At 42.7% G+C, this 70919-nt stretch overlaps 5 protein-coding genes across 5 annotated transcripts; 1 reads left to right on the plus strand and 4 right to left on the minus strand.

Moving 5' to 3' along the window:
• Window positions 1-6920: 6920 nt before the first annotated feature.
• Window positions 6921-25889, minus strand: lpcat1 (lysophosphatidylcholine acyltransferase 1). The gene is given in 18 exon segments (XM_075450093.1): window positions 6921-6974; window positions 6976-7056; window positions 7613-7672; window positions 7674-7733; window positions 7735-7755; window positions 7828-7926; window positions 8427-8551; window positions 8554-8579; window positions 10357-10482; window positions 10566-10648; window positions 10787-10841; window positions 11064-11098; window positions 12502-12560; window positions 16955-17015; window positions 17195-17307; window positions 19000-19214; window positions 19412-19551; window positions 25722-25889. Coding segments are annotated over 18 exon segments (1500 nt in total). The 5' UTR covers window positions 25809-25889.
• A 3206-nt stretch (window positions 25890-29095) lies between these two features.
• mrpl36 (mitochondrial ribosomal protein L36) lies at window positions 29096-29473 on the minus strand. Its single transcript, XM_075450345.1, has one exon. The coding sequence runs from the start codon at window positions 29471-29473 to the stop codon at window positions 29096-29098; it is 378 nt and encodes a 125-aa protein (XP_075306460.1).
• A 914-nt stretch (window positions 29474-30387) lies between these two features.
• Window positions 30388-32424, plus strand: ndufs6 (NADH:ubiquinone oxidoreductase subunit S6). Its single transcript, XM_075449443.1, has 4 exons — window positions 30388-30566; window positions 30886-30939; window positions 31529-31651; window positions 32287-32424. The coding sequence occupies exons 1-4, from the start codon at window positions 30423-30425 to the stop codon at window positions 32353-32355; spliced, it is 390 nt and encodes a 129-aa protein (XP_075305558.1). The 5' UTR covers window positions 30388-30422; the 3' UTR covers window positions 32356-32424.
• A 7325-nt stretch (window positions 32425-39749) lies between these two features.
• irx4b (iroquois homeobox 4b) lies at window positions 39750-42774 on the minus strand. Its single transcript, XM_075449786.1, has 6 exons — window positions 42470-42774; window positions 42028-42189; window positions 41788-41897; window positions 41391-41547; window positions 41079-41232; window positions 39750-40985 (listed from the first exon to the last, which is right to left on the minus strand). The coding sequence occupies exons 1-6, from the start codon at window positions 42515-42517 to the stop codon at window positions 40474-40476; spliced, it is 1143 nt and encodes a 380-aa protein (XP_075305901.1). The 5' UTR covers window positions 42518-42774; the 3' UTR covers window positions 39750-40473.
• A 17850-nt stretch (window positions 42775-60624) lies between these two features.
• Window positions 60625-64437, minus strand: irx1b (iroquois homeobox 1b). Its single transcript, XM_075449587.1, has 5 exons — window positions 63950-64437; window positions 62947-63189; window positions 61769-62534; window positions 61501-61561; window positions 60625-60905 (listed from the first exon to the last, which is right to left on the minus strand). Exons 1-5 carry the CDS (start codon window positions 64184-64186, stop codon window positions 60857-60859), a joined length of 1356 nt encoding a protein of 451 aa, XP_075305702.1. The 5' UTR covers window positions 64187-64437; the 3' UTR covers window positions 60625-60856.
• Between the last annotated feature and the right edge of the window lie 6482 nt (window positions 64438-70919).

Below are 70919 nucleotides of genomic sequence, written 5' to 3' on the forward strand. Positions count from 1 at the left end.
TAGAATGGGAGGCAGAGCTTTTTCATAACTTTCCTTCATAATAGTGACCCTGAAACATCCCATAGTTCTGCTGCTGGAGGACCTCCCACGATGCACCTTTACTCACTCTGTTTTCTTTTTTGTCTTTGTACATATCACATTATTGTTGTCATAAACTTGTGTTTCCCTGGTCTGGTGTTTGCCGTCCCCTCTTTCCTGTTCTCTCAACCCCGAGCTGGTCGAGGCTAATGGCCACCCTTCTTGAGTCTGGTTCTGCCAGAGGTTTCTTCCAGTAAAAAGGCAGTTTTTTTACATTGGCTCTGTATGAATTGGACTAATTTAGAATGTAATGAATTGGAACTGATTGAACTTTGGTTGTATTACAATGAATTGGATTGCAATTGCCTCGAAGTTGGCTGTATCTTTGAAGTGCCTTGAGATCACAATTGTTGTGATTTGGCGCCATGGATTACACTGATGAAATAAATAAATGCTACTTTTTTTCTTCTTCCATATTTCAAAATTGCTAAAAGTCAAAGGTGTATAAGAAATACACTTTCAAATCTGAATAATGGCATGTTTTCCTACAGCTATACTGGACCCGTGACAGATGAAAAGACGAAGAAAGGTATGCTCTGAAACAGCCTCACTCAGAGTGTTTGTATCCTGTCACATCTTCATTTCTAACATCTGTCATCTCTGTAATTGTCCTTGTGCTTCTGTTTCTCCTCCACAGAGAGCCCAGCCTGCTCTCTGATGTTTCTGACAGCCTGTTCTACCTCATAGGCTCTGCATCCCTTTTGCTCCCTGACAATCGCATCAGCCCAGTTGTGATTCATTTTCTTGCTGCTTGCCTTGAACCTTTCAACATCCACTCTCGCTCCTTTTACATCTCTGAGCGCAAGCGTTTCTTCCCTGCTTGTCTCAATGGCTAATGGACTCCATGCGGCACAGTGTCTTTTATGGTGAGGGTCCTCTGATCAAATGCATTTTTCCGTTCCCTCGTACAGGCAACATGGGGGAGAAACATAAAGGATGTGGCAATATTCTATGAGTGCGAGCCATCGACCATCAATATGCTGTACTCAGAGAGCTGGCATGTGCACATGTCTATTTCTCACAGCTTTTTATGTGGATACCTCTTTCACAGCTGCTTGTCAACAAGGCCATTTGTAGAAATTCCACACCACCTTATCAGGCTCATCAGTGCTGCTAGGTTAGCTTGTTCCAATTCAGAATACATCTACTCATTGAAGCTGTAATGGAAACTGAGATGAAAAAATTCTCTAAAAAGCAGCATTGCCCGTGGCGCTCAGCTCTTGGCGTGGTTTTGATGCAGCTAAATCACTGTGGTTCAAACAGCAGGCTGTGGTTCAAACAGCAGGGTGCCTGTTCCTCATTCTAAGATATGATTTTTTCTTTTTTCTTAGTTTCTTGCTGCTGACATTTGATGTATCAAAGAGAAAAAAAAACATCTTTGAATATGACATAAGTAGGACGGATGTTCAGAAGTGAACAGATTGGACCATGAAAACACAAAAAAGTGACTCAGAGGAATTTGGTGCAGTTCTCCTTCAACACCTTCATCGCACTGTTTTTGGAGCAGGCCCTGCACAAAAAAAACCCTCACGAGGGAAAGAGGAGTGCAGTTGGTGGAGGCCAAGCAAGAATAACTGAGCGAGAAACTTCCACAGGCAGCCCGCGTAGAGGGTGATACTTTTTACACCCAACCCCAAGAAAGTGGGTAGAAGTAACAGGAAAGTCATACTGAGGACTACTTTTAAGTCTTCTGTGTGTTAACAGAGGAGAGTAATATGAACACAAGGTGGATTGGCATCCTACATTAGAGGCATCAAGTGTGGAAAGAAATATCTTGAACAAAACGACTGTCGATTTTGGTGAGATTCATTGTCCTAATATAGTGTTCAAAATGATTGAACAACTACTTGAGATGGCGTGTCTTTGATACCTGTAAATGTTGAATTGTTCACGTCACACAACCAGGTTGAAGTGACTCAAATCTGTTTTGTTTTTTTCAGCACTACCACAGCACTGCTAGCAATAAAATAGCAAAAGCTAGCCGGCTAGCTTTTCTTGTCCTCCTCAATCTTTTCCTGTGTCGCTGGACAAATGTTCGCCGTCCTCTCGAGTCAATTTGACACCCTCAAATTTGCTGTGAAAAAAATTAGCTTCCATTTCAGAATTGTTTGCGTTTCTTAATTGAATCCTTCAGCGATCACACAAATAAGGGTTTTTCTGCTGTTGTTGATCTTTTTCTTTTCTTTTTTTTTTAAAGAGGTATCTAGTGCCTTTCTGTGCCGTTTCAGTGGTAAGCTGCATTCACATGAAAGTCAGATGCGAGACACTTGCGAGTTATTAATTTGAACTGTCTAATCTAATCTGTATCGAAATCAGAAATCATTGCAAAAGCATCACAGTTGCCATAAATGACTGGGATGAAGATGGCTCTGTCTCACGGTGAAAACTGAGTAACGTCTCGCTAAGAGGCAGAAAAACTAGAGATAGTAAAACATTTGTAAGTGAGAGAATAGACAAATTCTGTAAGATAAATGCTAATTAAGGAAAACCAACAGATGTGCACAGCTGTGAGTTCTCATCTGTATCGTCTTTGGAGCTAAACTAGGAATTATGCAGCCTTCCTTGGGTTTGTTCATCATGAAAATGCCGCAGCTCAAGAATCACACATTTGTAACCATGTTTGACTTTTATTCAATAATGGCAATATAGATAGCACATCAGCACTGACATTTATGTTGAATAAGCGATTCCCCAGCTTAATAAAGACATTTCTGTCCCACAAAGTAGTACGATACAGATCATCCAGAACCTGGTAGCTGTGCACAGGCCTGCATTTCCAACCCAACAGCTAACAAGAGGGATGTTAGAGTGGCCTCTGAAGTATTCTGCGACGCCCTGGATGTTCCACATGGATGTCTGACGTAAGGAAGGAGGCAGCAGGGTTACGATCTGAGCTGGAACACTGAAAAGGTGAGCTGGCCGGTCCCTTTAGGATCTCCAGGGTGTCAAAATGACCTCTGCGAGGTATGCAGACCTCCTAAATCACCCTGCCCTGCCATGGAACAGTACGGCAAGGAGAAACCAAACCTGCGGGAAGGAAACGATGTCGATGCCGTGCAACGCCGCACAAACTGCACCGACACTGGTTGCTATGGGAATCTAATATTGTAGTGGAAAATACTCTCTGATCTCAACCCAAGGGAGAACCTGTGGAGTATCCTACAACAAAAAAATTATGAGGCTGGGCAGCAGTACACATCAAACCAGCAGCTCTGGGGGGAAATGCAGATATCCTCAAGTGAATGCAGGTAGCCAGTGAACAGACTCCCCAAGTCGCCAAGTTAATTCAGAAACAACAAAGAAAGTATTGAATTATTCAGAGTTAAACGCAGCTGAAAGTGATTTCCCTGTATCCAAAAAGGCAAAAGGGCAAATAAATAATGGTGTAATCACTGGTGAGGTTTCCCTTTGTGTACCACCTCAGTTCCTGAGCAGAGAAGCCAGCTGGTGATGCTGCAGTCGAGTCGAACATTTTGCTGGTGATGATGTCCTGTATTATTCTCTCAATGAACCACAGGGTTGATAGGCATGATGGAAGCAGTAGGAGCTGACATGTTTGCTCAGATGTGTCATCAATCCACCCCCCAAAAAATACATTTCCTTCAGCAGTGAATAGTTGAGCCGACTCAGGTCACCAGTTAAGAGCCACTGAGAAGCGGATATTTAAATAATGCCAGCTGAGGAGGAATTCAGCAGTGATATCAAAGGCAGAATGTAGCTCATCTAATGGCTCAACAGTGTGTTGAAAGGACCGAGTTTGACAGCTTAAGAAGAGATTATCCTACTTTTAGTTGGACTTTTAGCCAAAGGATACGGTTTTAAAGGATTCCCAGATGCAGCACATCAGTGACTCCCCCACAACCCACCAGCACATTTAGCTGTGTGGACCAGTGATTCACTACTTTTAGCTTTTGGCCGATTCCACAAAACAACATAAAAACTACAGTCAAGCCTGTCCCCATTTCACTGATGGTCGTTATCTTTTTCAACCATCCATCACTTTTTCACAAGACTCTCCTCTTTGGTTGCTCGCTGATTCGTTGAATGTACTCATAAAAATCAAAACAAAACTATATCTGACACAATCTCTAAGTCACTTCGGAGCCATTACCTGTTGGCAGCTGCAGAAACCACTTTGTGTACATGAGCCGCGTGGTTTGGAAAAGTCGTAAAAAAAATGCTTCAGGCCGCGTTTCCCATTTGATTCAAGTGTCCAGCTGTAGCACAAGTTGAATTAGACATGTTTATCAACACTGAGTGAGGACCGTCTAAGTGCTGACATCACAACCTGGCTCAGAGGAAAGGAAATACTCGTTTCCAGGCATCAAGAGGTTCAATCCACTTTGCCCGTACAACAAATGTAAACATGAGCAGCGTGAGACTGCATAACTCCTCAAGGCTGAATAAAAAAAGAAAAAATTCCTGGATCTAGATTCAGATCCAGATCAGCAGCAATGGCTAATCATTTCTAAGCTGGGCCCTGCCTCACCTCTGGTTATATTCTTATGCAAATCCCCTGTTACTTATTTGATAATCCTTTAAAAACAAGCAAACTACCAGCCACAGAACCTCTTTGGCAGATGTAAAAACAGTTATCTAAGCTGGATCTCTCACCCTGCGAAGTACAGTTATCACGAGGGATCTCCCAGTGGATGTGATTTTTCCTCAAGTAGAGTCACTGGATTAGATCCAGGTTTGACTTTACTGTGTGTGTGGGGGGGTGGGGACTTTTCTTGGCTAAGATAACAGCTGGAGATGGATCCTGTGAGCGTATCCAGCTCTCCTGTGTGCTGTGGTACAGTAGGCTGCAGGCTGCCGGCTTTCACGGCAGACGCCTTTGAGGCAGGAGTATCTGAGGGAGACTGCAGAGAGGCACTGCTCAATGAGCAATTTATATGTTCTCCACAAAGCTTCTTCTTCAGACCCTGAAGGCAGGTCTTATTGTTCGACGTGATATCTCCAGTCTCCCTCTCCTCTTTCTTTGACTGTTTTCTTCGCCCCCCCTCCCTCCCTCCCTCCAGCTATTAGGAATTGGATTTGGAGCAGAACGATCCATTTAGTCTCTCTCCTCCATCGCAGTCCCTCTCTCCCTGCTACCACACCGCCTCTGTAGGCTTCTCTCATCAAAGCCCAGGCTTAATCTGTATTTTTACCTGAAGGAATGAAGGGAAGGGATGAGGTAATGCTTTTTCCTGTCCATCAGGTGGGCAGTGGTGCATGGGCTCTCTGGTGTGTTAGCACAGGGAGTTAGCACCACCATCTGGACTGTGAAGAGAAGAGCCATTACGAAAGCAATAGGATGAGGCAAGGTAGAGCCAACCTGGCTGCTGTGACTGGCAGAATGGATCAAAGAAAAGAAAAAGGACTATATGTGCCTCATGATAGATCATATTGGCAAATTAAAGGCAGAGCGGGCACACAGGGATGATCAAAATCACGCCAGTGGCTTTATAACAAGTGTTTCTGACCTGATTTCATACAGTAGTACTGTCTGCCAGCTTCAGACAATTCAAACCACGTTGAGGTAAATGTGGTAAAAGCAAAGCTCCCACTAGTGGATAAAGACAAATTGAAAGCATATTCATCGAACAATAAAGCAAAGTGCACCGATCTCTGTGTTTATGACTCTTATTGCATGATGGCAGTGAAACCAAACAGAAACACGGTGCCAAGTGTGTCCGTCCATCATAAACCGTCTGAGATCAACTGTCCATCCAGCAGGAAAACACACCGAAGCTCCCAAAGTGAGGATATGTTCTGCATTCATTCGTTTTAAAATCATTCGTTCAGACGGAGACATATAGGAGAAAATCAGTTCTGACATGAAAGAAACTTTTACATTATTTGTCAAACTTAAAGAAAAAGAAACAAAACAACAACATAGATAAAAATGTGTTCTATCACCAGTAAAATATATCGTACTCAGTATTTTCAGAGCTTTCAGAGCAAAAGAGGGAAATAAATAAATCCGTCATCATTTGCCATCAGACTAAAAGAATCTTTAGTCCTACTTTTGGGATTAAACATGAAAAAATGAAAGACCCTCCCGGCTGACGTGTCCCAACTCATTAAAAGACATGGCTGTCACAGCTTAGCATTTCAGCACCCTGAAACAAATACTATAGACTCAAGATCCTCCCCTTTTTTGCATCATACGCATGAAGTTTATACTAGAATTTTACCATTCGTGATTAGTTCAGACAGCAAATGACTGGAAAACAACAGCATTTATAGGAGGAAATGGAGGCTAAGAAGCCAGAGTGTGCGTGTGAAACACTGTTCCACTCTCTCAGGGTTTTATGTGCTTGTTGTAAGCGAACGTCAGCTCTTTTTTTGAAGGCGAGTGGTTTTTCCTTTGATTTGAACTTTTACTAAAGTTCCTCAGATTCTGAGACAATCGCTAAATGTTTCGCTTCTTAATAACTTATTTCTTCTTCGCGTGCAGTATTCATTGTTACAGAATTTGGTTCGATGACATCCGACGCTCATTAAATAGCAGCGTGCCGGATCAACACTCTGGCTGCTTATACTTTGAAAATAAACTTTCTTTGCTTTCATGCATGAACCCGAGGAGCTGCGGGGCACGGGAACGTGCTGGTGTCTATTCGCCTGAGATAACAGCCTTCAATACTAAACAATCCATTTCGACTTTAAACAAAAGAAAATTCCGGACAATTAAATAACGTAATTATTGAAAATGAAAAAAAAGAAGAAAGAAATCTCACGAGAACTGAGAGAAGGGGATGGAGCAGAGGATCTCAGCTCCCCGACAGCTTTGCTTTGTTTACCTGCTTTTAAAGCACAGAGGTGGCAGGCAGCAGGTAGAGATAACAGTCTGTCATTTAGTCGTCTTTGTCGTGGCTGTGACCGTTGCAGCTCCCGGGTCGACTGAGGCAGGATATTACGTGGGTGACCTCTAAAATGAAGGCCAATTCAGGACGAAGGGTGGAGCTGCTGTATAAGATGCTGAAGCTCATCTGGGACGAGAGACAGACACAAAAATATGTTATCTTCTCATTTTTCGGGGCCAAGAAGTTATAGAGGGAAATCTTTCATTTGGAAGTTAAGCAGTAGAACATAGATGTGTCGATACGTTCCTTCATTTGGCGACATTAGAATAATTACTATGATCATTTCCCATCATTACAGATGAGGCTGAAAGCATCCATCTGTCTGAATGCTGAATTTAGAATAACGTGCAGATGAGAAATCTGGTTTTACTGGTAAAGAAGAAACCTGATTTATAGGGCGACTGAGGAAGAGAAGAGTGTACTAATTAAAAAGCTTTGACGTTTCTAGAAAACAACAGCAGATGGTGCATTAAACATCCCCAACAGATGGCGTTTCATCTTCTCCGGTAATAGCTGAGAGGAAATCAAAAGTGATGGTGGGCGGTACCGATGAAGTGGGGGAACATGCTGACAGATGCTGTCAATCATACCAAAGATGTGCTCATTTGTGATATAGCTGTAAAATAGTGCAATGGCTGAGAACAAGAAAGAAAAATTTGTTACAATCAAAACGGTTGTCTTACGAAAGTGATGGTCCCTGTGTCGGGGCCTTTACGCTCTAAAAACAGAGCAGAGAGTTCCAGCTTCCCTCCCTCCCAACATTATTTCCAAGATAACAGCAAGCGCCTCCTCTAGAATCTCCCCTGTTCCCCTCGCTCTCATACATCTGTGCACAGACATGACATTCTAGTACAAGGCGTGAAATCTGCAAACCAAATTTGGTGGGAAAAGCATTCACCTTGAAGGCCAGTTTTAGAGTGTCCATCGATTTAGAAGGCCGACGTGCGGTAGACAGAGCAGTAACATAGTGTCTGACGTCTATCTGTCCTTCTCCACGCTGGAAACGACATGAAGTCAGTGAGAAAAAGAAGCAAAGGAACTCATCTTGTACAAAAATGTACTGACTGTCCAAATGCTCAGCGGCTTAAAGTCTTTTCTTCAATAAAAGGCTTAAATCTTATCAGATCATCTTCCTTTAGGTGTATGAGTCAAGTTTAGTTTAGTCATGTTCCAGAAAAATCCCATTCATTCTGTTTAAAGGACTGATTTTGACTCGTTTCTGAAGGTGTTATGAAGTTTGAGCAGCGCCTGCTTCATCAGCGCCACTGATATGAAAACTATCTTATGCTGAAGCGGTGGTTTAAAGTGTACTTTCACTGTTTTCGTGGTTGCTGGTTCTACGTGTTCTGCGGAGCTCATTTACTCCTTTGTTTTATTTTGTCCAACACAACGCAGGAGGATATAAAGGCCATTCTTGATTCTTTTTCATTAGGGGAAACTTATTTGCTTTTATTTAGAAAAGAATCGAACTTGTTGACTGTGTGGTTCTGTGTTTACCTGATCGAAAAGGTCGTGGACTCGTCTCAGCGTGTCCGTAACCGGCAGGTTGACAAAGTGGCCGAAGTCTTCCAAACCCAGCCTGTCTCCCTGCAGTTTCCTGGCTCTTCTGGCCTGCTCTTCAGCAGCTTCTCTGTGCTCCCCGTTCTTAACCTGATGTGAGAGTTAGGACATGTACCGGAACGAAATTTCCATAAAACTGAGCACAGCATCTAACAGTTGATTGAACAGTTGATGAATCCTCACATGGGTGTGTTGACTTCAGCTTCCTCGTTTGAGCTTGGTGTGTCTGTGACTTGCAGTGGCTGGAACTGGATTTACTGAGCTACTCCGACTAAGTGTAGCTTTGACATACTTGTACTTCCGTACTTTAATTTTCTGCTAAACTATTTCTATTCCTCAACGAGTACACTAGCTATTACCCTAAAAGAGGTGGGGCCACCAGGGTAGAGCACAGCAAGCAACAGAATTATTGGGATTTACTTCTGAAATCATCACAGGAAATGTGTTTTCAGGTGTTTTTTTTTTTTTTAGACTGATATTGGTTCTCGACCTCGAGTCCGGTCCCGGGGCCTTGTAGTAGGCCCAGTGTGGGTTGAGTCCCCCCTCAAACTGCCCCCCAGACCCTGAGCAGGAGACCTGTTAGCAACGGACTGCCACTCAGACTGATATTATTGGTCCAGTAATGCAAAGCTGATTGAAAAAAATAAAAATAAATAGTAGAAAAACAAATCCAGTGCCAAGATCTACCTCACTTTTACATAATTATAAAGACAAAAAGAAAGTAAACAGAATTCCTATTCATTTTGTATTAATAAATGTTGTTAACTGCAAAAAGCTGTTGTATAATGTAAATATGGTGAGCCAATTCACAACGGAACATACCAAATATATCTAAATTATGAAAAACATGTTACAATTTACTGAAAAACATTAGCTCGTCTTGAATTTGATGGCAACAATACGCCTGAATGGAGAGCCAACAAGCTGGATGGGCCCCTCTCCTCTTTAGCTCGGAGGACATGGCGTTGGTCGATTCATCTGACCACACAACAGTTTTCCACTTCGCCTCAGTCCATTTTGAATGACTTTTGGCTCAGAGAACACAGCCGTGTTTCTGGATCATGTTCACATGCGGCTTCTTCTTTGCATGAGGGAGCTTTAACCTGCTTTGGCGGATGGTACGGTGAGCTGTGGTCAATGCGGTGCTGCCTGAGGGCAAGAGGACCGGGGGCATCTGGTATTGATTTTCAGCCGTGTCCCTTTAGAACAGAGATGTTTAAGCCTGTCGGGATATTTTGATGACATCACGTAACTGCGTCGCAACATTTTTGAGGCATTTCCCTCCCATCAAACTCAAGATGAGATCATATTTTTGATGAATGTTTCAGTTTCAAGATTTAAAATATCTGACAGGTGTTGTTTGAATAAATGATTGGTTTATGGGGTCTACAAATCCCGAGTTATTTCACATTATTTCACCTTATCCCAGCTTTTCCCAGAATCGTAAACCATAAAATCGAATTAAATGAGCTAAACTGTGACACAGAAGCTAAGCATTTTTAACAATATGATTGACTAAAAAAAAATAATAATGTTAAATTAAAAGGAATTGTATAAATAAACTGGATGTATTTCTACAGGTAAGGTGAGTCAGAATCATGTCATTAAAAAAGTAATAAAATGTTATTATGATTGTACAAACTACACATCTGGAACAAATTCAAATTATACAAATGTATTAATCGCTTACAATCCATGGGTCTATGAGGTTCAGTATCTACAGATCAGCAAAGTGGAAAAATCTTGCTGATGGTGTTTTACGTCTTCCACCACCAGGTGTCAGTGTTTACACACTAAATGAATAAGTCATGGATCGCATCCGCTCACCATTGCGTTAAATAAGTCTATCCAGTCTCCCTTTACTCACCCCAAGCGAGACACGAGCTGGTTGAACCGCAGCAGGCTTCTGTGGTCATATATGCGCAGCGGACCATGTGACAGGATGATCTCCCGGTCATCAAAGGACAGGTCTGTGAGTGGCAGCTCCAACGCCCTTTCAGGACAGAGGGGACGTTTTATTTTCTGATCCAGTGTGATCAGAAGCACTCGTGCAAACACACTCATACGCACACTTACTTCGCCATGAGCTTTCTGACGTTATTGGCAAACAGAGTGGGATCTTCCCTCTCCTTCTTTGATGGAGTGTATACCGGTAAATACTGAGACAAAGAGAGAACGTCAACTCTGTCCTGCTGCCCTGCCACAAAAGTGTCCGCTGAGCCGACATACAATAAATACAGAAGTAGCTACGAGGTAAAAAGTCATTTAACTGGCTTCTGGTTTACTCGGTCACTCACTTCAATCTCCATAGAATTGTGAGGTTGGCACAGAGTGAGCCATAAGATCTTAAACCTGGAGGATAACAGAGTTAGTTCTGTCGAAACATGTAAAGATGGGATCAGGAAAAGAAAAATGTGGCGAAGGGAGATAAAAACTAAATACTTGGACATGGTGACAGTATAAGTTCACTTTTAGCAAAATGTTCCTTTCCAATAGAAAACAGATCAGTGGTGCATGTAGCACTTGTGTGTGTGTATGATTTGACAGATTGCACATATGTGAAAGGAAACTCACGCTCCAGGACCGTGCCATGTCCATGTAACTGTGTCCTGCAGAGAGGGAAGAATCCACTTAGAACAGAACTCCACATTACGCTTATATTTGCAATCTCAAGTTGATATTCATCCAGATTCTGTTAGTGCAAATCTTATTGTTACAACACTTGCATGTAACCCTCTCGCTGTAACCCAAATTTGAGCTGAAAACTGAACAACCTGAACCTGAGACTACTTTCCTACCGAGACTTCTTGATCCCAACAACGGTACAACATGCCAAAAAAAAATTTAAAAAATCACGAGGAAGCTTGATCCACCACAAATGTGTTAAACCAGGATACGTTCTCACAACTGACCCAAACCTTCTTTTAAACACACTGTGAGACCATTTCTGTCAGTTTTATGGAACACCAAAGCAGTGGATTCAAGTCAAACAGACAAACACAGAAACTACCTTCATTCACGCGTTAGGAAAAGTAAAAAGACTTGAAACGAAACGCATTGTTCCTGACGTGGCCCTCGGGTGCTGAAACTGTATGTCAACTGGAAATCAGGCTCTATGGTGCCATCAGCTTCCACAGAGAAGGTCAGATTAATGAGGTATGGACTTTATCCAGTTAATTGTTGGCACATGCACCTCACAGCAGGACAATCGCACTACTTGTTGAAAGTAATTCCACAAAGGCAGAGACTACCCACCTGTCTGTCGACTCTTACTGACTCTCTCAACACTGTATATGGTGGTAGTTTGAATATCTACAAGTGAGTGGAAAGGAGCGCACAGGCCAGAGAAACAGAGTATGAAACAGCAGAATCACACTGTCTCTCTGAATTGTTTCACAAAGTGGAGAGTGCTTACATTTGGATTTGGTTTAAATTGTCCATTTGCAGCTGAAAATGGTTACCGAGGCTAAATGAACAGACTGAAATACATTAGATGGACTGTAGACAAATCTGCTAGTGAAAAAGTAAGGAGTCAAGACAGAGAAAATACAAATTAAGCACCCCGTTAGTGCAGTTAGTGATTTTTGCCTCCCTTAACTGAAGTCAGCACAGTGACTACGCTGACGACAAAGTGAAACAGAGACGACGGCTTTCTAGGGAAACAGACATGAAAAACTAGGTAATAAGAGCTGCATAATTTATGAGAATGGGGAGAGGTGCTGAAAAAGAGACATGACACCTGTGTACACGAGTTTGTGTGAGACGCGTGCACGGCAGAGAAAAAAACGGGTGAAATATCATCCCACTAGAACACGAAGTCGTTCAACACAAGAGGAAAACGCACCCTAACGCAAGAGATAGAAAGCATTACATCACAGGTGTGTCAGCATGTAGAACTGTGTGCCCAGTGCGTGCACGAGCGCAGTCAGGCTAAACACCAAGTGGGAGCACGCATCAAAAGGATGAACAGAAAGTAACACTGGAAAGAGAGGACAATCACCCGGGGACTTACCAATGTGTTTGGGTACCGGAGTATCACTGGCTGCACCGGGAGTCCCGGGATGAAAGCACCTTCGAAACACAAGAGAGGAGGAAGACTGTGAGAGAATGAAAGTACAAATCAAAACAGTGTTCACATTAATTACAGTAAGCTTTAAAAATCATCAGTCATCGTGAATATTTTCATCTCATCTTACAGGAATCCATCCACAGCAGAAACTAAGTTGCCCAATAATGACATGTTTGAGCATCCTTAAAGATTTTCAGCAGAAAAATGTATTAAGCCGAGTTGTACACCTGAAAAACTGAAGTTACATCACACAGTGTTGCATTATGGGACAGGAGTGCTATCTTTGTAAGGCCTGTCCTTTGTCATTTTAATCAGGCCTCCTACTGTGGTTAGCTGGCACTTCAACACTGACAGAAAAGGGAAGAAAAGTAGGGAGGAAAGAAGAGAGAAAGGTGAGAAACTGAACTGAAGAGCCATGGAACGTTATTTTGGACAAACTAAGCGAGATAAACAGGGATCCATACCCTGAAGGAGAAAACTAGCCACATTCACTTGGTGCAGGTTTAAAAGTTACAAACCAAAGTAAGCTGATGAGCGGTTCTGCAGTGGATGGATGCGAGAGCTTCTGCTTTGCACTCCTGTGTTGTGTCGTATCAGATTACAGAAGAATCTGACCCCTTCTTTTGGTCCAATTATACTTCTTTCTTATAATTTATTCTTTTTTTGATGTGCGCTCAGTTATGTAGAATAAAAAAATGAATTTGACCATTTTAAGGACCCTTAAGCATCTTTCAGCTTGACGTGCAGGTCCCTTGCACGCAAAAGACAAGAGGGATCCTCACAACACGGCCTGTAAACAAAACAATGACCTCCAACTACCCAAAATTCATCACGGCGTGACGTCAACTTCACATTCCCTATACTGGCCTCGATGAGTGACGACCTCACAGCCTCAGGGTAACCTGCTGCACAGACAGCATCTATTGGGACTGCATTATATCCCGTTGATGACAGACGAGCTGATAAGCGACATTCAGTATTAATCACTGGACAAAGGGCCATTCAAGCCATCGCGTGTCTTTTTGAAAGCACCAGAATGTGATCCAAATATCCCACATATGAAAATGTCTCGTCAAAAGAGCTCAGCGATACATTTGCTCAGGCCTTTGTTAGGCCAACAGGAGCAGCAGAATTAGCTATTAAATCCACTCCGCTCACGAACAGGTTCAGCAAGTAGTTCGAGTATGATGAATCTTCGGGATGCGGTGGAGGAAACTTTAGGCACTGATCCAACTCGCTCATCGGAGAAAAATGCAAACGCAACTCTGTACAGAAATACATTTTGTTAGTGTCCTGCAGAGACAAAACTAAAAAAAAAAGTGCGTGCTAAGATTTATAATCAGAGAGCTGGTGCGAAAATCCTGAGGTCGTTGATCCGTACAGGCTTGACAAGGCAAATGAAGTTCTGTCGTAACATGATCACTGTGAAGCTGGTAAAACTTCTCAAACTCTCGTTTCGTCCAGTTGAAAATACAACCTCCACGGTTCCCGTGAGGTGCTGTCATCTCAATCAAACACAAATGACTGGCTGGCATCTCATTGTAAACCAAAAAAAAAAGGTTACACTGTACCAGCTTCCCACGAGACGACGAGAGAACGTGGGGAATAAAACTGGCCCGCATCATCTGAATAATAATGGGACTCGGTTAGCAGGAGAGGCCGAAAGAAAAGAGTACGGATGAAAGAGTTAAAAAGCGGTTTGAAATGTAAAGGCATCTGAACTGTGTGTTTGCGCACAGGTGGTAAAAGCACATTAATACACACACACACACACACACACTTGATGTGTTGTGCTGGGAGGCAGTGATGAGACATAACTAGAGGAGACACATCCAGAAAGGACTGGCAACACACAGCAGAAAGATCAAGCTGGTTAAAAGACACACGCGCGCACACGCACACACACACACACACACACACACACACACACACACACACACAACAAAAGCAGGACAGAGTGTGTCCAGCAGGGCTTACTGGGAATGACAGAATTACAGACTGGAAGAAAGGGGATTAGAGAAAGCAGGCAGCGGACAATGGTTGACAACATTAAACGCACAAACACACACGTACACACAAACGTGGGATGGGAGCTGAAAAACAAGCTCTACACAAAAACAAGTTGCGGTGATTTGAAGTAAGACACTGAACCTTGGAACCTGCTCAGGCGTACCCTGACATCTGCACCCGGAGGTGGCTGCAGTGCACTCATTTCCATTCACCAACCATCATTTACAAGTCCAGGCCCAGCAAATGAATTGAATACACATGGACACGCAGACACACCCAAGGTTGGAAATCTCCCAGAATTCCAAACAAAACGCTGTTCTGCTTTGGTTCGCACAGTTAACGCTTCGCCGACTCGAGATAACAACGACTCACAAGATAAAGGCTGAAAAGATGCAGAAATGGGATTTACTAAACTGCTGAGTTTTTAACATTTAAAGGACAAATAGAGAACTCGGTTGAAAAACTTGTTCGGGGCATTTGACATTTGACCAGTTTTAAGGTTCACAAACTTCTCCTGTGTTGCTTCGCCATTCCTTCTTTAAATTGGGCATTCAGGACTTATAGGTGGGTCAGAGATTTTTGCTCAGTTCGGTGCTACTAAAAGTGAGCCCACTCTTTACACTCCAGGTGTCGAACTCACCATAAATGTCATAAAGGCTACGGCTACACGAAAACGAAACAAGGTTTTTTTTGAAAACGGGTACGAAAATTCTTGCGACCACACGGAAACGCGCTGCTGTAAAGACTCAGGTCCAGACGAAAACGGATGAAAACGATGAAACGATGCAGTACACACGCCACTGTGTCACGCCACGCTGTGAGACAATAGAGAAGTGTTAAAATTGGCTCACAGCGTCAACGTGTGACTGACGCAAAAACGTTTTAGCTGTAACAATGGAAACGAAACGAGGCCGTTTTCAAACTTTCCCACTCTGGAACCCGTTTTCAAAAACTATCGTTTTGGGGTAGTGGGAACGCCGGCTCCGTGTGGCCGCGACAGCGAAACGATAAGAAAAAGTATCGTTTACAGTGAAAAACGTTTTCGTGTAGCCGCAGCCAAAGATATACATCTTGACATCTATCCAGTTTAAAGTTAAGCCTTCATCATCCAAAAGCATCTTCCTTAGATGTAAGAATGTGCAGAACAACTTGAGCTTCTAATCTAAATTTCCTAAGAATGACAAAAACTTTCAAACTTTTGGAACTAAAACTGTAAGCATGGATGAAATTATGGTGTAGAATCAGCGATGTTATACGTGGGCTCAGTCATGGGACAGTTCAGATGTGTTTGGGGCACACCTTTGCCACTTTATCATGGTTTCTAACGAGCTTTTTCCTGTTAACCCCCTGGATTTATAACAATGACAAAACATTCCACTTGTGAAGAAGGGTATCAGGGTTATAAAGGCAGGTTAGGTGAGTGACTTAACCAGCCATCAAAATGTCTACAATGAACTTAATTTCAACATATTTAGGGTTAGCAAACTTTAAACATGTAGTCACTTTCTGTACAAAAGGTCACGAACAGAATAGATCTGTTTTTGTTCCTCTAAGGTTGTCCTGACCAGCTGACGTCTAACCCTCGTCCAATATACATGCCGAAAGAAGCGTTGTTACACCTTTTTTCCATCTAATGCTAAAAATGTACAGTTACACAGACTATAAATTGGAGATACTAAATAGTTTATTTCCTCCGTGTTTGTCGTAAGAATGTATATTCATGTTTTTAACTCAGAAATCGAACATACTGGATAGAAAGTGCTCAAAGCAAATCTACGTCCACATTTCCAAGCATGGATTAGAAAAAAATAAAAATAGAAATAAAATTAAAAAAATCACAGACTTCTTTCTGAATCTGTCGATGCAGTCGACTGCACAACAGCTCTTGGCCTTTTCAGACCCGTTTTCTGTGTTTTTAAGCCATTCAAACAGTCCTCAGCCATTAAGCCAGCTGTATTTTCACTGCTCAGTGGGCATAACCAGGAGTAACCCGAGTACAGTCATGGCTGATGACATCATGCGCATTCCCCTCGACTGAGAACAACTGCGATCGGGACTGTTGGTGGTAGATGAAAAGCCCCGGCGTAACTTGGGTGGATTGTTTGTGATCCAGAAATACGAAGAAATAAGCAGAGAAAAGTGGGAAAATGTAAACGGTCCCATTCAGTTCTGTGTCATCTATTGTATGCAATATGTGCTCATGGCCACACTAATAAATGCTGCTTGGTTTAAAGTTAACAGATACTCATTTAAAAAAGAATGGGTAGATGTGTGGTTTCAATTCATTTAAAGACTTTCTGCGGTCATTCTGAACTGCTGAGGACTAACAAAACCAGGCTCCCCTGTAGTTTCTCAAGCTAAAGCAGGAAGGGGACGGAACACATACCAGCCTTGAATAAGATGAGGCCTGACCTGTTGGTGCACGTCCCCTCAGGGAATATCATGATCTAGAACAGACAAATCCATATTAAGGTGTGAGCACACACACACGCAAATGCATTAGACTTTCATGACCTATTTTAGTTTGGCCTTGATGCGAGTGAATCTCACTCTACTGCTCCTGCAATCACATTCTTATGGTTATGTAATGTGCGATTAATTCTTTGTGCGTGTTGAAACATTTTACCTGAGGCCACATCCCTCCAGATTGTGCCCTCCGCTTGATCTCCTCTACGGTTTTTCTTCTCGAGTCCTGGTCTGACCGAAACACAAACACCGGCCTGATGTAGCTGATCAGAGCTGGAAGAAGAGACGATGAGCGGAGAGATTATTCAACAAATAAAAGAAAACCAGATATAATCTAATTAGTCTTCACCGTGAGAAAAACATAATACGTCACCAACTGGTAAATCTTCTTGAATTTAAAGACAATTGAGTAGTTTCAGGAGCCCAACAAATGCTGGGCTGGTGTGTTCTACTTCAACAAACTAAAATGCAATCATTTGTACGTTATTACCACTCTGTTACATCACCTCTTCCATTAACAACATTCTTTGGGAACCGAGAAGGTCTGTCGCTGCAGTTTTGAAGACAAAATGTTCCCTCGTTCTTTCTCGTGCTGAGTGGGTGGCAGGTCTGAGTCCTGCGTTGACAGGAAATGTCCCTGAGCCCGTGCAGGGAGTTCCACTACAGAAGCACGGCTACTTTCAAAGCAGGTGGCAACTGAGGGCATGAAGATTTTTCTCTTGATCTCTTCAGATTCTGAATCTTTGGGACATCGTGAACTGTAAAAGTGAAATTCTAAGCAAAGTGTTGCCCACACACTCTCTGTGTCTTGATTTAAAGAGATAGTTCACCTCTTTTGACATGAAGCTGTATCCCATACTAGCAATATCGTTATATATCTGCCACATGCCGCACCTGTTACAGTGTTCACTGCTCGGAGGCAGGGGACTGCTCGGTCTGCACTTCGGTCTACACAGCAGGCAGTGATACGAAGGGAGAGAAAATCGCGCCAAGCGATTGTGAGGTCTGACTTTTGCCTGAAGAATGATTTTGTGATGCAAATGTATTACTCTTTTGAACGCATATTGTTTTGAGAAGCAAAATGCTTTATTTTTTAAACCCCAGCCAACTAGCCGGACTACCTTCGTCAACGCCAAAACGAGGCTGGAACTTGGCTCGCAGGATGCAGCGGGGGAAAAAAAAAATGTTCATAAATGATATTGCTAGTATGGGATGTCATACAGCTTCATTTCAAAGAGGAGAACTATCCCTTTAAGTCTCAGCTTCACCAGGACGCTCCTTTCATTACTTTGTTCACTGAGAGAAACAAACAAGCCGATTAAATCAATCTCACGTCTTGAGTTCACACGATTAGCCTATTAAACAGATTCTGTCCGGGCACAAAAGTTGCAGCCGTCACAACGAGGCTGAAGTTTAAAAATCATTGATGCTTCGTACACAGTTTCAAACCTGGCAGCTCAGAAGACCTTCATCAGCACCCTTTCAAGGGGGTCACGAACGATTCGTGTCACCAGTTACTGTTTTACTAATGTGGTCACAAGAATCCGGATGCAATCAGATGCTTCATACCACCTATTGAGGAATTCTATATCTGACTAATTTCCAACAAAACTGAGATTTTTTCATTCTTTCCTTTTGTTCTGTGAGATGAATCTGTATCAAATAGCATTTAGCATTTTATAATTAGCATTTTCACTGACCTAATAAGAGTGCTTTGATGGTTTTCTGTTAAAAGAATTCAAAGATTTTTATATTTAGCTCTTGTTAGTTACTTATTCTGAAGCCAAACTTCGATCCATTGCTTGGATGTGACCTCTTGCCTGTTTCTGTTTTGGTTGGAAAATAATTCTTTGTGCCGTAAGAATTTATACTGAATGAGTTCTAAAGGGTTGTGCCGCATTTCAGCCCTCATCTTTTAACCCTTTCTCCCCCCCTCCAGGAAACATGGAAATATGTAGGACTCACTGCCCCAGACTGGGATGTTCCTACTCTCCAGTTTGGTGACGATGGAGCACATGGTCATGGTGACTGGGATGGCATCAAAGTAAGAAGAATGTGGCGCCACCGTCAGAATGGGAACTTCAGAGGGCGCGGCACGCTCCCCCTTCACCTTGATCCAATGGAAGCCACCACAAAACCACATGGCTCGCATGATCACTCGAAGGCAAAGATCTATAAATCTGAAAAGGGACACAGCTGGTTGGTTCGATAAAAATTCTCATTCAAATATTCACATCTGGTTACAGCATATATAGTTACACGAGTACAAATGTGAATCACTTTATTTGTTTAGCTCTCAGGTTATAATCGGATGTCTGGCATCGCAGCACATTTTTGTTTTAAACGCTTTACATCACGCCAACGTTAACCAACACACCTCCTCCACCACGACTGTGGCTCAACGGCAAACTCAGAGCCTCCGAGGGAGGCTGCGAATGCGAAGGGCCACGCCAGCAACATCAGGAAGGAGACGAGGAGCAGCCGCACTGGAAAAACTGTAACCGACATCAGTGCCATCTGGGGAGAGGACACACAGAGATGTACCCACAGTCAAACTGCACAGCGGCATACCACTGCGTTACACAACCTGTTATTCACTGCAACACTCCTGTCACTCAAAAGCAATACTTGCTCAAACTTAAGAGAGAAAATTCCTGAACAGCAGAGAAATGTAACCGTCTGCCCCTCAGGGTGGAGAGGAGGAGACTCGCATTTCATCTGAGCCGTCAGGAAGGAACAAACAACCATCCATCAATGGTCCTGTTCAAATAACACGCGCTGGGCTGGGTTGGGAATACCTGAAGCCTGCAGGCTTTGGTGTCCAAAACAAATGTTGTTTAACACTATGAGCACGAGGCAACTTTTTTTAAGAAAACATAGATAAACAGCAAATCCAAAACTCAGTAAAAGCTTTAATTACAGACTGCTGCGACTAATTTTCTTGTTGTTCTCATCGTGTCGTTTAGAGCTTTTCTTTCAGGGAGGAAGTCTTTAAAGCTGAAGTTTTGTGTTGTAACAGCCATGCGATTTATTCTAAATAAGTTCTGTTTCTTCAATATCAGGCGCTGGCTGCCTCGCTGAGGGCACAAGGGATCCACAGAGCCCAGCACACGTGGAATCCTAAGATCGGATCTGTCACCATCAGCCCCATTCTTTTCAGTTACAGTTCACGTCTTTGCGGAGTTAAAGTTACTGACGCTGTGCAAACAAAACATAATGCTACCTCACGTGGGAGGTGTTCAACCGGTGAAAGAAAAGCAACCAAAAGGTTTGCAATACGAGACCATCTGTGTGAAACTTCCTCGTGTCGAGCTCAGGCGACGAGTCTCAAAATATGGCATTGCTTTAGCTTTTGTTCTTCAAAAAATAAAAAAAATAAAATAAAAAAAATAAAACAATGGTTGAATTTTGTTTTTTCCCCTTCTAACCAGGAAAAAAAGGCCCTAGATTTCAATCGTGACTTTTGGATTTAAAGCAATACAATGTAACTTCTCAAAAAGCCCATTATGGAGCTCCCCCTACAGGCTTGGAGGTAATGTACGGTTACACTGTCGTAAATACAACACCCTTTCGCTTTCACGTTTGTTGACGAACCGGCGAGGAGTCAGAAGGTGCAAGCTATGTCGACAGAGAAGGTAAGAGTAATCAAATGTACCTGGGAGCGTGAGAGGGGTCTATTTGTTTTTGCGGTAGGTGTGCCAGAAAGCAAGTTCCGCTCAGGTCCCGGGCCGGTCCAGCAAAGTTACATAGCGCAGTTTTTCCAACTCAGACCCCCGAAGGGCATAGGAGACAGGCCAATCGTAATATTAAAACTCATTCTAGCCGCACAATTTTTTTCAAGCTGTTATTTTAAGGTAGAAATGTTACATAGGATTGCTTTAAAATCAAATCGCTGTGAGATGCCCACTGCTCTGACACAGCTCCCTTTGATACAAACTTAGCTTGGTGTTTGGTGAGATGCATTCTTTTATGATTGGGATCTGCTGAACCCACCGGCTCTGTAAGTGTAAAAGAACACTGTTCACTGGCATCTCTGACAAAGTGGCTGTTCAACAAGAACTTGTTGTAAGCGTCCTTGCAATTAAAATGGTTATCATGGGTGTTGACATGAACCGAGACTGAAATGTTGGTCATGTAATTAGTTTGTTCTCCTTTTTAAAGGCATTTATTTAAAGAAAAAAACGAATTTGATATATATATTTATTTGTTTTCACCGCTATATACCTTTAAGCAAAAGTGTGCAAAAACCGCTGCTTCCTCCACTTTCCACATCTTCATCGTGGCCCTGAATAGTACTCTTCTTCTTATTCACTTTGATGGTGGTCAACATCTTAAATGGTGAAAGACAGCGCTGTGAAATGTGGCCGTTTTGCAACATACGGCAACCCACTGCTCCAACGTGTAAAAATGGTTCATTCCATTCAATTCACGGCCCGTTTTGGATCCTTCAAAGTCAGCCTTTGGCTGATCTGTTATCCAGTGGCTGTAGCGTGTGGCGTTCCCTGTTATGTTCCATATTCATTATAAATTGATGTCATGGCATTGTGTCTTCTTGCTTAATAGCAGTTGTGTTTTTCTTTTCTTTGGTTTCCTTTTGTTTGCGCGCCCCCTTTAGCACTTCTTCACAAGGGAAACAAAAAGTCCAGCAAATAATTAACCAGTTGTTCCAGTGGGTTTAAAAACAGGCTGTGATTTTATCACCAAAAAACATCTCCCTTTGTGTAACAGCAGCAGAAGCTGGGACGCCAACGTACTGCTTCAGCATCAACACTGAGAAATGTGCAAGCCCAACAGTAACACTGCAGCACTACCAGTGTAGGTGAAGCAGGTCGTGCCAAACACCTGGTTTCATGGCACAGAATTTCCTGTAATTTAAGGGGTCATGGATAAAATTTTCCTCTTCTGCTTCCTTATTTGCAAACTACTTGTTTTGCAAGTGACTTTGTTGCCTGTGATCAACTTCAGCCTTTGCATGAGCATAAAGAAATGAGCAACGATGGCGCGGACCCAGCCGTGGCTTTAGTTCAACAACAGGACTTGAGCTGCACAGTTTACAGAGTTGGCTCATTCGAATTAAAGTAGAGATGAACGGGTCAGCTGACTGAGCTGCCATGCCTTTTATCTCACTGTGTGCTAAGACAGAAGTGGCTGTGTGTCCTAACGAGGTCGCAAAGTCATGGTTTCCAATGTAAATTCAGACTGCGTGACATGGCACTGACCTCCTGTCCGTCTGACGTCCAATCAGTTCATCCCGCTCCTTCATTCCCTTCTTGGTCTATATCATAAATTCATCTCCGTTCCTAAGGGAATTTCCTCTCCTCAACCGTCTATCCATCAGTACCTCAGTCTATATCTGTTCCCTCAGCAGCTCATTCATTTATCAGCCGTGCGCCTCCTACTTTGCACTGAGGTGCTTTTTGTCACCACTCTGGGGACTCATATCCAAGCTTCCCTCCCTTCCTCTGCCATCTTTCCATTCCTCCCAATGTGCGGCTCTATCTGGAGGACCCAGGTGCAACCTTCAGAGCTGTATTAATAAATAAACAGCAATGAGGGTGATTTACGACTCAGAAAACCACCACCCCCCCATGGCTGTGGTTCATCGGAGCTTAACAAATCTATCTGGGTCGGGGCAGGACTCAAGTGTTCCATGGGAATCGTTTTCAACCCACGGCGCAACGATTTGCAACAGAAGCTCCATCATGACAATATCTAACTTGTTTTATTTTATTCTTTTATATTGTGCACTTGTTTTTTTTTTTTTTTCATACTACCTTGTAGATCCGAACCGAGCGGGGTCCCATCTTAAAACGTCATCCACCTGCATGTTTTCAAACAGACATCCACCTGCGCTTTGTGACTGGGTGTTTTCAGCCACTGCAAGTCCTTCCCTGATTTGTCACGCCTCTACCATGTGACGCTTTGCCAGTGGAAAACAGAATTCATCCCAATGGCTACCAGAGGTAAATCAAACATGCTAAACAAATTACAGGCGTAGCTGAGCTTGTTGTCTATGCCAGCAGCTGGTGTGTAGTTGTGCCTTATATCCGGCTGATACCTCCCGCAGGAGGCGAGCTGCCATCTGCAATTCATAATTCAGTAAACACATCCGATATCTGTTTCACAGCGTATGGTCTAACAGTTAAATTAATTGAACGTTCCAAGGTTCTAAACCGTATGAAAAATGGTAAACATGCTTTGAAAGTGTGATTGTGGGATACTGCAAAAAGGAACCCTTTTTTTTTTTAGGTATTAAAAGCCAAAAAAAAGACATTAAGAAAACGCCATGTAAATGAATTATCAGTGACTGTTCCAATACATTCAATTCTATTCGCATTAGCTTTATTCATGCCGTGCCAAATCGCAACAAATGTCATCATAAGGCACTTCAAACAAATAGTACAATTCAAACCCACCATAATCCAATAAAAACACATTCAGTGACATCCAATTTAATCCAACTCGCACAATGAAAACTGAAGCACTGAAACTGGAAATCAACCAAGTCAGTCATTTAAAGCTAAATCTTCTTTCAGGACGCCAGTAACGCACCATTTTCTTTAGCCATGCCATATAACACCCAACTCCCTCGGGTACAATTGTGACCTGCTTTATACCCAGCAGTGAGAACTAATTGCTCTTAGCCTCTTGTTTTCAGTGAGCAGCGGCCCGATTTCCAGCGAAGAGGATGGAAGCACTCGACCTGTGCCCTTTTGTCATATTCAGGCCCGGGCGGGGAGAGAAGCCAGGAAGTGGGCGTCGCTGGACATGCGGCCCTGTTGAACATTATAGGTATTTTGCCTGCGAGCTGGAGAGCTGACAGCCACGAATGTGTGATGTTCACCATTCTGCAATGTGCGACTCAGCGGGAATGATTGCAACTGTCTGTGTGTCACTTAAAGCACGAGTGGGGGGGGGGGGGGGGTCCACGGCACGCATCAACCTGTGATCTCTTTCTGACACACATTCAGATTTAAAAGCTGAAAAACACCTTGTAGAGTATTTAAGTCTAAAAGAATGTGCTTTGTCTTTTTCTTTTTTAATCATCGTCCTTGTCTTTTTGTTTGTTTAGGCAGATCTTATGTGTGTTTACATGAGCACGTGTAACCGACACCACACGTGTGGCGAGTGGAAAAACACACCTCACCGTCCCATTAGAGACGGGCAGCAGGAGGTGTGAAGCAGACACGGAGACACACACGGTCCAGCTTACTGACACCGACCTGCTGCTCTCATCTGGCACAGACTATACAGCTGTAAAAAAAAATAATTCAAAACGCATGCTCATTAAGGCATTCTGAACCATTTTGGAAGAGATTTTTTTTTTTATCTTTTTTTTTTTATTTTTTAGCTAAAGGTTAGTTTAAGCATTCCGCGAGACTCTGGAGAAAGATGGTAAAAAAAAAAAAAAAACAGGCAAAAGATTGTGGTCAACCACTTATCTCAACTGTCGACTGTTGGGAATCCGTTGTGCTGGCATTAAGGCCAATTTGCTGAACCTCGTGCTTTAAATGTTTTCCTCGGAATGAGCGCTGGTCTCCCTGGGCCACGAGGCCACTGGATGTGTTCAGGGCACTGGTATGCTATCAAGAGATGCCATCAATCACTGAACATGCGAATCCATTGATCCGCTGCTTGAATGATGAGGAAGTATTTCATCCTATCATTCATCCGTGTCGTGCTGCTCCTGCAGGGAGTCCATCGATTTTTTTTTTTTTTTTAAATTGATTTAGGGATGTCCATGTGTAGCAGAACCAGGACCGTCTTGGTCTGGTGGACACGCCAAGCTGCGACAAACACTTTCACATTAACCACCACTGAGGGCTAAACCTTGGCTTTACACCCAGGTGTAAACACACCTGTGTGTGGGTGTGTGTGTGTGTGCACATACAACTGGACGAGTCAAAAGAAACTGCTAGAGAAGGAGTCGGCTGACTCTTGGAGCGAGTCGACTGCATGTTAGGCAGAATAAAAAAGAAAAAGCTCAGAAGCATCAAATGCAAATGTCTGATATGCAAATGTGGTGAATTAAGATTCAACTATGTCTGTGTACCTTAATCCAGGAAATGTGGGGTAGTGGCTGGCCCAACAATGAAACCACAATTTCAGATAATACTCACTAAGCTGTACTTGGGGCAGCTGAGCAGTTACCTGCTATGAATGGCCAATAAATGATAGAGGAGGGGAGGGGCTGTAACCACCTGCACAGGTGTTGTGGCTGTATTCGTATCATTCATGAATAAAGATAAAGAGCCTCAACAACATCTAGGTAGTAAGCTCGGGAGAAGTTTAGACTGGGAGGCTTTGAAGTGGGCTGTCATATCCTCGGAGTTTTTGTCGACCTCGTGTTTTTTTTTTTTTTTTTACACCTTTAAACTGTAAAACTTTGGAGGAGTCTTCAAAGAAACCGCCTCTCCGTGAGAGTCGCACCATAACTTCATTCCTCTCAGTCATGAAGAACGTCTCCATGTTTTCATGACAATGTTAACGCATCATTTCACTAACTAATTCACTTCACTAATTCCCGAAAAAAAAAAAAAAAGGAAGTCATTAAGCTTATGTCAGCCCCAACCCGGCCACAGGTTGAGTGTTCCTCTGTTAACACAACACATGTAAATAACACTTCAACGGAAGAGCGACAAAGTAGAAGTACGGTGAGGATTGTCGTTATTTTTTAATTGTCTCACCTTTATTGTTTCTGTCATGGTGAATTTCAGCTCGTGGACGAAGGGGTTTCCGCCCACTAGTGACGGGGGGCTGTTTGACCTCTTCATTGCTGACAACGCGACACCCAAATATCTTAAGAAAACTGTCAACAATATCCCGTGGCGCTGGGGCAGCCTTCCCTCGCTGCGAGCGGTGAAGACTGATGCTGACGGAGCGGGCGCGAGGATACTATTCTGTCCGCGAGCATCAAGCTGGCAACATCAAAGCAGATGGGGAGAAAAGGATTTCCGGTTTTTGAATTCTAAATAAAGCTCGTGTTTTTGGCTTTGACTAAACTAAGCCTACTGATAAAGTTGCAATTACTTAAATGAGGGTGTTAACTTTACACGTGAACACCCTACTGTTGGCTATATATCAAACATTTCACTTTTTTTTGCTATTTTGTGCAGGTTTTTATTTTGAAGAAGCCAATGCCAGACATAAAAAGAGATAAATTTTGACTGCTGTACCTTACTTTATGGATAATTATTAGCCACGTAAGTGCTATTATTAATTTAAACAACTATTACTTTCAACTGGTCTTTGAGGGGATGAAACACAATATATTAATTGTTTAGATCAATCATTGGAAACGGCTGTTATCATAAGTTTGTTTGTACTTAATAAAGCGCTTTTAGGAGATATTTATGTCCTCGGTATTTGATAATATGGCATTATTGATGTATTCACATACAATATATTCATAATAAGATAATAATACTACAGGGCAACTGGCAGCAACTTGTGAAAGCTGTAATAATTGCAAATAGTGAAGGTAAATTATGTTTTGGGTCACTTGTTAAGTGGTTTGTGTGTTGTTACTGTGATTTTATGATTATTTAGTTTTTAGTTTGTGTCTGGTCTTTGTCTGGTCCTCCTCTTTGTTGTGGCTTTTTGTGCTTCTGTGTAGTCATTTTGCATCCTGTTATGATCATTCAGGTGTTTGTGCAGCTCTTTGAGGTCATTTATTGTCTCTGGAAGAAGTTCTGTAGCGCTTTGTGCAACTTTACTGTGGTTTGTTATATTCTTGCTGACATTTTTGCCTCTCTTTGTGTTCGTCTGAATGACTTTTCCAAAATGGAAATGTTACCAGTCAACTTCAAACAGAGTTCCAGGGTTACCCGTGGCTGGGATGATTACGATGCATTAGTGTATTTTGCGTGGAAAAAAATCTTGGTAATTTGGGGCAGGTTAGAATTCTGGTTTTCTGGTCTCCAAAAAAAACAGTCCTTCACACCTCAGGTGGTCATATGACACACTGATGAGACCACTAAAAAGCCGTGAAACCCCTTATCCGTGGAGGTTAAAACATCCCAAACTGAACTTTTTTAGAAAATGCAAATGCAGGACACAATATGTATCAATCAATAACCTGGAAATGTTTCATGTATAAACATCTGTTACAAGTGAGCTCTGAAAGTTGTGTGTCTGCATCAAATAAAATCGACCACTGAAATGTCAACGCTGAAACACTTCAATTTGCAGCTGCAGTTTTTTGCGGATTGCTGAGCTTCTGCCCACGTTTACTTCTGACAGACTCTGCCTCTCTAAGGTGCTCTTTTTATGCCCAGTCGTATCACCGACAGAAGATTTTTTTTAAGTTGACAGAACCAGAAAAAATAAACATGTGATTGCTGAGTATCACCAAAGAGAGCGTGATACATCATCAGGAGTCAGGACACCGTGTACAGTGTGGCCCGATCCTAATTCACACCTCGGGCAAACAACAAGGCCCTACCCACCCGTTTGGGGTAGGGATCAAAGGGTGGTGGTCATCGAGTCCCTTCAACTGAGGGGCAGTGGAACATTCGGATGGGTAGATAACTGCTACTCCTTGATCTCCAAAAGAAAAGTTTCACCTTTCCTACCCGCAAGACTGAAAAACAGAAGAGTGAGGCTCAGGGTAGGAAGTGGATTGGACCTTTGTCTGTGGGGGATCTGATTCCCTGCACGAAGAGAGGTTAAGCAGAAAAAGCTGGCATCGCTCTCAACTCACCATGAGTTGGGCCTAATGTAGTCCTAATCATTATCATACATATAAAAAGCAACACTGAAGCACTTGACAGACTAAGTAGGGCCTCTTCCACTTTAAAAAGCTGCATAGGGGAACGCCAGGATGAACAAATCTGAGGCCGACTTATAAAGGGGAGGGCATTGAAGTCACTCAGAAACACTGTCTTCCACACATATGAGTCAAGCTGGAAGACTGGGGAATTTTTTTTGTAGATGTTTGGGGTGATTGGCCTCTATTGAAGTACAGAAGGCGCTTGAAGTCAAGTCCCCCCCCCCCCACACACACACATTTGATCCACCCACTATTTTTTTTGCTGGCTGTCTTTTATTTCTGGATGACAGTGAAAGTCCAAGTAAACAGACTTTGTCAAGCCCGCTGATCTACTCTGAATCTCCTCACCGACTGGTTCATTAGCCAGTATTCTGGGTGTTCTTAGACTTAGGCATTCTCCAACTCCAGAAACCAATATGTGGTTTTATGTGACTGCATGCTTTAGTGAAAGGAATGGTGGCAAAAACCGTATCAATAGCCTCCTGCTATGCTCCCTGAAAAGTCGACATGTTCATATAAAAAAATAACAAAAGTGGCCTTCGTGCAGGTGTTCTATTGTTCCTTGTGACTCCATCTGCAAATATTAACCTTTAGTAAAGCTATTCAAGCAGGGACAGTCGTATCCTCAGTGTTTGTTGCCAAACATCTTTCAACCAGTCTGGTTACTTTGGCTTGGCAGTTTGCTTGTTGTGAGCGGTGTGCCCTCTGTGTTTATCAGTAATTATGCAGCGGTACAGAAGGGAAGCATACTTTTTAGGTTTTTAGGTTTGTCACACGGTCCGGGAAAAACACAGCCATAGAGCCGGGATATGAAAGACAGCAGAGATTAGGAAACGGGATACCAGAGACCCTGTGCGTTACAGTATACAGGTCTCCTCCTTGGAAGGACTTTGGCTCCCCCTTGTGGTGGAACAACAGAATTAACTCCGATACAAAAGTAGCAGACGTTTGCGATCAAATATTTGATCAAACGTTGAAAGAATTAATGTTTAGTTTAAGTTTTCAGCTAAAACAATATTAATTTTATTTGAACGTAGAATATGTATAAACATAAATGCCCCCTTCAAGCTCTCAATTTAACAACTGTAACTGTATCGCTTGAATTTTTCCAGAGATCTTCACTCTGAAACACTTCTATATTTTCTTGACTATTGCTTCTAAATAGGGGAAAACAGAGGGTGTAAAAAAAAAGTATGAGCACTCCTCTGCAAGCAAACAATTTATTATGACAGCACAGGTTTTGTAAATATCCACGACCTCAAAGTACCTTTTTCTAACACTCCCAACAATTTACCCCTGCCTCTGCTTGTGTCTTGGGTTTGTCTTGCAGAACACAAACAGGCGTCCCCTCCTGCGGACAAAGAAGCAGTCTTTGCAGCGCCTTTTCAAGGCGGACTTGGTCTTCATTCCCACAGAGGGCTGGATGCAGGGAAGATGCTGACATGACCCCAACAGAGATGGTCCACACTGAGCGGGGAGGCCAGGCGAGGGGGCCATGCTGGAGCGGACTCTGGCTGTTGGCAGGAGAAGAGAGCGATGGGCAGCAGCAAGCGTGCAGAGGCACCGGTAAGCACTGGCTGCTGACGAAACGGCAGGACTGAAACGGGTCATCTGGGTCACTTGTCGAGTCAGGGAGGTAGCCAGGTGCCTCAGCAGGAGAGGAGCCATGGCGTGAACGGCTAAGGAAAACATGCCAAAACATATAGTTTTATCATCATGTCATACTGGGATGCAGGGCTGAAAGGCTAGTTAAGTATTAGTTAGTTGATTATCAGTATTTTATCAGGTAAAAATTGTGTGTGTGTGTGTGGGGGGGGGGGTGGTTAATACAATATTCATGTACAAATTCAGTTTCAGAAAACACAAACAAATATATACAGAAACAAAGAAGCAAGAATTTTAAAAACCACATTATAAAAGAACACAACGGGTCTCAAAACACAACATCACAGGATTGGTTCCAGCTGTGCCACAATGCAACAAAGTCAGAAAAACTTCCATCCTGTGTTAAATAGTACATGAAGCACGCAGAAGTCCTGGACGTGGATGCTTCAGTGGGATGTTATGTGGCTGTGCGGCATGCCAAGGAGACGTGCATGTCAGAGTTTGACCTGCTAGCGCTAAAGTCTGGTATTAAAACGGCTCGCACACTCGCCACAGACACCGCGTGCGTCTATCCACGAAATAGAACGTGAACAAACCTTGTTTGGATTCCTAGAAGCTTCAAAGCAGTTTTTTACCCCCCGAATGTCGCGTTTTAATCGCCACAACAAGCCCCGCAATGCTATGCTTCTCTGTGAGGATCAGAGAACAGCTTCCGGTGTGAAGGTGTTTCGGGAAACTGAGTCCAGAGTTTTGTCTAGCAGACAGTTTTAACATCTGGGTTTGAAAAAACCTCGCATCTTTCTGCCATAGCAGACTTTAACTCCAACTTGACAACCATCTAACTTGTTAAAATAAATCGTGATTCATATCGAGATATTCCGAATTATATCAAATGCTTGTTGGGGCTTGCACCCTGTTTTAGTTGTTTTAAACCTGACAGGCAAAGCTCGGGGTAAATATATATTAGTAGCTGCTTTGCAAGGCAGCTTGGGAAAAAGAGACTGTTGTAAACATGGCGGCCGCTCTGGGCAGAGTTCTGTCCTTCAGTAGAAATGCTAAGGTGCTTGTTTCGCCTTTAAGGCTAACCACTGTACCCGTCCACCGCTACAGCGTGGAGGTTTCCCGTACCGGGGAGCCTATTACTCACACCGGACAGGTAGGCTAAAAAATGAGTTGCTTTCGTGCTGGATGGCTTAACGACAGCTAACCTTAGCCTAGCCCTAGCGTCAGTGTTCCCAATAGCTCCATTATCGGACAGCCCTTCGTGCTACTGTATTTGGCTTTTGTGTCAACCTTGAAGTCTTGGATATAAAACACTAGATACCCAAATAGTTTTCATATGTTTTATATGAAAGGGCAACTAATGCATTTGTTGCTTGCTCAGCTAGCAAACAGTTACCCAAAAATAAACCCCTCATATAACAGCAATATAACGCGCCTGTTATCTGAATATATCTTCTTTTTTTTTCTTTCAGGTGTTTGAGGAAAACGATCCAAGGAGAGCCAGGTTCATTGGTAAAAAGAAAGAGGTAAGAAGCAAACGACAAAAAAAAAACACTTAAAGGAAAATCCCGATAAGAGGGGGCATCAGTTTGATAGGTGACAAAATGAAGCCCATCAGGCAGAAGGAACACCTGACCTACAGTTAAACACGGGGGAGGTTCTATCATCATGTGGGGCTTGGCTTTGGTACTGTGGGAGTTCGGTGATTTATAGAAATGGTGAAATCGGGAAATGACCAGAGACTTGTTGGTGTCAGGAAAATAAGAGTCGAATGTCCTGCAGCACACGTCCGACGACCAAAAAGAACAGCTGGGAAGGAGGGTAAAGATGGACTGTTTTCAGTTAGCGAGCAGTAAATCCTGGCTTTTATTCCATTAACATTTTGATTTCTGAAGATCAAGATAGCTTCTAGATGGCTGCAAGAGATTGTTGCTGAGGGCTGTTTTATGCTAGGAAGCTTTTGTGTTTTTGGTGATCTATTTATTTATTTTTATTACATTTTTTTCTATGCGAATCATAGAAACATTTACTTTAAAACCATTTTTTCCAGGAGTATTCACATTATTAAGACTCTTATTGCCTGCCCCCTCCCCCCCCATTGTTTGTGTTGTTTAGGTGAACGAGAACTTTGCCATCAAGCTGGTGGCAGAGGAGCCGGTGTCAGACATCGAGGACAGGGTGGTGTCCTGCGATGGAGGTGGAGGAGCTCTTGGACACCCCAAAGTCTACATCAATTTGGTAATGACCAACACATGTCGAATATTTAGATTCATTTGAGAAAGTGTGCGCTCTCGTGCCGCTCATTGTAGCTAAGTAGTGTGCAGGAATGGATGGATATGCACTTCCACAAACCACCTGAACCAAGCAGGTTTGCAGTCAGTGATGTCTGAAAATGGTACTGTTCTGTGCTTTCAGTGATCGTACAACTTTTTTGAAGAATGAAGTGTATTTCATGCTCAGATTTATATTTATTTTGGGTTTTATGAAATCAAACAAAGGGTTACAGTAGAATATACAGGCCAAAATGTAAAAAGAGCACCCCTAATGTTTAATTGAATGTCCCTTTGGACAACTGTTAAGGTGGAGTTCTCCAGCATAACCTCCTTTATTATGTGGTCTGCTCGATGGAGTTTAGTTTTGAAGTAGGACCTTCTTTATTGACAGCAGATTCTTAGTCCTCGATTATGTAAAATGCACATCAACATGTTGTAAGTTGCTGCTACTTTGGGAGCCGTTTCAAAAGTATGTTGGACAATCCGTGGTGTAGGAACAGTTCCTGTACGCGCCGACTGATGGTAAACGTCCGACCACGTGTTTGAGGCGATGCAAAACTAACCAAGCTATCCTTTTTTTTTTTTTTTGTCTCCATGCAGGATAAAGACACCAAAGTGGGCACATGTGGCTACTGTGGACTGCAGTTCAAGCAGAAGCATCATCACTGAAACATCCCCTCTGTCTTTGCTTCTCTGTATAAATAGCCATATTGGTTAATAAATTATGTCCTGTCTGTTTGAGAGTGCACCTTTTCTCAATAGAGCCTGTTGGGGGAAAAAAACACTGAGATAAAAAACATAGTTCATAGCCGTGCAATGCTGATTGTTCTATAAACAGTCGCAAACATGACAGAGAGATTATAATGTTGAAGTGTAATTTTTGTGTGGAATTCCTGGATGCTGCTATCGCCTGAGATGCAGTTCCAGCCTGTGACAGACAGAGGGCAGCACTGTCCTACAGATATTTTGGCACTGAGACATGCAGACAAAAACTGTTTTTCACTCTAGCTTCAGAAATGAAAAGAGGAACGAAAGCTTTTTGTCAACTCAACCCAAGAAAAAAAATTTAAGGTGCACCTTTAAAAGGGATATTTGCAACTTTGCTGTTGGCTGGAGTATTTATTTTCTATATGACTAGCCGATCCGCAAGAAAGCATAAGTAATATGATCCTCCTCTCTGCTGCATTAACAGGAGCACGGAGAGAGCCTTAACATTCCTGGTGCATCTGTTCACCACAATCGAGCTGTAAAGTCTTGCTCTGCCAAGCCTGGAAGACACCAGGAAAGAGAGCCTGCCTGATAAGACACAGCGGAGCGGAACAATACATGTTTGAAGAAGATCATATATATATTTCATCGGGCTTATTCTCCATAGACCTCTGCATGCCAAATTGGCCCGTGCTTGGCTCAGGCTCCCTGTACACCCCTATAGCCTGCTCTGTCCCCAGTGATGCAGCCAGTGGAACTGCATTTTCCACTCCATAGGGCTCAGGTTGGGAAGAGTTGTCAGCCTGACATAATTGGCCCTGGCGACTCCTGGAAGTAGGGCTTATGCCATAGTTAACCTCATCTATAGTCAGACCACAGTGGATGATTGAAGGTGGAGAGAGGTGCATTGTTAAAATGAGGCATGTGAGCCGGGTCGGTGTCAGCACAACGGCTGGCTGGCTTTGCGGTCAGTAAGTCTGGCCGGCTCAGAGGTGGCGGTTCGTTGAGTTGGAGGCATTGCCACGGGCAAAATCTTCAAATGAAAGTGAGCATATGAATTGTGCTAAATTGAACGGCGCAGTGCTTGTGCGCTGGGTTTGACTGCACTTTTTAATTATTCACTGCCCTTAAACGCATCACCCAGAATAATATAATATCCTTCAACATCGTAACTCCAGGTTGTAAAGGTGGATTCAACCAATTTGCAGACAGATTCATTGAGAGGTTCAGTTTTTTTTCGAGGCTAAAATCAGCACACTACATCCAGTTATCCACTTTCTTTCTACATATTATTAAATAGCAATTGCAAATACAACTCTAAAGCACAGCGTGACCTGCACTGGCGGGTCAAACCATTTAAAGATGAGCCCAAATGAGACTAATCACATTAGAAATGTCCTCAACATTGAGCCCCTCAGTAGGTAATGGCATTAAATGCCATTGAATTCCTTAATACAGCATCTCTCCACAACAATCACTCACTCTACAAAAAACATCTTCCTCTTCGCTGTAATTGCCCTATTAAAATATTCCTCCTTTAAGATGTGTCACATTACAGACCCCGAGGCTCATTATGGAGCTCCCTGCAGCCAATTATCTGAGCTTCTATGTCTGGGACCCAAACGGGACTCACAGGCAGATCTGGGAGCAGCCCGTCCTCCTCAAATCTACACTCACTGCATGAGAGGCAAATCAGAAAACTGACCTTTGGTCATGGTTTCGAGGCGACTCCACTCAGCTCCACTTTGGTCAGGTGACAGAGCCTCTGACCTTTACCATGGAAATAATGACTTGTTCTTGTGCCAGGAGCTCAGAGGGTTACCGCAGGGAGCGAGACACCTCTGGCGACATGTGACAGTATTTGGAGGACAGAGTTTGCACTCGGCACTTTGATAGCTCCGGAAAACCAAAGTGTGTGTGACAAGGCACGAGAGACCTCGAACTGTGAGTATATGTATGCCAGTGAGTGTGTGCGGGTTTGTGTGTCTGAGAGTGCAACAGAGACTCAGACAGTGTTGAAAGGAAATAGGTGTCAGACGGAAGGTGCAGAGAGGAGTAATTTGGGGTTGTCAATACTTCCCGTGCGTGAAGGTATTCTGGCTGAAATTTCAAAAGTAGAAGAGATTCAGACAACAGGTCATGCTGTGTCGAAAGCTCAATAAAACAAATTTATGAATGCTCGTGATAAAGTTTGGGAGGGGAGGGGGATGCATGATTTACTCTTACTGATTCAAATAAATCTCCCTTTGTGTCCAATTTGTGTAACTCTGGCTGCTGTGAGTCAGTCAAGTAAACATTTGGGTCTAACATTCACCAACCCGTGCACTAAGAGAGTGTTAATTACATTATACGGCCGAGGGAACGAGGCCCTCATATCAGACTGGTTGCTGAGTGGTTCTCTTATGTGTGGAGAGCACACGGAGGTGAGGTGAGACGAGTGGCGGGAGGAGGGAGGGAGGGAGGGACGGGGGAGATAGGAGAAGGACGTGGGCTTCAGGAGGGAAAGGAAGGAATGGAAGAGATGGCTAAAGCACCTGAGCAAGAACAAAATATCTTAACAAGACACTGGAGAAAAGACGGGCCCTACTTGTGCTCCGGACACGGTCCAAAGATCCATCTTCTTTGCATTTTATAAAAACAGTAAAGTGTACGTTAAAACAGCCAAATTCCCAGTATAGTTGCCCTCTTTGGCATATTTTTCTGTTTCTTTCACACAGTTCACAGCATTGTGTCATCAAATATACTTCAGTTGATAACTTGATTCTGGGACAAGCCAAGGACGGTAGTCCAATTAACCATTTGTGTAATAAAGTGTGCAAGTAACTTTCTAGTCATGAGAGAAAACTATTGAAATACAAAAAAAAAAAAAAAATGCCCAAAACTTAGCTGTCCTTGTAATTCTAACACCATTAACATTATTCTACTTGTTCTTCACAAGTGGTAAAGTTCACACCGATCACCTCCTCAAAGGGGAAATATTAAGATAACTGGTGGCGGATTAGATAATTCAACAGTTAATGGACACTTTTTGTTGTTTATGTTGCCAATTCTGCAGTTCTACTCAGATTTCTATGGATAAGATGGGATTTTTGTTCATCGGCCGATGAGACATCTTTTTCAGAAGCTGGTGGAAGTCTGAAAAGACACACCCTCTAAAGAGTAGTCAGAGGGCTTTGTTTGGAGAAGTAGGTAGGAACCATAAAAAGGGAGCTAAGCAGTTTGGTTTGAATGAACTATAGATATAATAAATCTTACATCGGAAAGTTGTTTACTTTGTCCCTACGCTCTCAACCGAAGAACGTCTGTGTTGTCTTGTGTCATTGCATGCAAACTGGCTGTCAAACATATCCTGCCACTGATCAGCTGACCCCGTCATTGTGTCAGATTGGTCAGATGGCTGTGAGCAACTGTTAGCTGAGCTCCCCTGTCAGAATTCCTCCCTGATTCTGACCACCGTCTTCTGCACGTGAGCAACAAACATATCTCTTTAAAACGTTCTGAAAACCAAATTCAGTGTTAAGCGGCAATTGCAGATTGCAACTAATTGGATACCCTCCAGATGCACCCTTCCCTTGCAGCAGTCTGTGGCCATGTCTTGAGTGATTTGGGTAAAATGGGAGGCGTCTTCTGCTGTGATACAAGGTTATGGTTAGAGTAGGCTTAGGTGATTGGTAGTTTGGGTCTGTAAACACATCTGTGTCAATCAAGAACTCCCTGAACACCTTGTTTGTTGTCAGATTTTTATTTTCCTACGTCACTGCATTATGAATCTGCTTAATGCCTGCCTAATGCCAGTTTGGCATACCTCACAGATGAAATGAGGAGAGCACTTTGCCCTTTTTGACCAATGAACTGACCAATCAAGGAAGACTGGGCCCCTTTTTGAGGGGGACCTTAAAGGGATAGTTCGCCTCTTTTGACATTAAGCTGTATGACATCCCATATTAGCAATATCATTTGTGAACATTTTCTTACCCCCTGCTGCGTCCTGTGAGCCGAGTTCCAGCCTCGTTTTGGCGTTGACGAAGGTAGTCCGGCTAGTTGGCTAGGGTCTCGAAAATAAAGCGTCTTGCTTCTCAAAACAATATGCGTTCAAAAGAGTAATACATTTGCATCACAAAATCATCCCTCCAGAAAAAGTCAGACCTCACATTCGCTTGGCGCTATTTTTGCCTCCCTTCATATCAATGCGTTCAGCCACCTAGCGACAGCCTCACCTGTTACGGTGTTTACTGCTCGGAAGCAGGGGACTGCTCGCTCTGCACAGTTTACACAGCCCGCAGTGATACGAAGGAAGAGAGAAATAGCGCCAAGCGATGTGAGGTCTGTCTTTTTCTGGAGGGACGATTTTGTGATGCAAATGTATTACTCTTTTGAACGCATATTGTTTTGAGAAGCAAGACGCTTTATTTTCTGGACCCTAGCAAACTAGCCGGACTACCTTCGTCAACACCAAAACGAGGCTGGAACTCTGCTCACAGGACGCAGCAGGGGGTAAGTCAATGTTCAGAAATGATATTGCTAATATGGGATGTCATACAGCTTCATGTCAAAAGAGGCAAACTATCCCTTTAAAGGGATATTCAATGTATCAATGTATTGAAGTGGGTTTGTGTGGTGTAATTATGAGTAGTCAAATCTAACCTGTAGTAGAAAGCTGTCAGAGTATTCTCAGTTGGGAGAAACGGTGGGCTCGCTAAGGTAACACCTCAGAATGCAGCTATGTGAAGAGCTAGTTTATTGCTACAACTCAAATCTGAAAAGGTGCTCATGTGGTTTGAGCGCCCTGATGTGTTTTTAGCCTGCATCACTTTTGCATCAGACAGTTATTTGCTACTTGTCAACCACAGAACGTTCATGTTGAAACACAGTTCGCAGTTTGTGTAACGCGGTCTGTGTTTCAACGCTAGTCGTGTTATGTGGACCCAGTGCATGGAACTGTCCGAAGCAAAAGCAATGTACATTTGCTCAAATTGCCAATATGTATATTTAAGTTTGAGTTGTTTTAGATGCTAAAAAATGTGCTGTTCTGGTGGCACCGGCCTGCCAAACGTACCTGCTAACTTGTTTCCCCTTTCAGATTGCTTCCCTGGTTCTCCAAATCGAGAGCATTCTGACTCCAGCCTCAAGACTCCAGGTAATGGGTGAAGACTTTGAATACTCTATTATCTACTGTACGTAATATCATCAAAAGATTCAGAGAATCTGGAGACAGGTCTGTGCTCAAGGGACACAGATGAAAATCAATATAGGATGCCTGTGATCTTCGGTGTCCTCTGGTGGCTCTGCATCAAAAACAGGCCACAGCTACGTGGGCTCAGAAACACTTCCAAAACTCATTGACACAGTCCACTGTGCCTTCCACAAATGCAGGTTAAAGCTTTATCATGCATAGGAGAAGCCATTAATGCTGACAGGTATATGTAGGCTTTAAGTCTACAAATGCTCCCATCTGTTTCAACGTGTATTTCAGAGAAGGCCTTGCATATTTCGGCAAGACAATGCCAAACCACATACTTCATATTTTACAATAGCACGGCTTTGAGGTAAAAGAGTCTGAGTGCTGGACTGACTTGCCTTTTACCAACTGAAAACATTTTACGTACAATGAAACGCAGAATACAACAGAGAATACCCAGGACTGTTGAACAGCTAGAATCTTATATCAGACAAGAATGGGGCAGCATTCTTCTTTCAACGGTCCAGCAACTGGCCTCCTCAGTTCCCAGATGTTTATGGACTGTTGTTAAAAGAAGAGGGGACGCTACGCAGTGGTAAACATGACCCTGTCCCAACTTTTTTGAGATGTGTTGCTGCCAACGAATCCAAGATGAGCTAATGGTTTTCATCAAGTAAGACAAATGTCTCAGTTTCAACAGTCTATGTGTTTTCGATGGTCTGTTGTAAATGGTATGTTCATTTATGAGCTTAGCAAACGATTGCATTCTGTTTGGATTTACGTTTTCCACTTTTAAAATGATGAGCTTTTAAATAAACTCTTGTATAACAAACACTGAAGAGTTAACTAAGGACATTTTGAAAAATCCAGCCTTAACGCTGGAACAATGACAACAAAACTATATGAACTTGTTTTCTGTTTTTTTTTTCTCCACCAAATTTAGATTCAATTTGGCAATTTAGCTCCGTAAACTGTATCCCTAAGTGTGTATTTGTCTCTTAGCAGTGATCTCCATCGTCTGTACCAAAGAGAAAAGACAACCAGCAAAGGTTGACAACAAGCTTATACCTTCTAACTCCACTCGGCACCCAGTCTATGTCTTATCTGACTGCCACTCCATATCCTTCACAGCACTATCGCCATCTCCTTTGAAGTCACAGTTATTTTAAAAAGGGGAAATTAAATTGTATTGGTTGTAGCACATTAGATTTAGACAGAATGATTTAACATTTTGAGCGGAAGTTCGAAAGAGCCATTAGCAGCCGACCACAATGAGATCCTGTCCGCCAGTGAGTGCAAGAAAGAAAACTTTACAGAAATAAGAAGTCAGATGTCATTATTTATCATCTTAAATCTTACTTATTTATGAGGCAGAAAAAGAAGGAAATTCTCGGTTGAATTCATCCTAAATTATTTAATCTGAAATGGTTAATTCCATACAAAGCCCAGGCAGATCCCTCCTCTGTTCTGATAAATACTTTATCACTGTTCCTAAATCAAAAGCAGGAGTAGAAGAGAGATGTGGATGGGGGGTGGGTGGGGCGAAAAAATAACTTCTCTTTGTTGTTGTTGTGCTTCATTTCAGAAAATGTTGTTTTAAATGTTTTTTCGAGTTGAATTTGGTCCATTTCCTACGATAATTGTAGCCTTTTCGAATGAAGCATTGAGACTTAATGATGCGTGTGAAGAGGAAAGTCACCTGATGGATAAAGATGTGACACATACTTAAAATCACCTAAGAGCTTCTTATGTAGCATTTTGCTCGTTGTGAATTCTCTTGCTGTCCAAGGTTGACAAAGTCAAGAGCTGCCTAATGAAAAGGGACGCATCGCTGATTGCAGCTATATCTGGAGCCGAGGTGGAAGTGGCATCGATTTAACAATTTAGCAGCACCCTCCTCTGTGTGTTTCCATTAGTCACGGCTGAATACCACCCACTTTCCCCCTTTCACTCCCTCCAAACACACACAAACACCCTCAGTCTCTCTCTCGTTCACACACACACATATCCAAAGCTGCAGAGGTATATTCCACCGCTTCTGTAAAGGATTCATATCGGGTAAAATGACCCTATTACTGGTTCCAGAACAGTGGATATCTAATGTAAGGGCACACTCAGAGAACTTGGCTACGCTACAGAATACACTTTTTTTTATTCTTTTTGTGACTCAGTGCATGTACAGGCTGTAGTGTACAAGTGTACAATAGTGTATATTTTTCAGGTGTGTAAACTGTACAACCTTGCCGCAGTAAAGTGTGTGGTGAAAGTTGTTTAATCGCAGACATCTGATCATCGCTGAAGTTCACAAGAGCCTGAAAGTCGTAGGAGAGTTTAGGGAAAGTGGCCAAAACAAGATCATACACCGCTGAGTGACCGTTCGCTACACCCCCAGTCAAATAACAATTTTCCACATGTTGAAGTAGTGAAAATAGGGCTGCTGGAAGGGAGTTGCTCTGCATATTTTTATCTGGTTGTTTTTAAAATGAATCAAAATCACAAGAGAGACAGTGTAGAGGGGGAGAAAGTCTCATCCTAAAAAGTAACATGATGGGTCATGAGCTGGTGAGTTGACCTGTCATGAATCTATACAAAAAAAAAAAAAAAAAAAGTATTATTAAGAGCCGTTTTTTTTGTTTTTATTAAGATTCTTGTGATGAAATGAGTCCGGATTAAAAAGTCAGCTGGACTTTGTGTTTTCAACAAACTCGTGTATCAACTGGGTGGTGGCCCTTAGCGAACGGTCGCTTGGTCATGTCACGCAAACAAAAAAAAGACTTTTCTTTTCAGTCCAGAAGTCAAAAGGTCCCACTGATGATGCGCTCGTGGACAACAAGGATGAAGTGGACTGAACGAGTTCAAAGGATTGCGTGGGTGTCCTGTTGTCTACCATCGCATCAGTTTCAGCCTTTCCACATCTCAGCTGCTTTGGGCTGCTGGTACGGAGGACCGTAGAAAACTCCGTCCACCCATTCTCTGAGTGTGGCGACTGGTGACTCCTGTTGTCTGTCCACCTTGGTGAGCGCCATATTTGTTGGGTACCCAGGAGAGGGGGACCCAGTCGATGACAGCATACAAGGGGGGTATTCTGACTGCAAGCTGGCTTCCAGAGACACAGCTGTGTCGGCTATTGACCAAATTTTCGGCTTGGTGTCTGTGCGTCGAAGGTCTGAAGTGGCGTAGAAGGAGCTATTTTGGTGTTGCACCGGTGATAGTTTGGGGCAGTCGGGGGACAGTCTCTCTTTTCCGTGCAGAGGGTCTGAGTGGTGCGACAGATGCCCGTGAGGGAGATCTGCTTTTGGTTTTCCTTCATCATCTTCAGGTATAAACTGTGTCTTCGGCTCACTGTCGGAAGCGTCAGACTCCAGCAGGTCAAAATCCTCCAGATCGCTCTGTAGGTCAGCACATTGTTGATCTGCAATAATAAACCATTCAGACAACAACCCCAAAAAAAAAAAGCCATTACAGAAGCTGAACGTGCTGCGAGACCGACTCGGGCCTTGCTTACCTGGAAGATCTTTGTCACTTTTAAGTGGCTTCTCAGATTCATCGCTGTCGTCCTCACAGCCTCGGTCGTCAGTGCTTTTACAAGCCCGTGGTGACCACGTCACTTTGTTCTCCTTTTTCAGTCTCCTGCGTGCGTTGGCAAACCATGTAGACACCTGAGGGAGGGAAGGAATAGAGGGTCAGAGAGGAACTTAGGAATATATGAGTCGAAGAAGACAACGGAATGGAGGGAAAACAATAATGAAAAAGCAATCTAGAGGCATTAAATGCATTAATCATACTGCTAAATGTTAAATGTGTTGGAAAACCCCACCTGTGTGAGGGTCATCCTGGTGATGATGGCGAGCATGATCTTCTCCCCCTTGGTTGGGTAGGGGTTCTTCTGGTGCTCCTGCAGCCAAGCCTTGAGTGTGCTGGTGGTCTCTCTGGTGGCATTTTTACGACGTGAAGAACTATCTGAGCAGGAATACCTGAGCCAGATTATTATAACACAAAAAATAAGTCACTGATATTTTCTTTTTTTTTTAAAAAAGGAAGAAAAAAAATGTCCCTCGAAAAAGAAAAAGATACATTGCTGTGTGGCAGTTACCAGTTCCATACTCTAAATCCAATTGTTAATATAATAAAACTACTGCAGACACCCTGGAAATATTTATCATCGGTGCTAGGAAAATAATAAAGGGCAATGTCATGTTTTTCCACGAACTTACCCGAATCTGTCATAAGAATATTGTCCAAATGTGTATTCGTAAGGATAGTAGGCAGGAGTCTGAGATGTCCCCACGTGCACGGACGCAGCTTCTTTGGCATCCAGTGGTCCCTGAAAATATTAGAGATTAAATTCCAGAAATATATTTCCATTCTTTCATGTAATTAATGGCCTGTGTTCAGTTTTTAGTATATCTGTGCCAAAAGCATTGACTGAACTGAAAGTGAACACTCCGACTCACTCTGGAATAGATAGGGGCGTCGCTGCTGTAATAGCTTTGGCTCTTTGGGTAAGGGCCGCTGTAGACCCCGATGCCAGCTCCAGGAGTGAGCTGCTGGCCCGGGGAGCGCAGCGCGGGGTGGGACGGAGGAGCTCCGGACAGGGAGCTGGGGGTCATCAGAAACTATGGAGAAATGATTCAAACTCACTTAAGTTGTCCCAGACAGAAAACTAAATCACACGTTTAACACTAAACGCTCGGTGTAGTGTGCTCATTGGAAAAAAAAAAAAAAAAAAAGTTTAAATTACCCCTTTACTGAGGTATTTTCCTTAAAAAAATCGTATGTTTCTTTAGAAAAATGAAGAAAATATATATGAACGGGAAATAAAACATTCTTGAGTGGACATCGACGCGTTATGTTGCAGTTTGAATTGATATTTTGAAAAGAAACTAAAAGCGCTACCTGTGGGGTGGGGGGGTAGGAGTACCCCAGCTGAGAGTAAGCAGCCATGGTTCAAAGAAGATCAAGGAGGCAAAAGCAGGAGTGAAGACGCGTGGCCGCATCCAACAGCATTCGTGCCAAAAAGCAGATTTCTCCCCCTGACACCAGTTCAAAGCCAATTCTCACTTTAAAACATCACAAAAATCGTCTACCACCTTTTCCAAATGAGGGCGCGCGGACGTTTACGCAGCACTCTCATCGCAGCGCAGCTTAGAAAAAAAAGAAACAGCCATAAAAAGTAACTTCTTGGCTTCACTCGCAGTTCCTCCTCATTCACCAAGCTGCTGCAGCTTCTGCAGCCCTTGCGATCTACAAACCAAAAGCGAGTTCGCGCGTGCCGCGTATGCGTGCGTGCCTGATCTCACCGTGCATCTCCCCGCGATGCGCTCTTTGGTTATAAGGCGCGTCTCTCTGACGTCAGCCCCAGAGTCCGTGTGTGCAGACCGGTGTTCACATCAAGATAAAGAAACTCACCTAATTAATTCCCTCCCAGTTCTCTTTCGGCTCCTTTCCAGGAGTGCAGCTCTGCGCGGCGCAACTGCAGTCCCCACAAACTGTCCCCGGGCTTAAAGGGAAAGTGATCAGTTGTCCGAATAAACAAACACAGCTGCCTGCATGCGCGCGTGCACCCATCCACACGCGTTGAACAACACAGACTATGGCCAGAGGCGGGGGATCAGGGACGTGATGCGTTGACACCGCATTGACACAGGATGATTGATGACTACAACCTGGTATTAGCATAATCGTTTTGCCCTGTAGTTTAGATAACTTGTCACCACGGAGAAATCTCGCTGTCACCCACATATTCATGAGTGGGGAGATTTCAGGTCTCCACCGAGCAAATTAATCAAACAATAAACACCCCGTGCATTCCCTTGAGTAAGCACCTTTAGCAGCTGAATGGCTTGTCATGTTTTTAATAAAGTCTTAAGTTGCCCCGATGAAGTGGAAACACTTTTTCTCCTCTCCGCCTTTTAGATTTTTTCCTCATTTTTTCTTTCAAGAGAACGGAAAAGGAAGACTGGGCAGGTGTGAAAGAAATAGAGGGAAAGCCCATTTTTAGACAGAATTGCACTGTTTGAAAGGCAGACTAATGAGAGAAAGAAGACAGGGGCTGTATGAAAAGGATTAGGTTGGGAGAAAGGGAACTGATCAATTTCATGTTCTCTTCCAACAAATGGGGAAAATCTTTTGACTGCTCTCACTTTTTTCTTTCCTCCAATCCATCTCTCCATGCTCAATAAAAAGACTGTTTTCACAAAGATGAGATGGCTGTCAGAAACACCAGCTTTGCATCAGCATCTCGTTATCGCTTTGACCAACAATGAAGCATCATTTTCTTTCATTTCTGTCGACATGCTGAGGACCAAAGTTATGAGATCAGTGAGGTGAGCGCGACCAAAGGCAAATTTAAGGACAAGGATCTGGATCTCTTTCTTTAAAACAGAAATAAAGGGCTCTCAGTGCGCCTTTGTGCTCAACACTTTTCTTAAATGGTCATCACCAATCACATCTTGTAAGAAACAAGTGTTCACACAATTGAATTTATTTCACAACGACGTTGTGGTGACAAGCAGAAGCTCTAGCTGCATGGGGAGAATCAGTAAATCAGGTGCTTTTTTTAAATCACAAGTTGACACAATTTCTTGAGAATTTAATGAGATGTCTGTGACGTGCTTTTGTCAAAATAACACTAAGATATGGAACAACAGCTCCTTTTCCCACCATGAACTTACACCTCTGTTCACATCAGCATGTTTTATGGAGCGGAGCGACCCACTCACTCACTTCCCCTTCACTTCTTCAGGGTTTGCTTGTTTTGAGGTCTGTAAAACTCCGTTTCCTTTGAAGCCCATTATTACTGTATGAAAGACCCTGCACCACACTGATGGAGAAATACTCGACTGGCAATTTTATTATGAAATACTTCGATTTCCCTCATCTGCAGTTCAACCACAGACAGTAATTCCTCTTTTTAGGCACAACATCCTTGTGAGTCGTGTGTTAAAGGGTCCAGGTTGTCCAAAGCACCTGTTTTTTGTGTAATTTTGCATTGAGTGGCAAACGGGAAATCAATCTTTCCAACTTCTGGGTGCCAAAAAGAATAAAACAAAGGCGATTAGAAATCAAAATTCCTAGTACGGGTAGAGAATTATTCGCCAGTTTCTTTCTGAAGTGAAGTATGTGCTGTTAATGTCAATTTGTTGTTCATATCAAAGCAAAAAAGCAAGAATAAAATAGATTTGACTTCCCACTCCCGTGAGCAAAATGCAACGTGATTTGAAGTTGAAGTCAGGTGAGTAAAATACGGGATATTTATATTCTGAGCTGGGAGTGTAAGACTGCTCACTAAATCAGATATTTTAAGAGAGAGGTGATGCCAAACAAAGAGCCTGTGTCGTGTTCTTCAGCGTTCATTTAGTTAATAGTGAGTTTAAACCCCCAATTATATGCTCAAAAGCACAAAAAGGGATTTTTTTTTTTAAATAATCAGTATGCCTTAAACCCCAAAACTAAACTACATTTTTAAACATTATCTCACTACATTGGCCCTATATGTTATATAGGACAGCACTTCATTGTTTGTCAAGGTTACATATCTGAGCAACATTTCCCAGGCAGGGGTTGCAGCTTTTTTTTTTAGATGTAAATATAGTTCCCGATTCATTGCTTGAGCAGGACGGTCTCCATACATGTTCCCAGCATACCGGTGAGCACATCCTTTGGTTTTAAGTCAGATCCACAAAGGTCAGAACTTCGAGCTCCGCAAAACCAGAATCTGATAGCTTCAAAGTTGTAGTTTTCAAGCCAATACTTGGCATCAAAGAGACCATTTCTTTTTGGTACAGTTTCTGGTCATGGTGCAGTTAAAGATTGATGTAGAGCATCTAAAGCAACCCTAAGTGAAAGATTATTCGAGAGTTCTCCGAATCTTAAGCCAGGGTGAAGGCTTAGATGTCAACAAGATAATCAACCGCCCAGATAACATAGCATTTGAGGAAACTCTGTGAAACTCCAGCAATGACTCAGCCAGAGTCAATGCCAGCATCTCTGGAGAGATATAAAACGTGTCTGAACAATGGCATTTCCCCATCTCATCTAGTTGAACTGCTATTGCTCAAAAAGATGCTCAAAAGTACAAGCAAATTATTTGAATTATTTTGCATTTTGGCTATTTCAGTCATTTATTTCCAATATGTTATAAAAAAAAAAAAAAAATTTAAAATCCAAAAACCTGTTTGTGCTTTGTCATTGGGGAGTATTGCGGGAAAATATATGAGAAATTAGAACCCTCAAGGGGTCTACCAAAGCCCCAATGTCAAGGTGATCTGGGTAGATGGAGGAATCAATACTGGACTCTTGTTTCTCACTTCAAAACAAAAATGATGATTACGTTTAACAGTGACTGCTCAGCCTTTACCACATGCTGAATTTTTCTTTTTCTCAGCCAAACCAGATGAGTTTTGCATTTAAATGTGAAGTTGGAAAAACAGCTGCGCCATGTATCCTAGCAAAGGTGGGAGCAGTAACTCAAGAAACTTTGTCATTTTGTTTTCAGATTGGAGAAATTTTTGGGCTCAGCACGAAGATGAAAAGTTGATGATGCCATAGTTCGTCGGAGTTGATTCCACGAATTGATACTTTTGTCCAAAACCCACAAATATGTTGCAGATATGGGCAAAAAGATATAAATTTCTTGTCACAATAGCTGGCGTGCGGGGTGTTTTGGTGTCGTTTAGGACAGTCACACACCTCCTGACTTTAATTTGGTATCTGTAAATCCCATCCAAACCAGAATAAACTGCTGCCATGTTGATGTCTCAAGTCACTCTGTGGCAATGACCAGTGCAGGGAGCATAATAGAGATAATGCGGAGAGGGTTCTTTATTCATCCCCTCTCCCCACTTGAATATTTTTTTGTACAGCCCTGTCTAATGGAAGAAGTAAAGTGCAGAAATATGATGGGAAATCCATGAGAAGTCAGAGAGAGAAAGAAGAAATATGAAAACAACGGAAGAGTCGCGTAAGAACCTTTACGTGCTCAAACCCAACGCGAAGAAGTGGATGTGGAGCCTGAAGAGGCAAACTTGAGGAGCCGAAGAAATCGTTAATAGTCAGGGGATCTAAAATGGAGCGAGGGGATGTGGAGAGGTAAAAGGACAAAATATTCCCAATGCACCCAGAGTAACACTGAAACAACAGAGCTGCATCACCAGAAAGCATCTCGGTCCCCACCGGGGAGAAGGCATCTGTGTACCACCGCATGATTGACATTCCATTTGTCCCATGAAAGGTGCTCATATAGTGAACATGGACTAACTGTCTCCCCCTCATCTGTGCTCAAAGCTTGGAAATGAAGTTATCTCCCTGTGCTGGTGTTGCACATCTTCACACAAAACATATGCCACTCAAAGGAAATGGCAATTTGTTTAGCCAGTGACAACGAACACGGCCGAGTTTAATCTTGGTTTGGTGTAGTTTTATGGGGAAATAACTTGTGAGCCTGAGAGAAATGAGCAGAGAGGCTGCAGAGAAGTGGAGTTTTGCTACCTTCTTCTTGGGTTTTCCACAAAGAAAATACAAAGCATGCATTTCACACAGAGATGCATAGATAATGTTATTTCCCTCTTTTTGAATATTCAATGCACTGCTCATATATTAAAATATGGCCTGTTTATAAATTTATGACATTCCTGTAGTATTTATTTCTTAAGGCTCTGCGTTCGTTAGACCGTGATTATGTCTTTCTGATCTCGTTCCCCTCACATCAATCATTCATTCAAGATGCTCCGCAGAAAAAAAAAACAAAGAAAGAAAGAAAGGAAACACATTCTTTATTTCCTCCTTCCTGCATCAAGCTCCAGCTATTATGTAGTCGGTGGGGCGGGGGGGGGGTCAATGATAGAAGCGTGTTAATGTGAGAGGAGGAGGGATAAGTACTGCAGAAAGTGTTTGCCGGAAAGGGCCAAACAACTCCAATCACAAGTTCCTTCAATCACAGACTGTCGCGTTTGAGCATTTTCTACCTTAAGTCTGAAATCTATGCAATTTTAATCTGTTTAACATGTGGATGCTTTTTAAGCCTTCAGCTTGGTTTGAGCTGCTTCACCTTGAAAAAGCGGGCCGCGCCGAAGGGCCAAAACCGGCTTGAGAATGTTCTAAGAACCAGAGTGGATGCATAATTTTAGCAGTTTGTTGGGGGGTTTTTTGTTGTTTTTTTTTTTTTGGTATCGTCTCATGCGCTGACATAGATTTAAGCAAGTGACACTATAGAGAGAAACTGAGTAAAGTTCCTTTAAAATGAACAACTTAACCTAAATCAGAGTAATTGTTTGCTTTTATTTTAGATCTAACTATGGCCTGTAGTTATTATTGATTAAGACAATGTCCAAAGTGAAACAAGCAGTTAGAGGCTTTGAAATGAACAGTTTTTCCTAATTGGTTGCCAGTAATTACATTTTCAACAACCTTATGTGACCTGCACGGTATGTGAGAGGAATGGTGGGGATTTTGCTGGATGGCTGGCAGCTACAGGAGTCAATACTTCATGAGTTGATACCATGGCTCTGGATATCTAAATACCACATTGCTAAAGGCACATTTCACGTGTCATTCTTATGATTAGCTTGTGTCATTTTCCACCATTAAAAGAAACACCAAATGGTAAGCGTGAGGGTAAAAAATTTCAGGTCAGGGTGTTATACCCAAGAGTACTTTCCATAAAATGGCAACCGTCATGCGATGTGACTTGGTGTGTTACTCGTGTGCTATTTCAAGAGACCGGGCTGGACTCCAGGAAGTTGTAACGCATCTTGTTAAAAAAAGAAAAGGGAGAGAGAGAAATAAAGAAAATGTTGCAGTTTCAGTAACAGTATCAGTTTCTGAACCTGAGAAAGGTTGCTGAATCTTGGCTCGTCGTGACTGGTGGAACAGTGAATTCTGAATTATTCTGGAGGAAATTGTCACAACTTTGGCTTTTTCACTGAATCTATACAGAAAAACGGGCCACCCGGCAAGAAAATATTTGCTGATTCAAGATTTATTTCAAGAATTATGCTTATGAAAAAGGATGGGGACCAAAGTAATGGATTTTAAAAAGCGGTGGGTACCTGTTCTCAAAGTAACGGATACCTATATATAAACCTTAATTGTGTGAACCTTTATCCATCAGACAAATATATGGGAGATGATTTTCAGCACATTTGCAAACCAACTTCATTATTTAGGAAATTTAAATAAAATTTAGAATTTGAATGGCAGCAACGTGTTCTAGAAATGTTGTGAGAGAGGCAAAAACAAACAAACAAACAGACAAGTTGACAGAATATAAAAGTTCCACCGAGCTGGAATGTTCTGCAATGAACAGATTAACTGGTGGCAGGGGAGGGTGTCAGGATTGGATATAAAAGAACCATCCAACAAAGACCTAGTGTTTCCAGGCAAGGATGGGTCATAGTACTGAACTCCATCAGAGAATCATTGGTTAGTTAAAAAGAAAAATAACATACGTAAATAGATATATCTATATAGATATAGATATATATAGTGAAAAATACTGTAGGATACACAGTCTTCAAGAACTCAGTATATCAGTAAAACCACATCGTCCTTAAAGAACGGAAAGCCCTCCAGGGTTTCAGTGAAAAGGGCAAAATTCATCACATGTGATGGTATGGGGGGTGCGTCAGTGTCAATGGCATGGGTCCCGTACATATGTGTGACAGTACCACTGATGCACAGACATATATTGGAATTTGGAGAGACATATGCTCCCATCGAGGTAACATCTTTTCCCTGGAGGTCTGTGGTTATTTCAGCAGGACAACGCCAGCCTTCTGCAGGGCTTACAACAGCGTGGCTTCACACGCACCGAGTGGGCTTTATTGACTCGCCTGGTCTGCAGTCCAGATATGGAAGAGAAGAATCAGAGAACAACAAACACAGACTGCTGAACAGCTAAAATTTTGTTTTTTTGGTGTTTTTTTAGCGAGACTGGACACAGATTCCTCTGTGAAACTGCAACAATTAGTGACCTCAAACAATTACAATGTAGTTAAAAGGAAGGCTGATGTAACACAGTGGTACCACGTCTCTGTCCCAACGTTTCATGACTGCTTTTACTGGAATCAAAATCTAAATACGTTTAAATTTCATCACTACAATAAGCTGGATCGTAAACACGCTGAAGATAATTCATTTGAACTTGTGTTTGTTAAATAAAGGTTCAAATGATTTAAAAAATTGCAGATTTAAGATTTTCGTTGCACTTATATATGGAACCTTTCAACTTTACTTAGAGTGTGGTTTATACGTGCCAATATCTGGGCTAACAACATTATCTGGGCTAACCTTTTCTATTTGGTGGAAAATGTTAATGACTTGTGCTTCATATGAGGGAAAATTCAAATAAAAAAAATAAAAAACTCTCATATTGATTCTGAATTAAGCATATTTTCTGCCGCTGCATTGCAAAGTCTGTCGTTTTCAAGAATTAAAACATCGATTTCTGGTGCACCAGTTTGGTTGACCTTTTTTGCATGTAATTCATCCAAAAAAAAAAAAATATCTATACAAAAGTTTCATCTATGCACAGCAGATTGGTTCAGTAATTAGTGCTGAGAAGGAATCTTTGGGTTGGGTCAACTTAGACTGTTCTGTGCAGAGTTTGTGTGTCCTGCTTCCTCCAGTTTCCTCCTGCAGTCCAAAGACATACCTGTTAGTTTCACTTAATGTTAATTTTGTTTTCTAAATTGGTTGAAGGTGCGAATAAGATATGTGCCTCTTACTCTTTGTGTTCGTCATGTAATGAACTGGTGACCTGCCCAGGATGTACCATGGCGTGCTTGTACTCTGTTAGTCATCGTACGGATAATTTAGAGAACATACAAAGACTTTTTCTGCTTGTTGTTTTCTATCATCAGACAAATTAACGTAAAGGTAACAAAAGGGAACCTTTACACCTTTTGTCCAGCCCTGAGAAAAGGGAGAGATGTTGAGCCAGAAAGAAGAAGACAGTGGAGAGTGAGCAGTAAATGCATCATGAGAAGCCTTTTCTTTTCCACAGCAAGACACAGCCTGCAAGGGTCGCCTCGTGTTAAGCACAGTAGCATCATCTGAGAACAAGTGCAAACCCGGCTTGATCTGATCCACAAACAAGGCTGCCAACACTGGGCAACCTGTCTGAGCACAGTACAGCAGCCATGCCATGTACGCTGCTTCTCTGCTGCTGTCTAATAAGAGCCTCATGGAAGATCTGGAGCCACTGAACTCTGAGTGGGACACTATAAATGCCCTGGTCTTCCTCATCAATGATGTAAGACACTGGAACAGAGACAAGCTAACCCTCTTAGCCACTGCGCAGCATGTGTGTCGGTGTGTAGCTGTGCGTGTGTGTGTGTGTGTGTGTGTGTGCGTGTGTGTGTGTGTGTGTGTGTGTGTGTGTGTGTGTGTGTGTGTGTGTGTGTGTGTGTGTGTGTGTGTGTGTGTGTGGAAGAGACGGGTTAGGCTACAGGCAGCTCTTAAGAGTGTGTACAGTTTGAGTTGAGCCCTGGGAGGCCAGCCGTATTCCTCCCCATCACTTCCACTTCATTACTCCGGGAGCAGACATACATTATTCAGCTCTGCGAGCCTCAGTCCACAGGGACCGATAGAGCCTTTAACAAACACTTTAACCTACCTTAACTCGCACATTGATCCGCTCTGTTTATTTGTCCATTATCTGTCTTGATCTTAGTTGATTTGTGTCCATGTGCTTTCTGCTGCAGCAGAGATTAACTTTATTTTCTCACTGTTTGGTGTCCCTACAGGCCTCATCGTTGTGTGTGTAAAGAATATTGATACTACCTGCTAAATCAAAAATGGTTTGTTTCCTCTAAAGTTAAAATTTTTCAAATTTTATGAGCAAACAGCCAAAAAATCTCAGTAACATAGTAATTAAACTATTTCAAATAGTTCCGTGAGGTGTTAAACAAGGCCATAGGTCCAGGTTTGTCTTAGAAAGTGTTCTCTGGCTTATTTCTTTGGTTTAAAAGGCCAACTGTAATCGATAACATTTCAATAATCCAAGCGAAAACTAAGAGAATAACCAGAAAATCCCAGAAAGACTTAAAAATAGAAATGATATTTAACCACAAAGCATCATACCTGTGTGTCTGCTTTTGATTCACAGAGTGAGGGAATACCTTAAAAATGGGGAATCACTGCTTCACCCCCCCTGAGTTTCAGCTGCTCCGCCACTGCTCAGACTTCAGGTGCCATCATCTGGTGTGTTGCAGTTACTGCAGCTTTACTGTGGCGGTGATGATAATAATGTGTGTGTCTGTGTGTGGTGGTGTTAGCCTGAGGTTGCAGGGGGCTCAGCTTGCAGTAGTTACTGACTGGGGTGAAAAGGTCACCCACAATTTGGTGACCGAGCACAGACAACACAGTAGGTCTGCCTGTCCACATGCATAGCTACACCTAGGTGTAGTTGCAGATTTCATGTTACATCTCTGGCTGGACCTCCCAGGACTTTAAGGCCACCAGCAATGTCTGCCTCAAGGGCTTCACTGCTTTGTCACCGTTTGCAGCATTTGCATCAGTTCAGAAACTCTTCACACAAGATGTTAATCATTGTATAAATCCTCATTCTTTAGTAATAATATTTTTGTCACTTACAAATAAAAGGCTGATGAGTGTCTAATCTCCTTATTTCACATCTAGAAAGCACAGTATCCTCTTATTCTGTGTGCCATTATTAATCACATCATCGAACACTGCTTTGCAAATTATGAATCCACACCAAATGCTCAGGAACTCCCGCGATGTGGTTGACAGAGAAGTTGTATATGATAGCAGTCAGTTAAGTGCTTCTTTCTAGAGCACTGGCATTCCCCGGAGAGAAGCTGAGCAATAATTTCCTCAGATAGCCCCGATGGGAACGAGCCTGCTGGTTTTCTATGTCCACTCCAATCACATCACTAATGGAGAGGCGGGTTAGCATCTGTGACAGTGGGAAACCAGATCTCCACTCCCCCTGTGAGTGTGTCTCTTGCAGATAAACATTTGGCAGATTTCCCCTTTTCCCTGTGCATGTGCATAAACACACCCACACACACACACACACACACATCTGAGGGGAGGAAACACAAGCTGGACAGGGTTAATACACTCCATTAAGCTCTATTACCCTAAACGACTTGGGCAAATGAATGAGGACTCACATTACTCTACAGCTGTTTGTGTGTGTGTGTATTACAATGATAGTATGTGCACGCACATGCACGCATTTCATGTGTAATTATACTGTGAAGATATGTGACCCATGAGTCATATCTCATTATCCACAAAGTGAAAGACAGCAGAGGGAGGGGTTTGCACTCTGTATTGCTACTGTACACTGCCACAATCCTCATCTTCTGAGATCATTTTAAACTATTCATAATACAAACCAATTTTTTACCAAATTATCTTCGCTCAGTATGGCAATTACGTCTAAAAAAAAATTCTTCATATAACTTAGCTGCTGCTTCATGAGGCAGAGAAGAACTTTGTGGTAGATGCTAACATCAGCGCGCTAACATGTTCATGAATGCTAGCCTGTTGCTTCACAATATTTATTATGTTGTGCAGTTTCACACGTTAATGTGTGTTTGTGTGTGGGTACAATGTGTCTTAGTTTACTAGGTGAGTATCTTGATTTATTAGTTTGCTAGCTTTTTGCTCTGCTCTTGTTGAAATCCTGATATAACCGTCATCTGACAAGATCACCATTTAGGTAACCTAAAGACAACACCAGTGTTTGAGGAACAGTATTCTCTGTGCAAATACGGCCAGCCACACAGGCTAACACTTTTAAACACCAATATGGCAACTGTCTTGTTTTCCTCAATTTTATTGGTGATCTCAGAATTGACATTGCAGTGGCTGCTGACGCGAAAATCCTCACGTCACCTCATGAGTCTTCCTGCAACAGAAACAAAGACACAGGGCCGCTTTGGGAGTGGTCCTGTAAATGTCTGCAGCTTCTCGTTCCTGCAGTGGGAAGTAAAAATGTGTTGAAGGTGATCATTTAGCTGATTTTTTTTAAGTAGTGTTCTCAATTCATTTGCATTTCCTCCTTCACAGTTCCACTCTTTGTTTTCTTTGTGTTTTAAGCACACTGAGCTTTCACGGCTTAATAATTAACTAAACTGATTGATGGAGACAAGGCTTTTTTTGCTGCTAAAATGGCCACAAAGGTAATTTTTGATCACTGGAAAAGTCAAGCAACGGTTAATAGTGTTCCTGCCATGTGAACAGTTGCCGTGTAAACTTTGATGAGCACTTTCCCTGTATGCCAGCTATTTTACAAACAAAGTCAGAATTTACAGAAATAGCACAGATCATTTATGCCTTAATTTTGTGCAGCCTCTCCACGCAGCTCTAATACACTAGTGTGTCTCAATACATTCTGAACAAAGACGCAGCAAGTCCTCAGCCCCCTCAGGACTCTCACAGCAGCACGCTGAGCTAAGTTGCTACGCCATAACAAACCAGTGGATAAACATGATTTCAAAATGGCTGAAAGGAGCCAGCGATGCGAACACCCAAACACAAACCCTCCCTCTGTCCTAATCTGCGTCTTCCCTCAGATTATTGCCATGAATAGGCATACAACAGAAAAGACTTATCAACCCCCCCCCCCTTTCATAGCATTTGTTGTGTGTATTTTCCCTGTATATTAAATTTGTCTTCTTTAAAAGGCAGTGACAATGTTTGCTATTTGTCTGTACGAAACTCGCAGCTGCAACATGACAATAAACGCAGGCTAAGCAGTAGCACTCAGTAAACTCTGTATTGTGCAGCTTGTTGAATTACCCATGAGTTTTGATACTTTGTCTTTGTGTAACTGCTTAATTCCACTAATCCCTATGGAGGAACAGTGAATGGTGTAAATTCCCTATGATATCTTGCCTGGGCTAAACATTTGCTCACTTACGTATACACTGCGTACAGAAAATTATTCTTTTGACAGCATTACAACAGATTTAACCCACTGCCCTGTTTATCCTGCAATGACATGCATTAGCTTCATTGCACCGGGAGGTACATTTCCATTTCAAATTACAGCTCAGCAGTCAGCACACACTCATAAACACACATGGATCAAATATGACATTGATGGTCTCGAGTTCCAATGATAATGAGTGTAACACTCACGAAACGCATAAAAAATTCAGAAATAATTAACTTCCTTGTTCATTATTTCTTCTCCAGAGACTGTCACGCTTTTTCTTCTCCAAGCCCTTCAGGTCAGCCTCTGTAAAGTCTATTTGGCAATCAAACAGTGTCTTTCTACCCCCTTCTTCTCTACACACTTCTATTGCTCTCGTTCTCTTTCCTGGAGTCTTTTCTCTGTCTCACCATTCCCCCTTTTTTCTCCTCCCCTGCCCATGTCTCTCTCTCTGTCCGGCTGGCCATCTCAGCATGGCTATAGAGTCCAAACTTGTCTACATTTACCCCCTGCAATGGCTGACCATTAGAGCCGTTGAGAAGAGAGTCCCTCCTTTAGCGCGTCGCCATTCTCCCCGAGTCGGCTCATGCTCTCTGTTTTCACGACCTCTGACCCCAGGCCATGGCAACATTGGCAGGAATGTCAGGAGTGATTGGCAGGATAAAGAACTTAGCCCCTCTCTCCTGCACAAGCGGATTTGAGACACTTTGAGAGGTGAACAAAGGCGGATTTGGGCTTGATTGGATCACTGATGAGCTGATGACTGTCAAAAGAGCACGTCGTCTTTACATAAGCCTGATTATCTCTGCATGGCAGAAGAGCAGAGAAGACTAGGAGGGCTAACTGCTGTATGAGAAGTTAGGGACGGGGGGACTGGCAGGGAGTTCACCCCCATGCAGAGTCCCTCGAAAGGGGAAATTGCCGCACACGAGGGCTATGCTACAGGCCTTGGACCTCTCTCATCCACTGGGGGCCTTTAACAAATCTATTCAGGCGACTGAGGGCGCTCATACATGTGGGCATAATCACAGGAGGATGGCTTAAGGGTGGGAGTGTGAGGGGGGTGACACATGGAGGCAATCATTGTTCAATCCCAGACCATCCTATCAAGACGACAGAGGAGCGGAGAAAACCAGAGAGGCATATATGTAGCAGGGTGAAATGCTGGTAGAAAAGAGCAGTGGGACAGGCAAATCAAAGCTAAATCCCTACCATAATCTGCCTTTTTAATAGGGATTAGATCTCATCAAAGAGCCTATATCAGAATACTAAAGTACCAGTGAAAACTCTGCTCACACTGAGAGTCTGAGGGGCTGTACGACTTAGTTAGATTTCTACTAGATTGGCTCTGGTTCTTAAATTGGTGCCACAGCGAACCAACCAACCAACCAACCAACCAACCCATGTTTTATTTACCACAGACAGTTTATACGGGAACATCCAAATTTACTACTGTCCTCATCCCAATATACATGCACGTGGAGGAATCAGATTATTGACTGAAGTATGTCTGGCACTGCAACACTGTGGGCAAATTGTCTCCACAGCCTTTAAGTTACCTCAATGGTTATTCTGTCAGATGATGCTGTGGTTATAATATCGGGATTCCAACTAGAGAAGAGTGACAGTCTAGAATTGACACATAGTCCTAATGGGCTGATTTTGACGCACAATTTCTGATGCTTTAACCATTTGACAAAGGAAGCAGAAAAATATGTGAATGGGAACAGCTTTATTGGGAATTTGGCTGTATTGATATACACTTACGCTTCTTTGTTTTTGCTAAAAGATGCAAAAAAAAAAAAAGAAAGGACTGAAGAGTTATTTGAACCCCAACCGCACTCGCTGGGTGTGTTGGTCCAGTTATGAGAGCTGCAGTTTTGAGTGATTTCGGTCAGACTAAAATGTTAACATGTATTTTCAAGCGTTGCCTTAGTCGGATTGATAATGATATGTTTGTTCCAAGTGTCACATTAACATGCTGATTTTCCCCAGGGATGCATCACCAACAAAGGGTGTTGTACATGTCTTTCCAACCTGTAGAATAAGTCACTCCATCACTACTGTTCGCACTTTAAAACCTTCTGGTTTTCTGGTCCTTGCTGTTTACAATCTTTTCAGGGTCTGAAGTCCTTTTTGATTGAAAAATAAAAATTGTTAGAGAGAGTCAGGTATTTAATAGATTATTGCTGGGCTTTTTTCTTTTTTTGTAACATTTATGCACCAGTATTACATTTTGAAAAGTTTTGGGTACCTCAGGGAACAAAGAACCAACATGGAGCATAAACCTGACACTCTGAAGAAGTTTGCAGCAGCACTCGCCAAAAAACACAAAACACAGTTTGGATCTGCGAGAATTTTCCATTCCGTTCGGAACAAAACACATTTTGGACCCGCTGTGTAACTGATTAAACAGATATTTGATGTCATTTTCAGCTCCATCTTGCTAAGCTCATTGATATCGAACTTTGAAAGAATAACATATTGTTTGGGTACTTGGAAGAACAGTGGCACGATCTGGCTGGGATGGAGTGTAGAAGAAGAAAAGTGTGTGCAAGTGAAAGAGTGGCTGATATTCTCCTCAGCGGCGCTGATGGCAGTCTGTCAGTGCTGGCAGAGGAAGTGAAAATGGCCTCAAGTGTCTGGCTTCTTTCCATGTTGTTTCCAACATCAATGAGAGCTCTCACTGCATCATCTCTCTCTCTCTCTCTCATTTGCTCTCTTTAAACTCAAATTTGCTCCTTTTATCTCATTTTATGGCTCTTTCTCTGTGAACGTTAAGGCAGGTGGATGGAGGGATAGAGGGATAAATATATCAGACTCTGTTATTCTTCCCGCACCTCATACATATACAGCAGGTTTAAAGTCATTTTTCAGCATCACAATGAAAGCGCCATCAACTGCCTGTTGGCTTATATTAGAGCGCATTATAGTTTGGCTCTGCCCAAAAGCAAAAGTAAATTTAGAAATTAATAAATATGTCTGCCCAGCTGACGCATTTGCATTTTATGTTGTGTTTGTTTAATCCATATAAAATCAGAATTTTAAAAAATGGCGTTATTTGTTTCATTCTTGTGCTTTTATGTCATCCAGCTCTCAAAAAGAAAGCAGATAAGCGTACTTCTTGAAATGTGCCTTTAAAGAGAAAGGGACAACTGTCGCGGATGTCAGTGTCAAAATGAGGGAACGCAAGTCATGCATTGATGTAATGATAACACTGTATGTTAAACTTTCAGTTTTGTTCGTTTAAGAAAATGTGCACCAACTCGTTGTTTCAAAATGAATTGTGTTCTCTGGAACGTGTTTGAATACTGATCTTGTCAGATACGGAGGTTTAACAAGTATGATATGATGATGAATGGCACGTCAAGACAGTCTCACACATGAATGTGAACTAGTGATGTCGGTCCATAGTGCAAAACAGCTGTTTCACAATAAAGAAAGTTAATAAAGTGAATGCACTTTCTGGGCCTTTCATAATCATAACATGCCCGTGTTCTACATTGCATGAAAATGTCACATGTGCTCAAAAAGTAGGGAAAATTGCTACATTTTCAAAGTTACATGCCTTTGTTTTTCTTTGCGCATTGTAAGGTGACTATGTTTTTCATTCCGTGAAACTGTCAGAAATGTGATATTATGAAACTATCACATATTTTCAAATATGTTTATAAGTAGTCAGAAAGGGATGGATGGTGGCATTATATTATAGACAGTCAAGAATAAGAATCAAGTTTGAGTCCAATTCAACCCAATTTGTCCAACAACTGTTCACTTTCATACTTTTATATATATCCTTGTGAGACTGGGCCGGATATGTTCAACAGTTTGAAATAATTAGTTTAAGAGATTAGACAAACATGCAGAATATTGAGGAAAAGCACCCTTGTGTGTACCATGAGAGGTCTTTTTCTAAAGAGCAATTTTGCCAATGTGAGACATAAGATGAGTGCTGTTCTACGGCGTAGATGAACTTCCCTCCTTACCACCTGCTCCCTGTTCAGGGAATGTCAGCTAGGGGCAATTTCCCTTTACACAATTCCTCTATTCAGAACCCCTTCAACATCACCGACGCATAGTGCACTTTCTCTGTGCATTATGCTGGTCACTCAATCACCTAAAGTATGTTTTGCTGCTGCTGTAGTCATTTTAGCACCAAAAGCTAACAGTGAGGATATCCTCAGCTAAGCTAGCTAATGCGATGTTAGCTTAGACTGCTAATTGGCTGGTTTTAACGTCAGCAATAGCTTGTTTTGTTTTTTAGTGATATCAGAGAAGACTGTTGTTTAGAGATAACCTCTTAAATCACATCCATAGAGATAAAATCAATTACTTTGACATGAACACTAGTTTTTTTCTTCAGTTTGGAACTCTAGCAGGCCGCAAAGACTGATAGGTAAACTTGCTATTCAACTTTGTGATGTGATGAATCTCACGTAGAATAGTTAAATACTATCTGCATTCCATTATCATCAGTATGAATCAACATCGTTGTCTTGTGAAAAGCGTGTATTTCCATATTGTCTGAAAATGACTAAACTCGTAGTTTTATGAGTTTCGCAGTGGTCAAATGGACATCAGAGTCTTTCAACTCAAATTACATATTTGCAAATTTTGCAAAGTGCAGTCTCCGTGTCACTTGTAGTTCCAATGGTAGTATCCTGTCCTACTTTTCCTGAGAGTAAGGTGGCAGCATTGTGTCACATCTACAGGTCCATAAACCTGGTGGCTCTGATTCTTTGTCTTCATGCGCATGATGCATTTTCACATCATCATTTGTGTAATTAATTCAACTTTACTAGTCTTATCCTACAGTTTATCTAAAATTAAATCAAATACTCAAATGTCAATTCCTGTTTTGTTATGGACACTTGATAAAGCATCAAACTAAGAACAGAGCTATTGACATGCTGAGAAAATTTTTTTTTTGCAACTTTGCAGACACTTTAGTATAATTCTGACCACCTACTGTACTTTATACTTCAGTAATAAGTCACCAACTAAAGTTTGACATACAGTTGATATTTTATGGGCCACATGGACATGGTTAACGTGCCATAGCAACTCGACCATCAGCGCTGGACTATCACAATTAAGTCTACACTTAACAGTTGCAAACAACAAAGTTTTAAAGGTTACCAATAAAGTCTTAAATGTGTCTGTGTTAAATTTTCCAATTAAATAAGAATTGTATCTGTACATAAATCCATAAATCCCCCTTAAGAGGCCAGCCAACCCTAATTTATATAGCACACTTGGTAGGTTTCTTAACCAAGCACAGAGACCATAAGCTTTGAGAAACCCTCACGAATAGCAGTGCTAAAACCCCCCACCATCTTGTCTCTTTACTGTCTTTGGAACTTTAAAGATGCCACAGAGTGACACACAAACCCACCCCACCTCCCCTCCCATCCACCTCCCCCTGAGCTGCCGCCCCCATACTGGCTGCTGGCCTTTCCTGGCCGTCTGATCCATATTTCAGAGGCAGCAGTGGTGGCACTGAGGGGGTATAATCCAACATTAAAGGAAGGAGGCCTCGGCTGAAAGCACAGGCGCAGGTTCACAAGGTCCTGGAAATCTTCAATTTTGATTTCCGCAGCGTTTGCAGTGGCTTCCGAGAGTTTTGGCGAGAGTGCAGTTTTCAATAATGGGGAGATTTTTCTTGTGAAAACGGGCTGACACTGTACGGTCCCGTTCGTGAGGAGACTTTGAAACAAGCTGGAAACATGGTCAAAAGGGTCAGTTGTAAATGAATTGCAATTGATAAGCGTAATATGTTAATATTAATATAGAATTACACCTAAATTTTCAATCTTCTGGGGCTTCACACCAAATTTGAACTAATATCTGCCAGATGTAATATAATGTGAATTAACCTCACAGAAACTCGATCTGCTACTAAGTAGATACTAAACATTTTCTGGAAATTAAATGTCAGGTGTTTGCTTTTAAAAAAAACACTGTCACCTCTTCAGCCCCTCTTTGCCCCTATATTCCCATACCTGTACATTTTGGTGGAACATGAGAGATACGTTTTCAATCAAACTTAAGGGGGAAAAGGTTTCAGTTATAAATGACTGTAACGACATTTATTTAGTTGCCAAAAAATATATTCTTTAAAGACAAATTCATATCCTGTATTTACAATTTTCAGTCCGCTCACAACAGAAAAGCAGAGGAAAAAACTTGAAAGACACAAAGGAGACATAAGCAAATCTTTGACAAAAACAACTCTTTTGAATGTAGAAGCTAAGCAGTAATACTATGACAGGTTGCCCATTCAGAAAAATAGCCTTCATTTAACTGTTCTCCATTAAATAAAATTATTCCTATCTTTTTCTTTTTTCTTTTTCTTTTTTTGCTTCATCTTCTCATAATGTCGTTGTCAGAACTCGCTGTGCTGCTGTCCCGTGGTGAGGTCTGAGGAAAGAGAACACAATTAAAAAAAAACAGAGATCAGAGGTGAAATCAGTAGTATTTGGGTCCTTCAGTTGGAAATTTTACAGAAGCAACATTTTCAGAAACTGTTCTTGTATTCCCAGTTTCAAAATCACATCTCGATTCAAAGAGATTTTAATCTAAGAAAGCAACAACATTAAACTCCACTTATGCAAATTAAAAAATTACTTTAGGTAAATTGTTTCATGTCCTTTCACGCTTCACTTCGTTCCTGATGTTGCTATCGGAGCTTTCTTTGACATACATTAGCTTCATTCACTGAGGGGGCGTGAATAAATGGTGGCAGATTATTTAAATGACATAGGTGGCGATAAACTCCTTGTTTAGTGGAGGAGGAGGGGGAGATGGAGGAGGGGGTATCTTGGACGGTGTGCCTGACGGGGCGTTAAAGAGGGGACTCAGTCCCATGATTTATGTGCTGGGGTCTGCCTCCCGTCCTGTCAGGTGTAACAGTATTTACTTCTGCTTTAAGGTTCATTTGGCAGCAGAGGCGCTGGAAGATACCGAGGTCGATTGTGTGATGATGGCAAATTGATTTCAAAGGGGGCGAGTTTACCTGTCGGTGATCAATTGAAACGAGGACTTCAGGGAATCAGGCCTGTGGTCGCTCTCTTCATCTGTGTGAAACAATCATAAACAAATAAAAAACCAAATCAGGCCACATGGAAAAAAAGTTATTTTGAATTTTCACTTTCAAATTAAACTGTCCTGCAGGCGATTGTTTTGTTTCATTTTTACCAAGCTGTCATATTGGGTGCAGCTAACACTACGGAGGCCGGTAAGGGAAAAAAAAAAAAAAACAGCAAATGACATGTAGATCATACCATCTCTTTTTGGACTGAAGCTTCCTGTCGACTCTACATCGCTGTCGTCCTCCGTCCCCGAAGCTCCCGTGCAAGCCGCTGGCCGTGCGTCATGACGCGCAGCCGGCACTGCGCCATGGAGAGGCAGGTGTCCCGCGGGCGCACCTCCGAGGAGTGACCTCATGTTCAAAATGGAGTTGGCATTGAGCAAAGCTGCGTTGGCCCAGTTGTGTAGCTTGCCAATCTGGCATGTGTATATTCCATGACCCGGGAGTAAGGCCGGGTGGCTGGCGGAGGCCAAAGCCGCGTGATGCGCGTAGGCCGCGGGGGAGGATTTGAGAGCGCTATCGGGGGCCGTGGCGGTCTCAGCCAAAGACCAGATTTTCGGTTTGCTCTGCGGGGGTCTCAGACACTCCTCTCTGCTGGGGGAACGATCCGCTGCGAGTTTTCCGCCGGGCGAGAGGGAAACACCCGCCTCCACAGAAAGCGTCCTGCTGCTCTCCGAGCTCTTGGGCTCCGAGGCCTGCTCTCTGGCGGACAGACCTGGCTCTCCCTCTGCTTTCCCGGAGCCTTGCTCCCCGGCTCGCTGCTCCTCGGGTCTCTCGATGTCGACGGTTTCCAAATCAATCTCCTCCTCCTCATCTTCGTCGTCGCTGCCGTTCTTGCCGGGCTCGTCCTCGTTATCGCTGCTGAAGATGCGGCCGTCCCGGTCCTCGGCGCTGCGGCCCCAAGTTACCTTGTTCTCCTTTTTGAGGCGTCTGCGGGCGTTTGCAAACCACGTAGATACCTTAAATAGTTAAATAGACGTTTTTAAGCATTTACAATTAAATGATGAGATTCTCAAAACCCAAAATATACATTAGAGCCAAAAGTTTTCTCCTTTTTTTCTTCTTTAATCTTTATAAGTTTGGAGATGAGAATTCTGGAGAAACTTTTGAAAGTCTCTGTGAAAGCGCCCCCTCAAGTGTCTGTCACACAACTGGCAACTAGATTATCGCAATAGCCATTGTAACGTAAAAAAGACAATGCACTTTTTGTGTCAGGGTTTGCTTGAATGGATTAAACATATTAAAACAATCATTACTTCTGTTTTATCACCATGCACTGACTCCCACCAAAAAGGGGCTTTGGTGTTGCGCCTGGTTAGCGCTCATTTTGTTTTAGAAACTCATTGACACATCACACACTCACACACACACCTGTGTGAGTGTCATCCTTGTAATAATCGCGAGCATGATCTTCTCTCCTTTGGTGGGGTACGGGTTCTTCTGGTGTTCTTGCAGCCAGGCCTTCAGGGTGCTGGTGGTCTCCCTGGTGGCCGTTTTGGCCCTCGCCGGGTCCCCGTACGGGTACTGGCCGTATGGGTAGAAGCCCTGTGCGGCGTGAACAGGCAGGGAAGCTGGGTGGGAGCCCGGGCCGTCCTTCAGCTCATACTGGGAGCCCTGGAATGTTATTGGGAGAAAAGAGGTGGCAACTTGTTGAGCGGCTTGTCTTGGAAGTTTTTCCCTCTTCGGCCAACATCTCAATTGATAGTTTCAGAGTAGAAAATATTTTTTTTAAATGGAAGTTTCAACAAATTTGCCATCAAAGAGGATCAATATGAAATTATTAACAAAACCAGGAATACATACCCAGAATTAAAACACCCATTAATATATATTTATATATTTTAATTTACAAAATTGGTTGTGTTATATGATGATATAAAACAAAACATTTATTGATTGATTTTTTTTGTCTTTGATAAAAGGAAGAAATTTGGTCTTTGGGCTTTTTTAAAACGTGCTTTTCTCTCAAGGTTAATTAATCGTCGGCATTAAATATTTAGCAGATGGAGTCTGCTAAATATTTATACAATATTTTATACACAGAAAATCTTTAGAGAAGAAAACTAAAAGTGAACCTTAAAATGTGCTCTTAAGCTCTCAAAGTTCGTTGACTTTCTTGCCAAATCAGAACTCCAAGTATGTATAATTTCAACCAGAAGCGACGAATTGTTACGATGGAATAAACTTTATAAAGCTGATACGATTAAGAGGCTATAGAAAACGAACAATCGGTGTTTAAAGGACTTAATCGCCGAGTAAACTGTTCATTGCCCCATTAAAGATAAAGAAACAAAAGCTCAGCCTCACAGCAGCAACAATTACGCCACTTTATCGTTATCATTAACACCTTCCTGAAACAACTATCAGCTCCTACCATCTGGGATATGAGGGCGAGGTCTGCGGCTCCGCTGTACGGCAGAAAGGCACTGTAATTATGAGCCGCCCATGGGCTCCCGTACATCCCCAGCATCGAGCCGACAGCCGCGGCTGTGGCGGATGAGCTCACGCCGCCCTCGGTGCCTCCCTCCCGGGCGGAGGCCGGCCGTTCGCTCCCGTACACCTCATGGGAGACATTGAGGAACTGGGGGTACCCCAGCTGAGGAAAAGACATGTCCGGGGAAAAACGCGCGCAGTAAATCTCCCCTAAAGTCAAAGTAACAGCAAAAAAAAGGAATGCAAGAGCAAAAAAAAAAAGATAGAAAGTAGGGATTCCCAGAAAAAAAGAGGAAGAAGAACAGGAGGGTGAAGGGGGCTGTCTAAATCACAACATACCCCCTTTAAAAAAAAAAAAAGAAAAAAAGCCAAGCTTCTCCTCTTGTGTCAGAGCTGCAGTTTGGCACCTCGAGTGCGGAGTGATGCGCGCGTCTGGCCGCAGGAGCTTCTGGATGTGGAGCTGACTGACTGATTGGCAGCCTACTTAAACACCAGGCTCCTCCTATGCCCGGGGCAGGCGATTAGTGCATTGGTTAGCCTAGGTCGTCCGCATGTGTGTGTGTGCGTGCGTGTGTTGGCGAGTGTGAAAGTGTGTGATTTAACTGTGTCAACAGAGAAGGAGACCTGTGAATGTGCACGTGCGTGCAGTGGACAGGCCTGCGTGTCTTTTTGTGGTCAGCATGCACCACCTCAATGAAATATTATTGGAACTGATCAGAAACACTTTTTTTTCTCCCCCCCCTCTACACTTCAGCTGACTCGCAGTGTCTGTCGGGACATTTCTTGGCGCGCAGATGTGGGCAGAGAGGCTTCGATATGCTCGGTCAGGTCAGCGAGGAATGTCCCTGATTATCGCCGGAAGTCAGCAGAGAATATTTTTCAGCGCCAAGATAAAGGAGACTGAAGGTAATGACAGAGATCGAAGAGGATTAGAGATCGCAGAGATATGGAGGTGGAGTGGAAAAATGACAAATATCGGGAGGAGAAGAATAGAGCACTATACTCGTGTATTCAGACAGGCCTGGGATCAGTTAGTGTTGCAGGGAGGGACGCGAGTTCACGTCTGAGATGAATATAGGGGGATGTGGTGCTTCCTCATTGACGGGCTCAGCAATCAAAACAGCAACTCTGCCTCAGACTGATTCTATAAAAACACACACTTCTTCTGTCACACACTCTGTCATACACACACTTGGCCAGTGCTAATGAGGTTGAGCACCCTGCACCCTGCTCAGAGGCCCTGTGGCCCTCCTGGGCTCCCTCAGAGGTTAGCTGTGTAATTACTCCATCCCCATAAATACAGATTCATCATTTCACACTCTGAGCCCCTGATGAGCTTGGCTGAGCTGAGAGTGAGGGAGAGGAAAGGGATGGAGGGTGGGTGGGGATGTGTGTGTGTGTGTGTGTGAGGGGGGAGAAGGGGGGGATCTAATGATTTAATTACAGTGCTTAAAGCCCACTTTGGCTAAGTGATGGTCCCCTCACCGTCTCTCTCTGCCTTCTCCTCCCTCCTCAGCGCTGGCACCTAGAGGGCTTTACTCCTGAATCTCAAAGCTGTTTTCCTAAACACATATTATGACGAGCCCCGCCGCCTCTGCTGCCGCATGTGTGTGTGAGAAACAGAGAGACGGAGAGGGAGAGGGAGAGCGGATGCTTAATCTCCATGGCATTTTAAATGGCATTCATGGAGGGCGGCTCGATCCTCATTGCCAAGGTAAATGGAGCCAGGGGACTCTCCATTTCTGCACGATAAAAGAGCAACGTTAAAGACCCTCACCGGTTCCCCCTCTCTCTGCCTCCCTCTGTCTCGTCCCTCACTTAAAATTAATGTTTTTCTCATGACAGGGGAGGGAAACGAGACATATCCACCATCTAATAGGATAATATAGCCCCATTCACCACCATCGCCACCACCGCCCCTCCCTCCTCCCTCCTTCCCTCCCTCCCCTCTCCCTCTCTGCCTTTGTAGCTGCCTGATTTCCATAGTGTCTCTGTGGAGAGGCAGTTAATGAATTCCTCTGAGCTGGAGAAAGGGGGAGAATGGTTTGGCGGTTTAGAGGGAGAAAGAGGCAGGGATAGGGGGGAGGAAGGCTTTGAGCTGTGCCATTCAACTTCACAGCCTCGGCCTGTTTGTGCATTCACCGCATGTGTGTGTTTGTGTGTGTGCTGTGCTGTGCTGTGCTGTGCGCGCATGGGTGCGCGCGCGTGTGTGTGTGTCTTTTAACATGAACCTGCTAAGACTACCAAATATTTAGACTGGCCTCAGACCTCTTTTTTTATGGCGATGGTGGATTGAGGGATCTCAGGAGGCAGCTTGACTCTATTTGAATCCCATTGCCTGCTATTAGCCCGGCCCAGACAAAAGAATAACTTACTGCAGGAAACGTTCAAATAAAGTCCCGCAATCCACTCACACTTGCAGTTTCCTCCTGGGTAATTTGCAGCAAGGTAAATGAAGAGTCCCCAAAATATCAGAGAGACGGTTCCTTTTTTTTTCCCCTTTTTTTTTCGAACAAAGGAAAAGAGCAACAGTGATGAGATAATGATTGATGCTATGTATTGCAGACTTAATTTTTCTACAGTTAGGCTAAATCTCATGCAACAGCAGGAATGAGACACAACATTGTGTTGTGTGTAGTCACTGTGGATGTCTTGCTTTTTTTCACGTGACTGGACACTAGATTTTCTTGAGGAACGGCCTCCTAATTATGAACAAACCATAAAACTCAGTAAAATTACACACAAAATGCTCAGAATGCAAACCATGGATACATTAAATCAGCCTTTGGTGGCACTCTCTTAGAACATAATGTCGGCATATGAATTTCAAAGTATGAGATGCTTTTATTTAGTGAGAAACAATTTCTCAAACAAGCAGCACAATTACAATAAGAGGTTACAATTTCAAAATGAGACTGTCCTCCCACAAATAATCCCATGGGCTGTATGTTTGTGCAGACAATATGTCCTATAATTACTTTCAAAGAACTCTTTACCAACTCTAGTGGTGGTAGGCATAGCTGCATGTGAAGTGTAAAACTAGCATCAGTGACACCAAAATGATGATGACATATTACAAAATGTAGTTTAGTCCTAACCATGATCTTTATATTTTTTTACCCTAACCAAGTATTTTTTCATTTCTAAACCTAATCCAGTGATGTTCTAGCCAGGAATATACTTGCTGTTAATTTTGGATACACAAGTTTATCACGGCTGCCTCGCATATCCTGCATTTGTTTGGAGCATTGTTGCATATCTGAGCAGGTGTAGGGTCATTGGGTAGGCACTGGTGAAAATAGTGGGAAGTTTTGAAGACAAGCTTGTCGAGAACTTGGCAAATATCCGTATCTTTCCGATGTGTCTTTTCCAGTGCGCCATGACCATTATTCTTGTGAACGTTGCTAGCAAGAGATCAGTATCATTTTAGAAACATAAATGGACAGGGAAAAATGTTGGAGAAACAGAGTGGGGTCGGTGCTGATGATGTGTTTTTTTCTGGCCTGAGTCATCTAACGTTAAATTCTCGGCTAACAGGTGTAGTGCTCAACTATGCCCACCAAGGAGCAAGTTGCTAACGTGGGATTAACCGGCCTAACGTTGGCCTTAACCGAACCAACAAGTGTTGTCGTAACATATTGTGTTTGTGTTAATGTGTCACCTGGGCAACCAACACAATGGCATCCGTTCAGGTGATGATAGGGTTGAAAAAAAAATGTATTTTAGCATTTTACCATGATCATTTTCGAAGCCTAGCTAAGTGATGTTTTTGCTTAAATTCAACCAGGAATTTACAAACAGGTGTTTTAGAAAACTGTTGCACGAACAAACTTAACCCAAAAACAGGTGTTACATGTGGGTGTCAGACTCACATCCCATGGTTGAAAGTGCTGAACACAATTATGCCAGCCACCTTCTCTTGAATATTGTAGCCTTCTAAAGGATGAACTTAAAAAGTTGTATTTCCCTCCTGCTGCTTATGGCACTTGACAGGACGCCATTATGGGTCGTATTCAAGGATGTGAACATACGAATGATTTATTTGTTTGGATAGAAAGACTTGTTGGCCGAAACAGCAGAAGCATACAATATTGCTACCTTAACGTAGAAAAGCCCTGCAAGTGTCAGTGAAAGTAAATGAACCTTTTAGACCAATTTTTCATGACAAATTCAGCAGTGATGGACAGCACCCTGTCAGAATGAGTTTTGGCTTGTGCAAGAAATTTTTTTTGACAGAATGATCATTTCAGTCCTGATTTAAATGCATTGCATTCAACCACCCTTTTCAGTCATAAGATGAGTATGATTGTGATCCTCTTTAACAATGACATAAGATTCTGATTAAGGTCATATGTAACCCAGCATAAATAGAAGTTAATTGATTTGAAAACTTATTTCACTGTACTCTCGAGTCAAATGTTCAATGAGTAGAGCGCTGGTGGGTTGGGATTTTGATTGTGCACCATAATACCGCCTCCAAATTGAGTTTCTCCTTACGAATGTCCAAACGTCATCTGTGTGTTTAAAGAAAAAAAAAGATTAAATGATGCTGAAAATAATCTACAAACCAAAAACAGCTTTGCACTGTGCTCACAGTTCCTGCTAAAAACAGAATCGATTGTGCGAATGACGCCTCATTACTGTAAAAAAAATGTGGTTAAACTATAGTGGAAAAGTTGAACATTTGAGTAAGTTTGCCTGGTTAAATGTAAATTTGGGGGTTGCATGACCCCCACATGTCTATTCCAAGTAGGGGGCCCCTGAAGTGCTGCTGACTGCAGTTTATTCTATTGATACACGGGTTTAACACATTTGTATACAGAGGATTTATCTGAAGATACCTTTACCAAACCAAGTAACCAAAGGAAAGTAACGGGCATATAACTCATAACTCTTTTTCTTATTACTTTTACCATGCATCATTGCACAAACAATTAAAGACCAAAGGTGGCAAAATTGCTGACATGTTTTACTCGAAAATAAAGTTAACTTCCTAAAAAATGAACAGCTCAAATACCATTGCGTTCAAGAAAATTACACTTCACATAGCCGGTTTGCTTTGGAAACTGCAAACAACTCCTCTTTCTGCTTGGTATTTTGGCTAAATAAATGGTCTTTTGCAGGCTTTGTGATCAGTTTCCAGGATGTCACAGATTGCAGAGAGGGTAGAGGGAAGCAAGGACAAGCAGCAGGGGGATAAAGAGAAACCTGTCTTCACCTACTTGACAGCAGAGATAAGCAGTGATAGATTCAGCTCTGACCTGATGTTAAAACAGATGGATCATTCTGATGCATACCAGATAAGCCTGCCAGCCTCAGGTAATGCATTCAGCTATCCGGTCAAATGATCCCTCAATCAGAGCTCCTACTTATTCTATCAGTGCGTAGGGTTTTCTCTATCACAGCAATATCTGACATCCAAAACAGAAGATGTCATTTCTTATCGTGTTATAATGCCTGTTATAATAGAGGCAGTGTAACCTGACAGCCTACAGTTGGATCCTGTTGGTTGAATGTTTTGACCCAGAGGGGAAACACGACAAAGAGCCTATCATTAGCAATTAACGGGCGAGCCGGCGTTTGTTTGTTAACAGCTCCTTTAGAAGTCCAGTGGGGCTCATTTACAGTGGATGGGCCTGATAACAAACCCTGACCTCCGGGGAGCTGGGTCACTTTGAATCCCTCAAAATGGTCGCCCCCCGCTCGTGAAACTTAGCCGCGTTGTCTTTTTATTTGGCAACTGCGGTTGAGAACTGCCGTTTAAAACTGTTCCATCATTCCCCGTAGAGAGCGCGATAAAAACAAGCGATGTTCAACAAGACTGCTGACTGGAAGAAAAAAAAAAAAAAAAAAAGGTGAATTCACTCCTCCTCTTCTTAACAGAAAGACTTAGTGGGGGGCTTTTCTCAGGGCCAGGGATCTGATTGTTTTCTAAACGGATTATTAACTCTTTTGTTACAGTAGGGGTCACTTTAATGCTTCTTAGACCCCATTAGCATTGCTTTAAAGAGCGCACACACACACACTCACACAAAGATTGCTGTGTTCTAGGATTTGGCGTTTCTTGTCTTTGTTGTTCACGGTGGGAGCGGAATGATACCGTTATAATGCTGTTAAAGACAATACTTCAACTTGAAAGAGGGAGTGTTAGAGAAGGGGTGTGTGTGTGCGTGGCTGTGCATGTGTGTGGCTTGTGATGAAAAGGTGCCCTTAGGAAGACCAGTAAGCTTAATGCAATAGTGCTGACTTCAGTGGACACCTCAAAGAAAGTGGCTTTACACAGACCTCTCCGCTGAAAATCCCTGACAAGTCGTTGAGTGAGAGAAGGATCAGCTCAGTCTTTACATGAGAACTGACCACGATCACTGAGCTGGGGGAGGAAGAAAAGACTGCATGATGAACAATGTTTAACTGTATCTTTTCGATGCAATATTTGCTGTGAATTCATCAAAAAAATAGTCAATTGAAAGGAATAGTAAGCTACCCTTGGGAAAGGTTTGGGTCAAGGCAACGCAGAACAACGGAGGTGTTTGCTCTTTGGCTCATATTGACCATATGAATGTGATGCTTGTGGTGGGGGTCCCCAGAGACCCTTGGATCCTGGCTGGGTGCCTCCCAGAGCTTTGAGCTGCCGTTCTTGAGGAAGGATAAAGAGGGTATCCCTTACAGGTCTGACCTCCAACCACCCCTTCCATCAGAGTGAGGGGTCAGAGGTGGGATCAATTGGCTCCCCATGGCCCACTGTCTGTTACGGGACTTAATCACCTATTAAATGCAAGCGAAGAGGGAGATGGTATGGGTCTGGGGTTGTCTTTCATCCAGCTGAAATGGAAGCTTCTGGCTTATATAATAATTAATGTTGTGTGTTTAAGAAATATCCACATTAGATCTTTTGTTGAAGTCTGTAACAT

Source organism: Odontesthes bonariensis, chromosome 18 (assembly GCF_027942865.1).
Source record: "Odontesthes bonariensis isolate fOdoBon6 chromosome 18, fOdoBon6.hap1, whole genome shotgun sequence".
NCBI classification, from domain to species: domain Eukaryota; kingdom Metazoa; phylum Chordata; class Actinopteri; order Atheriniformes; family Atherinopsidae; genus Odontesthes; species Odontesthes bonariensis.

Bases quoted from the DNA above. Each gene is read 5' to 3' on its own strand.
- mrpl36 (XM_075450345.1), bottom strand. From the start codon at position 29,473: ATGGCTCCTCTCCTGCTGAGGCACCTGGCTACCTCCCTGACTCGACAA.
- ndufs6 (XM_075449443.1), top strand. From the start codon at position 30,423: ATGGCGGCCGCTCTGGGCAGAGTTCTGTCCTTCAGTAGAAATGCTAAG. The intron at 30,567-30,885 runs GTAGGCTAAAAA...TTTTTCTTTCAG, and splicing joins CTATTACTCACACCGGACAG to GTGTTTGAGGAAAACGATCC. The intron at 30,940-31,528 runs GTAAGAAGCAAA...TGTGTTGTTTAG, and splicing joins TCATTGGTAAAAAGAAAGAG to GTGAACGAGAACTTTGCCAT.
- irx4b (XM_075449786.1), bottom strand. From the start codon at position 42,517: ATGGCTGCTTACTCTCAGCTGGGGTACTCCTACCCCCCCACCCCACAG. The intron at 42,190-42,469 runs GTAGCGCTTTTA...ATTTCTCCATAG, and splicing joins CCTACCCCCCCACCCCACAG to TTTCTGATGACCCCCAGCTC. The intron at 41,548-41,787 runs GTAAGTTCGTGG...AATCTGGCTCAG, and splicing joins TATTCTTATGACAGATTCGG to GTATTCCTGCTCAGATAGTT.
- irx1b (XM_075449587.1), bottom strand. From the start codon at position 64,186: ATGTCTTTTCCTCAGCTGGGGTACCCCCAGTTCCTCAATGTCTCCCAT. The intron at 63,190-63,949 runs GTAGGAGCTGAT...ATAACATTCCAG, and splicing joins TCGCCCTCATATCCCAGATG to GGCTCCCAGTATGAGCTGAA. The intron at 60,906-61,500 runs GTAAACTCGCCC...CTCTTTCCTCAG, and splicing joins TTTCAATTGATCACCGACAG to ACCTCACCACGGGACAGCAG.